The 70,030-nt window shown below is 44.8% G+C and overlaps 6 protein-coding genes across 7 annotated transcripts; 4 read left to right on the forward strand and 2 right to left on the reverse strand.

The window, feature by feature from the left end:
- Positions 1-1,075: 1,075 nt before the first annotated feature.
- Positions 1,076-8,649, forward strand: LOC109760171 (dual specificity protein kinase YAK1 homolog). The gene is made up of 18 exons (XM_020319000.4): positions 1,076-1,981; positions 2,684-2,883; positions 3,284-3,437; positions 3,513-3,622; positions 3,711-3,780; positions 3,855-3,937; positions 4,036-4,117; positions 4,214-4,254; positions 4,449-4,571; positions 4,783-4,927; positions 5,014-5,113; positions 5,823-5,911; positions 6,114-6,188; positions 6,658-6,732; positions 6,837-7,609; positions 7,686-7,844; positions 8,041-8,291; positions 8,372-8,649. The coding sequence occupies exons 1-18, from the start codon at positions 1,808-1,810 to the stop codon at positions 8,449-8,451; spliced, it is 2,784 nt and encodes a 927-aa protein (XP_020174589.1). The 5' UTR covers positions 1,076-1,807; the 3' UTR covers positions 8,452-8,649.
- Positions 8,650-9,608: 959 nt separating this feature from the next.
- Positions 9,609-12,580, forward strand: LOC109760172 (alkylated DNA repair protein ALKBH8 homolog). The gene is made up of 6 exons (XM_020319001.4): positions 9,609-10,152; positions 10,342-10,428; positions 11,110-11,235; positions 11,414-11,698; positions 12,025-12,090; positions 12,181-12,580. The coding sequence occupies exons 1-6, from the start codon at positions 9,730-9,732 to the stop codon at positions 12,238-12,240; spliced, it is 1,047 nt and encodes a 348-aa protein (XP_020174590.1). The 5' UTR covers positions 9,609-9,729; the 3' UTR covers positions 12,241-12,580.
- Positions 12,581-12,993: 413 nt separating this feature from the next.
- Positions 12,994-16,063, reverse strand: LOC109760173 (pentatricopeptide repeat-containing protein At3g22150, chloroplastic). The gene has a single exon (XM_020319002.4). The coding sequence runs from the start codon at positions 15,906-15,908 to the stop codon at positions 13,494-13,496; it is 2,415 nt and encodes an 804-aa protein (XP_020174591.1). The 5' UTR covers positions 15,909-16,063; the 3' UTR covers positions 12,994-13,493.
- Positions 16,064-23,915: 7,852 nt separating this feature from the next.
- On the forward strand, positions 23,916-29,974 carry LOC109760174 (GDSL esterase/lipase At1g09390). Of its 2 annotated transcripts, none has more exons than XM_020319004.3 (5): positions 23,916-24,253; positions 28,489-28,674; positions 28,771-28,934; positions 29,038-29,314; positions 29,409-29,974. In XM_020319004.3, exons 1-5 carry the CDS (start codon positions 23,989-23,991, stop codon positions 29,639-29,641), a joined length of 1,125 nt encoding a protein of 374 aa, XP_020174593.1. In that variant the 5' UTR covers positions 23,916-23,988; the 3' UTR covers positions 29,642-29,974. The 2 variants fall into 2 exon arrangements, with proteins under 2 accessions (XP_020174593.1, XP_073365073.1); XM_073508972.1 differs by having other exon boundaries at positions 28,771-28,931.
- Positions 29,975-46,438: 16,464 nt separating this feature from the next.
- Positions 46,439-49,330, forward strand: LOC109765058 (uncharacterized). Its single transcript, XM_073507360.1, has 12 exons — positions 46,439-46,759; positions 46,862-47,017; positions 47,116-47,319; positions 47,406-47,511; positions 47,564-47,628; positions 47,720-48,005; positions 48,152-48,297; positions 48,413-48,613; positions 48,697-48,825; positions 48,900-49,015; positions 49,094-49,169; positions 49,256-49,330. The coding sequence occupies exons 1-12, from the start codon at positions 46,439-46,441 to the stop codon at positions 49,328-49,330; spliced, it is 1,881 nt and encodes a 626-aa protein (XP_073363461.1).
- Positions 49,331-52,620: 3,290 nt separating this feature from the next.
- Positions 52,621-55,609, reverse strand: LOC109760175 (protein FAR1-RELATED SEQUENCE 5-like). Its single transcript, XM_045233592.2, has 6 exons — positions 55,246-55,609; positions 55,085-55,153; positions 54,862-54,987; positions 54,610-54,782; positions 53,805-54,555; positions 52,621-53,709 (listed from the first exon to the last, which is right to left on the reverse strand). Exons 1-6 carry the CDS (start codon positions 55,387-55,389, stop codon positions 52,621-52,623), a joined length of 2,352 nt encoding a protein of 783 aa, XP_045089527.2. The 5' UTR covers positions 55,390-55,609.
- Between the last annotated feature and the right edge of the window lie 14,421 nt (positions 55,610-70,030).

A 70,030-nucleotide genomic window follows, 5' to 3' on the forward strand; every position in this document is an offset into this window, starting at 1 on the left:
CTTGTGACTGTATATGTATATCTAAGTTTTTCTATGTCAAAATCTTTGGTATTCCATGGAATACCAAGGAATACCCCTCGCTCCGCCAGTGGCGCATCTAGATCGGCAATCTTAGCCAATAATCTCCACCGTTGCAAAAAGATAGATATTTTGTACAAGAAATCATCAAGTTTGTTAAGAAAAACGCGTTCAATAGTGAACTTGTTCCTAGTCGTCCATAACGCCCAACAAAGCGCACCAAAGCCCACCCAAAGGTCAAGCTGAGATTTGAAGATATGGTGTCAGGTGTTTCAGTTCTATTCAGGGGTTCAACAACTACGACTGTGGCTCCAGGGCGTTGGTCCTTAAGGGTACGTGCACGAAGACTTCCCGGCTGCCATCGATAAGGTCAAACCGGCTCCGATATGGGAGTGGCGACATCGGTGTGTCGTTCTTATGGTGGTAGTAGTTGTTTGGTGGTCTTAGAATTTTGATGTAATTTTTATTATGTTTGAGGTGCTTTGTACTTTTGATTAACTTTGGTAGTAGATCCGGATCATTTTCGAAAACAAAAAGGTTTGACTGATTCAACTTTGAACACAGACGAGTGGACGTATGGACACGGCGGCGGCGCTCACCATCTCGCCTGCGCCCTCGTGTAATCAAAGGGGGAGGAAAAGGACAAACGGTGCATGTGCACGCCACCAGCCAGCTGGACCGGGTTCACGGGACAATGCACCATGTCACCTGGACAGTTTTATCGGCAGAATCCACGACGGGACAGGCAGGCAGGCCTACCTCGCACGCCAATGACACGCGGGCTCCACGGGCACACCACGCGGTCCCTACGTCGTGACGCGTGGGGCTAGCAGGCAGGCAGGCAACGCATCCACCCCTTCGTTGTCACCCACGCGCCCGCCGTTGGATACATCGCGCGCGGGCCACTGGCACGTATGGCCCACCTGCAGACACACCCACAATGAGGTTACATGTAAAACAACGGCCAGCGCAGTCAGCTAGGATAGAATAAGCAGCAAGAGAGGAGAGGAGAGGAGATGCCTAGTAGTACTCCTAGTAGGAGAGAGTAACAAAAAACGGGAAGGTTGGTGGTTATCTTCCCATTAACTAGTAGGAGTACTCGTCGATAATCAAACACCTAATCACCATCGCCCGCCCACAATATCCTCTCTCCACACGGGAAACAAAACAAAACAAAACAAAACAGGGGGCAGAGGAAAAGAAAAGAAAAGGAAAAGCCAAGGAAAATAGCCGAGGCGGAGGCGGAGGAACACGAGCGGGGAGGGAAGGAAGAAATTTCGGAAGGGAATCCATCCACCCCCCGTCGAGGAGCCAGCTCGCCACCCCCCTTCCTTCCATCCTCCCTCCGAGCGGAATCCCTAGTTTCCGGGGCGCCGAATCGGGGATCCAAATCCCGAGCCAGTCCACCCTCTTCCTCCCACCCACTGCTCTCTCTCTTCATCCCGCGATTTCTGTTTCGTTTTCATCCGCCGTTGTTGCAGTAATTAACAAACAAACGGGACAAAACCCTACCCCGCCGAGCCCAATCCGCCTTCCCCATCCCAATCCGATCCCAATTCCGCTGCCGGAGCACGGAATTACTGCCCGCCGGGGGATCGGGGGGATGGCCGCCGCCGCGGACGCAGCCTAGGATGGAGCTGGACTCCTCCGGCGGCTGCTCGGCTGCTCCCGCGGGTGCTGTGATCGTCGCCGCTCAGGTCGGGGGCGCGTGGCGGTGGACGTCGGCCGCGAGGGCGAGATCTCCCCGCGCGGCCTCGGAGTAGGCTAGCCGGTCAGCGCGCGCGCGCGTATGGAGGGGAGCGGCAGGCAGGGGAAGGGCGGGGCGCCGGCGTGGGCGCCCAGCGAGGGCACGGTGTTCCGGCCCTTCGTCGCGGCCGCAGGGGCGGCTGAGCCGTCCCCGTCGGGGTCGGGCAGTGGCGTTGCCGCACGCATAAGCAAGCTTCATGGCGTCAAGAGGAAACCGGTACGCCTCATTCTCCTCCTATTTGCTACGTTCCTTCTGAATCATCGAATAGCTGTCACCATGGGCATTAGCTCTTCGATATTGCTGAATTCAGCCTACCATGTTGATGTAGCTTTTGACTGCTCATCGCAGGACTAGCCCATTACCACTGTTGCTGCTTTGCTCCTTGCTAGCATGTTTAGTCAACTGCTGTTAGTTTCGTCTGTATGAACTAGCAAGTTTAGAGTGCTGGAGTTTCATAGAAGATGGTGTCGCTGTTTGCCTGTCAAGTTTGTAGCGTCGTCGATTGTACCCATTAAGTGCAACTGAAGGGGGGTCACAAATGGGGAGAAAAATGTACATACCAAACTATTTTTAGCTAGTAAGAATGTTCTGAGGTACACTACTCATCTGTAGCCACTTCAGCATTCCCCTAAGTCGTAACAGTGCTCACTGTTCAGCTAAGCAATGTTTTTTTAGCGGGGTTCAGCTGAGCAATGTTGTAGGTAAACTTCTCAAAGTTTGACGTGCATTTGAACAAGGCATCATCCATGCACTTTTAAGCAACATTTATGAGCAAACACTCACTAGTTTGTTTGTATGCGCTATAAACGATTCATATTACCATATGAGACATGGAGATGCTGTCTCACTTATTCGTTACAACTCTTGTTCCATATGCTTTTGTCCTTCAGCTGCCAGCTGACACTTCTTATCGTGTAGTGCGTTGCAAGGCTAACGGCGGACATCATTAACACTTTTGAAAGATGCCACCCCGAGTTTAAGTACTCAGAGACACTAAACCCAAAGCGCTTTCTCACCCATCCTTCAACCCCAGCCCACAATGATGGAGTTGATAATGCAAATTGGGACCTCATATTGTATGTCAACCTGGAGTTGGTCAACAAGACATCAAATCGGAGGTAATTTTTCCCCATTAGCTTTGTTTCATCTTCCTGTCCATTTTTTTAGTGCATTGTTACTTTATAAATTTGTAGACTATTATAGCGGATGGTACTACTCTTCCAGAATCAATTATATGAAATAGGCTTTATGTATCCTGATCAGTGACCAATAAACAAGTATGTTCATCTTGAAATTTGCTAGGGCATTTTTGTTGACAAGTAATTGAAGATTATACTTATACATATGCATTTAAGTTAGATGAACCGGCGCTTCCAATTTTGATGTCACGTCCGGAAGTTCTGTTAATAAATCGGCGTTGGCTGTCTCAGCATTTCCTTTTCCGAGAGTCTGGAAAGCTGCGGCTGAGCATGACGAGCATATCGTTGAACTTTACCCCTTTCTCATTTTGGTACTCAGGTTCATTGTCAAGGAAATGCTTGGCCAAGGCACGTTTGGCCAAGTTGTGAAATGCTGGGACACAGAAACCAACAAGTATGTTGCTGTGAAGGTTATAAAAAACCAGCCCGCGTTTTATCAGCAGGCCATCATGGAGGTTTCACTGTTGCGAACGGTATGATGGTCCATTAGGAACTTCTTTCATTAATATATGCGATAGCTCACCATTTTAGTTGTGGCTATCTTGCAGCTAAATCAGAAATTTGATCCTGATGATAAGCACAACATTGTCCGAATGCTAGATTATCTCTCATTCCAAAATCACCTGTGTATTGCCTTTGAAATGCTTGGTCAAAATCTGTAAGTTTACTTCCGTAGAACCTTTTCGGTAGTAGGTTCATTCCTTTTTAGTTTTGTTCAGACTGCACTATGAACTTCGAGATTATAGGTATGAGCTTTTAAAAAGGAATCATTTAAGAGGATTGAAAGTGCAATTTGTACAGGCCTTCTCAAAACAGGTATGGTCTTAGTCTGCATTTCCCATTAACTAGTAACTTAGTACCTGTTGCTTGATCTTGTTTTATGTTTTCAGATATTAGATGCCATGATAGTGATGAGAGATGGTGGCATCATTCACTGCGATCTGAAACCAGAAAATATCCTCTTAGCTCCGACGTGAGTAGCCCCTATCAGTAATGAATTTTGCACTATTATGTTTTGGATGGTATTTTCCCTTGCTAACTATTGCTTGAGGTTGTACAATGAATTTACAGTGCAAAAACAGCTGCAGCAGTGAAAGTTATCGATTTTGGATCAGCATGCCTGGAGGGTAAAACTGTGTACTCATACATCCAGGTTTCTTTAAACTTCTGTAACATAATAATTAAACTTTTTTTGTTCAAGTAATGTTTGTTATTTGAAAGTAAGACTTCGACCCTTCCTTTTTGCTAGAGCCGCTATTACAGGTCTCCAGAAGTTCTCCTTGGCTATCCGTATCCTATATACAGGGCAAGTTGTTGCATATCATTCACCATAAGGATCTTGATCAACATTTTCTGGAATGCTCTTTTATATTTATTAAAAAGAGCAATGATTTCTTCGATGAAGTATTTATTAAAAAGAGCAATGATTTCTTTGATGAAGTTCTTTTTGCCTTTTCAAATTACGTGAGCCTTAACAGTGACAGATATACTACTGCGATTGATATGTGGTCATTTGGTTGCATAGTTGCTGAACTGTTTATAGGACTACCCTTATTTCCTGGGGCATCAGAATATGATGTGCTTAAGCGTATGCTAAAGATTCTCGGGTAGGTCCTGTACCTGTATTTTTCTCTCCTAGTTCTGTATCTACATACTATTAAGTACATGTCAGCATGCTAAAGCAGATGCCTCTGCTGAGTTTAATGTTGTTAATCTCACCCTTTTTAGTTATTTTGGTCAGTTAAGAATTTTACACAGGCGAGCTTTACCATGTTATAATGCTTGTTTTTTTTGTTCCTTCGAATAAAACATTTATAGGGGGCAACCACCAGATGACTTGCTAAGGGAAGCTAAGAATACTGCTAAATTTTTTAAACATGTTGGAAGTGGTTATCTGGGTATTGGGGCACATGATGGCCCTGGCACTGCATACAGAATGTTAAGTGAAGACGAGGTCGAGGGGGTAAGTTTCTTGTGGTTCCACAAAATAACATTGATTTCTGTTGTATTATAGACTATCTTAATGCTCTGCCTTACTATCTATACCAGAGGGAGACCAAAAGGCCGAAATTAGGGAAATGGTACTTCCCACAGCAAAGGTTGGACCAACTAATATATACCTATCCTTGGGACAATACAAAATTGCCAGGTTTGTCTTTTTGTGTCTCCTTAGTTCTGTGAATAAGATTTTGGCTTCTTAGCTGTTGTTTAGAATAGGCTTCAGATCAGTACCATATGTACTCGTTGATACTTCCTCCTGTTCGCAACATGTCACTTTCGACATAGCTGCAGTCAAACTTTTGAGAGTTTACTACTGTTATCTTTATAAATATCTTGATCGGATTTTGGGAAATCACATGTGTAACTTATTTATCAAATGTGCTTTAGTAAATTGTAGTTTTGTCAGGCTTTTTGAATATTATAATAAAACTTGGTAGTCAAAGTTGTGTTTTTAGACTGCTAGTATCTGAAATGGCATGTTTTGGGGAACTAGAGGGAGCCCTTTCAATCTGCTCCCTGTCAGTATAGTTTTTTTAATTTTCCATACATGCTGGTGTCCTCTTGAGTTGTAATTTTGTCTTTGAAAGCAATGCATTTTGCCCCTACAAAGGTTATCTTGTTATAGTTAGGCGTTGCTGTGCTGCTTTCGATCAGTAACACGAACGATAAACTAGATGCAACTTGGCTCAGGGTTAGTGGTCATTAGTATGGACTACGGAGTATAGGCATTGTAGGAGTATTTGCCTCAATTTGGGCTTGGTATTAGAGTACAACTATCTTGAATCTGCAGAATAGAGCTCTTAGAGTACAACTTGCAAGTTTGATATTATGTTCTCAGGTGTTGCATTTTGATTCAGAGACAGAAAAAGCAGATCGCGTGCTGTTAGTTGATTTCTTGAGGGGACTTCTTGAATTTGATCCAAATAAGCGATGGTCGCCATTTCAGGTATTCCCATGCTAGTTGTGCAATTGTATTGCCTTGGCCTTTATGTAAAGGTTGAGACTTCAATATTTTCAATCTCATTAGAGTCTATTATGTCAGGTTATTTTTTACTCATGAAAACACAATTTATTCTTACGTACAAGTTGGTAGTCTTACATAATTCAGATCCATGTGCAAGGACATGATTTGTACAATCCTATTTCAGGCGTCAGGCCATCCATTCATTACAGGCGAACCTTTTATTGGTCCATATGAGCCTGTCTCTGAGACTCCAAGAATTGTGAGTATGGTTTTACTTCGAGTGTCTTAACTTCGTATTTATCAAAGAAGGGAATTGAAATTAAGCTAGATGATGTGCTTGGGGTTTGAAATTATCTATCTTCGGAGGAATAACAAGTATATTTGCATAAAAATAATATTAGGCTGTGACAAATAAACTTATCATCACCTCTTGATTTTTTATTGGCATATTGCCTCGTTGAGGATAATGACCAATGGTCTGCAGATAGTTAACAATTTCCTGTCTCTCTCATACAGACATACACTAATCGACAAACCTATCAATATGTAAAATGCTCCCTGTGTACACTAGTGTTGTTCTACAGGTTGCATCATTGATCTTAGTAGATATAAGATAGCTTTCTACCTTAACTAAAAGCCTAAAACACAGTTTAGTTTTAGCTTGTGAACACATTCATTCAATCTTTCTTTCTTTCTCAAACCTATCCTGTTTTTGATTTGTGTTGTAGCCTGTTGCTCATGCTGCAGCAGTTGATCACAACCCAGGAGGAGGTCACTGGTTAGTTGCAGGTCTTTCCCCTCAGGTGATAATTACTCTCGTATGTTGCTCCTGAGTTAAATTTGCAGAATTATAATCCTATAATATCTTTCTTGTCCATTAAAACTGAAATGTCCTAAATTTTTTTAGGTTGGAAGTGCGAACAGATGTCTACCTCCTAATAACCCCTATCCTCCAAAAATGCCTTTTTCTTATGGGAGTAGTTATGGAAGCCTTGGTAGCCATGGTAGCTATGCTGGCAATGCCGGTCTTGCTAGCAGCTATGGAAGCTATGGTGATGTTAATAATGCCAACATGTATTACTCACCATTAGGTCCTTCTGGATTTTCACATGTTAGCTCTAGTCCAGATATTAGGCTGAGACCTCGTCTCTCTTATGATAGAGGCATTCGATTGAGCCCTGGAAGTATGGGGCCTATGTCTCTTGGTGCCAGTCCATCACAATTTACCCCACCAAACTACCAGATGCATACCCCGGCTAATTCTACTGGGAAGCATGGCTCTGGTTCTCCTGCGAGTGGAGGCATTCATGGCTCCCCATTGGGAAAAGCTGCACCAGTAGGCCAATACAGCAGGAGGAAGAACATGCCGATGCCACCACATGAATATACATCTCAGCATGGACAAGGACGACATGGAGATGGTGTCAGTTTTAGTCATTCGGATGCCTATATTCGCGGACATGCTGGCTACTCTCAGCACTCATTACCTAGTTCTGGTCATTCTAGTTGGAGACCACAAATAACTTCCAGGAGTGGGTTTTCCATGGAGGCTTCTTCTAGTCATGGGCCTTCCCAAGCATATAGTTCACATAATGCTCCACCTTTGCCCTCATTTGACGCATTACCGGATACATCAGCTCCATCAACACTTGATCCTTCTGATTGGGATCCTAATTATAGGTAAGGAATTGTGTGCTCAAATTGCTTGCTGTAAAGTTCGTCTGAATGTAAATGGTTACACTGTTCTATTTTGCAGTGATGAGTCACTATTGCAAGAAGACAATTCATTGTCAGCTGATTTAAGCAGCAACCTTCATCTTAGAGATGCAACTGGTCAGCCAGGCGGATCTGCCAGATCAACCCGTGCCCAAAGCCACAACTTTGCAAGCTCAAACCCTTTACCGACAAGCCAAAGGTATTGTGTTCTAAATTTGTTAATGAGTTTTCGTCAAAACAAGAACCCACCTGACAGAATATCTTGAGATGTCCCTTTTTTTGCTTCACAAGATCGGTCTTTCAGTTCAAGAATCAAGACATAACAATCCACGTCATATATATGATCTGCTCCTTTCCAAGTTATGCCAACTAATTACTTTTGCTGCGCTTCTTAGCTACGGAGCGGGTCAACAACTTCACTCAGGCTCCCATGGGAGGAGCACCCGTCCTACTGTTCCACTCAGTTACGGTGGTTTCAACCCTCCGAATTATCCTCAGCAAAGTCTCCGGGGTCGCCATGGACATCAATTTCTTCAACCGAGATACAACCAGCCAACTAACAGTCATATGCGGCCACCGATGGGGAGTCACCAAAGTGGGCAGCCTGCATGGCCTCCCTACGGCATGGGCGAGGGAGTGCCCTGGGGTAATTTACTTGCTCTTTTAGCAGAGTAGAGAAGCACCTTTCTTTTGGTATTCTTAACCAAGTTGTCCTAATTTGCGCAGGAGGAACAGGCGTGCATCCGTTTACGACGGGCGGGCTACCCTCGTCCCTTCCCAGAAAAGATTATGGGAGCATATTTTAGTGTGGACTCGTAGGAATGCCATTCATTGCCGGGATAAATTATTTGTACTGGCGAAACCGGAGTTGCGATGGTTCTGGCTGTTGGTTTTCTTTTTCTTTCCTGCAATGTTGCTGCATTTGCGTTGCTCCATTGGGTCCCTGATTGTCAAGACAGTCTTGAACTCTATGATATATAATAGAATCGATCGTTACAGCATTATCTGGTTGTGTTCACTTGGTGAAGCTTTCCGAGCCTCAGGAATCCAGACTCAGCGCTGCCTTAAGAGTTACAAGATTATCCCAGAGTTTACATTGTTTTTAACTGTTCTCTGCTGTCACCGTTGCAATGCGTTTCCTTGGTGCTGGCATACACTTCTGTTCGGAAATCTTGTAGTTTTTCCCTTGATACCTGCAGAAACTGAAAAGTTTCCAGTGAAATTCATGGGCTCCAAACAGAGCCGAAATTCCCCTTCTGAGACCTTCAGTCGTAGTTCTGTGGTTGTGTTTGGAATGTGGGAACTATCCCTGTTCTCTACGAGATCGAGCCATTTCTCGTGATACATTTGCGAACTTCTGAGGTTATGTATGAAATTCCAGTTTTTGTAACACCCTGAGCAAAACGGACTGAGATCCAGTGCCTTTATCAAGTGAAGTCACGCTGCAACTTTACCTTACTAATCTCCATCCAATCCACATCCTACGGTTCAGATCACATAAGGGGAAAGGCTCTCAACACTTAGCAGTTTCAGGATAGCAGCAAACATCAATAAGCTGCAAACAACGATGCAGTGGCACTTGAACTCAGTTTTATTTGAACAGATTGAAACCCAAAAAATAAAGAACTGCAGATACTCATGAGCAGACTATAAAACAAAATTTGGTTTGGTTATACAGTAGTGCATTATGCAATCAAAGTGGAATAAATCAATTGCAGTTGACACTAAATCCAGTAGAACTTGATATTAAAAGGCTGCAGCGCATAATGTCCGAATGCTACAGCAATAAGTTTCAATGTTGAGTAATCATCTACACAAAAGCTATGCTGAAAACTGCTAAGTGTTGAGAGCCTTTCCTATGTGTGATCTGGACCGTAGGATGTGGATTGGATGGAGATTAGAAGGGTAAAGTTGCAGCGTGACTTCACTTGATAAAGGCACTGGATCTCAGTCCGAGCAAAACGGCCAAAACTGGGCCGTAGCGCGGGGAAAAAAAAAAGGAAAAGCCGCCACTGCTGCCCGCGTGCTCGCTTCCCCCTCCCTCCACCCCCAACTCGATCTCCGGCCGCGACGCGACACCGCAGATGGCCAAGTCTGGGTACACGCGCCCGCCGCCCGTCGCCGAGGACGCCGCCGCGCTTCCCGCTCCCATCGCCGTCCTGTACGTGGCCAACTGCGGGCCGGCGGTGGGGCTGACCCACGACGACGTCGCCGCGGCCTTCGGCGCCTTCGGGGAGGTGCAGGGGGTCAGCGCCGCCGACGACAGCGGCGCGCGCGTCATCGTCCGGTTCCGCGAGCCCGCCGCCGCGGGGGCCGCGATGGCCGCGCTCCACGGGCGCCCCTGCGGCCGCCTCTCCGGGCGCGTGCTGCACATACGCTACTCGGTGCCCGCCCCGCCCAAGGCCCCCGTCGCCGTCTCCGCTCCCCCGGTGGCCCTCTCGTCCTCGGAGCTCGGCATCCCGGGAATTCACCTGGTCCAGGAGTTCGTCAGTGCCGCCGAGGAACAGGTCCGTGAACTGGAGTCTCGGTCTGGTTGTCCTTCAAAGGCTTCAATTGCCCCCTGGCTCACTTGCTACGTAGTACTCCCTCCGGCCCATAATATAAGAGCATTTTTGACACTAGTGTCAAAGACGCTCTTATATTATGGGACGGAGGGAGTAGTAGATTTGGGTTGAGCAACGTGTCCCCTTTTGCAGGAGCTTCTTGCAGCTGTGGATAGTAGGCCGTGGAAAAGGTTGGCGAAAAGGCGAGTTCAGCACTATGGTTACGAGTTTCTGTATGAAGTAAGTTCGATCTTGTAAGTATATGACCATCCAGAATGTTCTTCCCTCTGTGACTCTGTATCCCTGTTGCAGTTAGTTAGTCAGACTCGTTGCCTTGTTTAGTATACTTCCTCTGTTCATTAATATAAGACGTTTTAGAGACTTGTATGTGGTCAGTCTAAAACGTCCTGTATTGGTGAACAGAGGGAGTATATAATAAGAAGCTCAGACTGTCAGTTGTGCTTTTAGTGCAATATAAGTTCATGTACTATCCAGATCATATGATTCTTTCTCAATACGAAATAAGAAAATAAAATGTGCCTACTAAAAGAATGTGAATTACATTTTGCCTGATTTTGCTACACCTGTAGCATCAATTCTCACCTGCCATGGCCCTTCACACTGTTGGTGCCATTTCGGCAACTCTTTCTTAGTGTAGTGTACACAACAAAGATAAAAAACATGCCTAGCGTAAAGAAAACGAAAATTGGACAAAAGAAGGCTGCTTTAGGAAGTTTCACCGTGAAATACTATGCGGTCAGCTTAACTCCTTTCTGTAGATGGGAATGGTTTACGTACCTTGTACCATGAATAACTTTCCATAGTTCATATCTCCTTTGCCACTCCTTACTTTTAATCATCAAATCTTGGTGTGAAGGCTCCTCAAAGTTACATTGTAACAAGGTTTTGTTGACTTGACAGACTAGGAATGTTGATTCGAAGCAGTTCTTGGGTGAATTGCCATCTTTTGTTTCGAAAATCCTTGAGAAAATTGTGACGTTCCCTGGCGTGAAGAATTGTACTGGCAAACTGGTGGATCAATTGACAGTAAGTTTCCACGTTCCTACCACTGTTTTGGTTTCCATTGAACTTGACAACTGTAGCTTAAATTTCCTGTTTGTTGGTTTGGTACGGCCTAATTACAGATTTCTTTTCTTATTTATCTATTGCTAACAGTAGTAGCTCTTGACAACCAATGGTAGAATTAACCTGGTTGTGTTTACAGGTAAACGAATATCCTTGTGGTGTAGGTTTGTCTCCACACATAGACACACACTCAGCATTCGAAGAAATGATTTTCAGTCTTTCCTTGGCTGGACCTTGCATTATGGAGTTCAGGCAATACCCCAAAGGCAGTTGGCGTGCTCCAAGTGTGGTCAGTGGAACTGATGAAGGTAGTATCCAGGATCCACAATGCATACGGAAAGCTGTATTTCTACCTCCTCGGTCAATGTTACTCATGTCTGGAGAAGGTCGATATGCTTGGCATCACTATATACCACACCATAAGGTATTTAATGTTTATGTCAGTATTTTGTTCCTCCTTTAAACATAGCATTGAACATACAGTAATACGAATACAAAAGTTAGCTAGTAATCTCTGTAAGTGTCAAATAGTTAACTTGTCGTACTCCAGCTCTAAACATGACATTTCACATACAGTAATTCAACCACCAAGGTACATAAATTAACTACTGAACTTCATTTTTATTCACAGGAATCATGTATATGTTGGATAAAATATCAACCTTATAAATAAGTCTTTGCCAATTCTTCTCCTGTATTTAATACCAAATGATGCAACATTGTATAATAGTTGTAATGTGATTCTTGTAGATTGATGATGTGGCTGGTCAAGTCATTAAAAGAAATTCGCGGCGGGTTTCCTTCACTTTACGAAAGGTCTGCTGTCAATTGACATCACTATATATCACACCATAGGTATTTGATGTGGCTGGTTTACTCATCCCCTTTCTGAATTAAAAATTTCAGGTGAGGATGGGTCTTTGCGAATGTGAATATGGCCAATTTTGTGATTCACAGAGCAAGTAAGATATCAACATAGGATTAAGGATAAAATCTTGAACATTACCTGCTACACCATTGGCGAATTCGTTATCACCAACCACAGACTGGTGATCTGGTGGATGATGTTTCATAGGACAACCACTCCAACTAAGGAAAGTCAGCTGAAGCATATTTGAGCAAACCAATAGATAGCACCATTCCACCAAGTTTTGTATCTTGTAGCGAACTAAGTTTGAGACTGAAATTCTCCCGGAGTCCTGATTTATCCGGTTGAAATATTTTTGTTGTATTTGTACAACTACAGTGATCACCATTTATTATCATATTGTTGATATTGTTGTGGAATTCAATGATATCATGTCAACGTTATTCTGGAACTAAATTCTACTCCCTTCGTTCCATAATTCTTGCCTTGGTTTTATTTCAAAATTTGAACTAAAACCATGACAAGAATTATGGAATGGAGGGAATATGATTCTTTCACTGCTGGGTTCTTTTGCTCAATGTTTCATTTGAACTTTAGTGCTTTGGTGTATCTCCAACGTTTCAGTTCTTTTGCTGGTTTTGTTGACGGATTCGAGCTACTGTTCTGCAGCTATATCGTGGGGATGCTTCAGGCAGTACGTTTGAGGCTTGTAGTAATTTGCTACCTTGATCTGAGTGATTCCAAATATGTTAGTACAGAGTGCAGAGTGCAAGCTGGGTAATCATGTGATCTTAAGTAAGATATTACATTCATATCTAGAATGCTGAAGAAACATCATTAAATTGGCTGTATAAGTATAACCTTGTGATACTTTTCTTTAATTGACATTTTACATGAATGTTTACAGCGTCTCAGTAGCAACAAGTATGAACAAAAATTTGATGTACACTTCATTCACAGGGGCGTACTCACATGTCAGGTCTCAGAATTAATGCTGTCTACGCTGCAGCTGGTTCTCCATCCAGTGGTTCATGGTCTTGATCTCAACATCTTGTTTCATCTCTGATGGATGCGTATATTGATATCAACTTGTTTCATTTCCGATGGAAGCATGCGATGTTGTCTCGGCGCACTTGCTCACTTTTCACCATGGCGGCGTCGCCTGCAGGCTGGGGTTTCATGTTTCATCCACTCAAAGACTCCAGAGGAACTGTATTCTGGGAGAAGGCAAATCATGACATAACTGCAGGTAGCAGGAGTTCGATCCATGACAGTATGAGCTAATCACCACCTGCTAATCTCCAGGTATCAACAAATCTTCCATCTATCCGTGCCATAAGTACTTAAACTGTTAAATGATTGCGTCTGTACTGTAAGAAGTATCTGCATCCAGCATCGAGAACATGTGATCATTTTCGGGGCAATTTTGCTTTTGGTTTCTCTCCACAGATCTGTCCTGCAATGCTGCACTCTGGACTTTGATCCAAGTAGAACCAGCCTCTTTCCTCAACCCCCTCAATCTCATCTCCTTTCTCAGACCATCAGCGCTACTCCAGTTACCTTCAGCAGCAAATAGCTGCGACAGCAAAACATTGTAGCCTGCGTGACCATACTGCTTCTCGATGTTGAGCACCTTCTCAGTCGCCCATGCTGCCAACTCCATCTTGCCCTGCGTTTTGCAGGATGCAAGAAGTGATCCCCAGATGGCAATGAAGTTTCCATCCTCACCCAGGCTTTCTACAAAGTCGTATGCCTCGTCCACCCTCCCGGCTTTAGCCAACAAATCCACGATACAGCAATGGTGCTGAGGGGTAGCTGAAAGCCCAAATGTTTCCATTGACCTGTACAAAGAAAGACCTTCGTCGACGAGTCCAGAGTAATTACATGCTGAAATGGCCGCCAGGAAGGTCACGGCGTCAGGCTTTAACCCCTTGTCTCTCATCGAGTAGAAGAGGGATAGTGCTCTCTCGCCGAAACCGTGCTGGCCAAGACCAGAGATCATTGTCGTATAGGTGACAGTGGTCTTCTCAGTCATGCCACCAAAGACATTCTCTGCAGCAGAAATCTCCCCACACTTGGAGTACATGTCGACAAGAGCTGTACCTACAAAGACATTGGTATCCAGAGAATGGCGCAGCGCAAAACTATGTATCTGCTTCCCTGCACATACACCCCCTCCAACGGGGTCACAGGCAGGAAGCACTGAAGCAAGTGTCACTGAAGTAGGTTCCACACCTGCCTCGATCATTGCCCGGAATGCTAAGACTGCCTGTTCAGGCTGGCCACCCTGTGTGTATCCTGCTATCATGGCATTCCAAGTGACTTCATCTCTGTTATTCCCATAGCCATCAAACACTGTCTGAGCCATGTCTATGCGGCCAGACTTGGCGTACATGTCTATCAGATAGCTCTCCAAGCCTTCGCCCTCAATGCCATGCCTGATGAGATACCCATGCGACTGTTTACCAATCTGAAGGTCTCCTGTATTTGATGCTGCAGATAGCACTGCAGTCAATGTCACCGTATCAGGAATGAAACCTGATTTCTGCATCTGATAAACGAGCAACAGGCCCTCCAAGTCAAAATCATTTTGCACAAAAGCAGTGATCATGGTGTTCCAGGAAACAATGTCCTTCTCTGGCAACCGATCAAACAGTTCAAATGCAGTCTGAACATTGCCGCATCTCGAGTACATCACGACAAGCGCATTACCTAGTATCACAGGCAGTGTGCTGTGCATTCCTTTCATCAAGTAGCCATGCAGTTGCTGGCCCAGCCTGACATCTTGTGACTGCGACGCCGCTGTGACGGCTGACAAGAAAGTCACAACATCAGACGGAACCTCTTTTGACCCCACTATCTGGATAAAGAGATCCATGGCTTCAGAAAACTGCCCATTCTGCACGTACCCAGTGATCATCGTGTTCCAAACCTCAATGTTCTTCTTGGCAGCACGGTCAAACACTATCCGAGCCGACCGCATATCCCCAATCTCAGAGAACATGCCGATTGCGGAGCTGACAACGAAGAGATCATTGACATACTCCACCCCATGCTTTATCACCAAACCATAGAGCAAGAATGGCCAGCTGGGATCGCCGCTCCCCGCCGCCGGGAAGACGTTCACGAAGCTGACCGGCGTGGGCCTGACGCCGTCCTCCAGCATGCGCACGAACATCTCCAGGGCTTCATCGGGGCGTCCCGTCTTGACGTACCAGCCAAAGAGGGTGTTCCACGAAACGACGTTCTTCTTAGGCATTGCGTCGAACAGCCTGCGGACGACATCGACGCGGCCGTGCCGGTACCTCGCGCAGGAGGCGTAGAGGTTGAGCAGCGAGTTGCGGAGGACGGCGGTGTCCGGGAGCGAGCGGGCGCGGCGGAGGAGGTGCGCGTGGACGGACCTCCCGAGGCGCAGGCGGCGGGAGCGGGCGCAGGCGGTGAGCGCGCACGAGTAGGTGTAGTGGTCGGAGCGGGGCGCGGGGCGGGCGGCGTGGTTGAGGAGCGCGTAGAGGCGGAGCGCGTGGTCCGGGAGCGCGGCGGCGACGTAGGCGATGAGGAGCACGTTGCAGAGCAGCGTCGGCGGCGGGCGCGGCAGCGCGTCCAGCAGCAGCCGCCGCGCCTGCTCGAGCCGCCCCTGCTTGCAGAGCTTCTTCACCTGCGCCACCGCCAGCTGCGTCCTGCCCTTGCCTCCGCCTCCGGCGGCGGCGGCATTGGCGGCATTGGTGGGGGCGGGTGGCGGTGAGACGGCGCACTGAGTAGGAGCCATGCGGTGGTGTCGCTCCTCCTAGCAGCTCTCGCTCTCGCTCATCTCCTCATCCCCTGTGACTGTGAGCCGTGCCTCGTGCCGGGTCGAGCGGCGAGGAGGGTGAGCCACAGACGCATCGACGGCAGAAGCGTATTCGCAAAACCCGCTTTCTTTTTTTGCATCTATATTCTTTCCTTCTTTTTTTAATTTCACTGGCAGCTTTAGTTGTGAGGGGATGACAAATTCTTCAGAACAACATGATAGTTTCATCATAAAAATACATTTTTTTGTTTAAAACTGTCACTGTTTGATCTTACAAAACAACTAAAACTAGTATTAGGAAAAAAGCGTTCGCTTGCCACCCCCAGCTGACGACGTTCGTCAGATAACATTATCGAAAGTTTTATTCTTTTGACACTGAAAAAACTTGCTTCTTCTGTTTAAAAAATAAATGTCTCAACTTTAATACAAACTAAAGTTAGCATAAAGTTGAGACACCTATTTTGAACGGAGGGAGTATCTTCTTGCTAATATAAATGATATTGATTTTTGAGGTGAAAGTTCAGATTCCATTGATTTCATGTCTGTGTTGCTTCGATTTCTTCACTCCTCCCAAGGGAAAAGACAACTAAGGTTCCAGTCGCCTGTCAACGTATCGCCGATCTGCCTCATCTCCCGTGGCTTTAGGGCCATGGGAGCGTGATGGACCCCAATCATTTTCGGCCGGAGGGCTCCATTTTTATGTGTTAGTTTTTTGAGTTTTGTTAGGGTTTGTGTCCTGCTAAAAAAGCGAGAAGATGGCAGCTCACTAAAGATGGAATAAGGTTCTCCTGTTGGAAATATGCCATAGAGACAATAATATTGTGTTATTATATTTCTATTTTCATAATTAAGAGTTTATATTTCATACTATAACTGTTGTGATACTGGAATATGTGATTCAGTGAAAACTCATATGCACGTGTAAAATGATAAACGATATAATATAGGTTTCCGGTCTTGCCTCTAAGACCGATTCAAGTGTTGTTGGTGATCATGTTTTTCGGATTTTAGGATATCGTTAAGTGTAAAGATAGTCCTAAAACAATATTAAGAATATGACGTTAGAAGACCGATCATATTGAATCGATCCAATCATGTTTGTTATACTTTGAGATAATATTGTCCGAAATCAATTGTTATAGGGGTGTTAGCATGTGTTTTAGTTCCCCAGACCACGCGAGAATCGTAGTCACTTCCGAACGCGATGGACTTTGGGGATGCTCAAATGTCATCTGTAACACGGTGATCATAACGATAACTTACGGTTCATCGGAAAGTTTGGCAAAGGACTAGATAGCTCGAGAGTGGGATTTGCTCCTCGACGATGGAGATATATTCTTAGGGCCCTCTTGATGTGACAACATCCATCATTGTCTGTCCAGACACAGGTGACTACGTCAAGCGGATGCCGAAATACTTCAACGAGAAAGAAGAACAAAACCGACAATAAGGAATAAGGAGTGGCAAGAGCCTAAGCTTGGGGATGCCCAAGGCACCCCAAGGTGACATTCAAGGACAACCAAGAGCCTAAGCTTGGGGATGCCCCGGATGGCATCCCCTCTTTCGTCTTCGTTCATCGGTAACTTTACTTGGAGCTATATTTTTATTCATCACATGATATGTGTTTTGCTTGGAGCGTCATTTTATTTTCTTTTGTTTTACTTGCTGTTTGAATAAAATACCAAGATCTGAAATTCTTAAATATTAGAGAGTCTTCACATAATTACATAATTATTCGACTACTCATTGATCTTCACTTATATCTTTCGGAGTAGTTTGTCATTTGCTCTAGTGCTTCACTTATATCCTTTTAGAGCACGGCGGTGGTTTTATTTTGAAGAAATTGTTGATCTCTCATGCTTCACTTATATTATTTTGAGAGTCTTAAACAGCATGGTAATTTGCTTGGGTTATAAATTTAGTCCAAATATGATGGGCATCCAAGAGGGATATAATAAAAACTTTCGTATAAAGTGCATTGAATACTATGAGAAGTTCGATTCCTTATGATTGTTTTGAGATATGAGGATGGTAATATTAGAGTCATGCTAGTGAGTAGTTGTGAATTTGAGAGATACTTGTGTTAAAGTTTGCGACTCCCGTAGCATGCACATATGGTGAACCGTTATGTGATGAAGTCGGAGCATGATTTATTTATTGATTGTCTTCCTTATGAGTGGCGGTCGGGGACGAGCGATGGTCTTTTCCTACCAATCTATCCCCTAGGAGCATGCGCGTAGTACTTTGTTTCGATAACTAATAGATTTTTGCAATAAGCATGTGACTTTATTATGACTAATATCGAGTCTATGGATTATACACACTCTCACCCTTCCACCATTGCTAGCCTCTCTAGTACCGCGCAATTTTCGCCGGTACCATAACATCCACCTTTACCTTCCTCAAAACAGCCACCATACCTACCTATTATGGCATTTCCATAGCCATTCCGAGATATATTGCCATGCAACTTTCCACCGTTCCGTTTATTATGACACGCTCCATCATTGTCATATTGCTTTGCATGATCATGAAGTTGACATCGTATTTGTGGCAAAGCCACCTTTATAATTCTTTCATACATGTCACTCTTGATTCATTGCATATCCCGGTACACCGCCGGAGGCATTCATATAGAGTCATATTTTGTTCTAAGTATCGAGTTGTAATTCTTGAGTTGTAAGTAAATAAAAGTGTGATGATCATCATTATTAGAGCATTGTCCCAGTGAGGAAAGGATGATGGAGACTATGATTCCCCCACAAGTCGGGATGAGACTCCGGACGAAAAATAAAAAGGAAAAAGAAAAAGAAAAAAGAGGCCATAAAAAAGGAAGGCCCAAAAAAATGAGAGAAAAAGAGAGAAGGGACAATGCTACTATCCTTTTACCACACTTGTGCTTCAAAATAGCACCATGATCTTCATGATAGAGAGTCTCCTATGTTGTCACTTTCATATACTAGTGGGAATCTTTCATTATAGAACTTGGCTTGTATATTCCAATGATGGGCTTCCTCAAAATGCCCTAGGTCTTCGTGAGCAAGCGAGTTGGATGCACACCCACTTAGTTTCTTTTTGAGCTTTCATACACTTATAGCTCTAGTGCATCCGTTGCATGGTAATCCCTACTCACTCACATTGATATCTATTGATGGGCAACTTCATAGTCTGTTGATACACCTAGTTGATGTGAGACTATCTTCTTCCTTTTTGTCTTCTCCACAACCACCATTCTATTCCACCTATAGTGCTATGTCCATGGCTCACGCTCATGTATTGCGTGAAGATTGAAAAAGTTTGAGAACATCAAAAGTATGAAACAATTGCTTGGCTTGTCATCGGGGTTGTGCATGATTTAAATATTTTGTGTGATGAAGATAGAGCATAGCCAGACTATATGATTTTGTAGGGATAACTTTCTTTGGCCATGTTATTTTGAGAAGACATGATGGCTTTGTTAGTATGCTTGAAGTATTATTGTTTTCATGTCAATATTAAACTTTTGTTTTGAATCTTATGGATCTGAATATTCTTGCCACAATAAAGAAGATTACATTGATAAATATGTTAGGTAGCATTTCACATCAAAAATTCTTTTTTTATCATTTACCTACTAAAGGACGAGCAGGAATTAAGCTTGGGGATGCTGATACGTCTCCAACGTATCTATAAATTTTGATTGTGCCATGCTATTATATTATCCATCTAGGATGTTTTATATGCATTTATATGCTATTTTATATGATTTTTGGGACTAACCTATGAACCTAGAGCCTAGTGCCAGTTTCTGTTTTTTCCTTGTTTTTGAGTATCGCAGAAAAGGAAAACCATACGGAGTCCAATTGACCTGAAATTCAATGGAGATTGTTTTTGGACCAGAAGAAGCCCACGGAGCATCGGAGATGGGCCCGAAGAGTCCCGAGGCCACCACGAGGGTGGGGGGGGGGGCGCCCTACCCCTTGGGCGTGCCCCCTACCTCGTGGCCGCCTCGGAGACCCCCTTGACTTGTTCCCGACGCCAAAACCTCTTATATATACAGAAACCCCCAGAACATAACCTAGATCGAGAGTTCCGCCGCCGCAAGCCTGTGTAGCCACCAAAAACCAATCGGGACCCTGTTCCGGCACCCTGCCGGAGGGGGGAACCCTCACCGGTGGCCATCTTCATCATCCCGGTGCTCTCCATGACGAGGAGGGAGTAGTTCACCCTCGGGGCTGAGGGTATGTACCAGTAGCAATGTGTTTGATCTCTCTCTCTCTCTCTCTCTCTCGTGTTCTTGATTTGGCACGATCTTGATGTACCGCGAGCTTTGCTATTATAGTTGGATCTTATGATGTTTCTCCCCCTCTACTCTCTTGTAATGGATTGAGTTTTCCCTCTGAAGTTATCTTATCGGATTGAGTCTTTAAGGATTTGAGAACACTTGATGTATGTCTTGCATGTGCTTATCTGTGGTGACAATGGGATATTCACGTGATCTACTTGATGTATGTTTTGGTGATCAACTTGCGAGTTCCGTGACCTCGTGAACTTATGCATAGGGGTTGGCACACGTTTTCGTCTTGACTCTCCGGTAGAAACTTTGGGGCACTCTTTGAAGTTCTTTGTGTTGGTTGAATAGATGAATCTGAGATTGTGTGATGCATATCATATAATCATACCCGCGGATACTTGAGGTGACATGGGAGTATCTAGGTGACATTAGGGTTTTGGTTGATTTGTATCTTAAGGTGTTATTCTAGTACGAACTCTATGATAGATCTAACGGAAAGAATAGCTTCGTGTTATTTTACTACGGACTCTTGAATAGATCGATCAGAAAGGATAACTTTGAGGTGGTTTCGTACCCTACAATAATCTCTTCGTTTGTTCCCCGCTATTAGTGACTTTGGAGTGACTCTTTGTTGCATGTTGAGGGATAGTTATATGATCCAATTATGTTATTATTGTTGAGAGAACTTGCACTAGTGAAACTATGAACCCTAGGCCTTATTTCCTAGCATTGCAATACCGTTTGTGCTCACTTTTATCATTAGTTACCTTGCTGTTTTTATATTTTCAGATTACAAAAACCTATATCTAATGTCCATATTGCACTTGTATCACCATCTCTTCGCCGAACTATTGCACCTATACCATTTACCATTGTATTGGGTGTGTTGGGGACACAAGAGACTCTTTGTTATTTGGTTGCAGGGTTGTTTGAGAGAGACCATCTTCATCCTACGCCTCCCACGGATTGATAAACCTTAGGTCATCCACTTGAGGGAAATTTGCTACTGTCCTACAAACCTCTGCACTTGAAGTCCCAACAACGTCTACAAGAAGAAGGTTCCGTAGTAGACATCAATATCATTCGTATAATCATAGGGATCGATATGGACGTCGACGGTTTCGCTATCGGTAATTGAACGAAGGGGTTTCGTTCATCTCTATGATTTGCTGAACCTACGGGGTCACAAGCTTAAGGTAATCACGATCCGTTGAGTGTTAGTAGGACGAGAGTATCGAGGATTTATTTGTGAAATTGTTTATTAGTATTCAAAATAATTTCGAGAGGAAAGGAAGCGTTCCGGGGTCACCGGAAGGGTTTCGGTGTTTATCAGGGCAATACTGGATATTCCCGGTAAATAATATATAGGTGGAAAAAGTTCACATGATATTAAATTATATAAAAAGGACATGTTAATTGTTAGAAGGCTTTTATAATTAATTAAATATCAACGGGTCTTAAAAGGCCAAGAAGTGGAAGGCAACTTGGCCACATGGGCCCAAGTGGAGGTGCCCCCCCTTCCTTGTCGGAGGGTGGGGGGTGAATTGGACTAGGGGTGGAGTCCAACTCCTTCCCCTTGGCCGGCGCCCCAAGGAGGGACTTTACCTCCTTGGTAGCAGCCCTCCTCTCCCCCTCTAGCCTATATATACTTGAGGTATTGGCCCTATTGTCTACATAAGTTTTGGAGTTTTCTCTAGTTCATCTAGTTCTAGTTCCTCTAATCCTCATAATTAGAAGTTCAATGTGGTACTAATCTCCTCGCTCTATTTTTCGGCGATGATTAACTCTGCACGGCAAAGCGCTGCCGGATCATGAAGACCATACGCTTGCAACCAAGTAGAGAGGCCGTGCTTCCGGTCTTCTGTTCAGGGGATCGTTCGAGGGCGGTTCACAGTATCGTCATCAACGGTACAAGGGGCTCCAAGTACGATCTACACCGACTCGTCTACTTCTGCTGCACTCCGGAGTCGGTAACGATCATTGATCCAAACCCTATATGCATCTTCATGTTGTTTCTAGGTGATCGTAGGACGTCTTTTTGTTTTATACTATGTTTCCCAACATCTCCCCGCCTAGGCCTCGTCCTGGTGGTGTGTCTAGCATCATCAGAGGGCGTGTGCAGGTGTGTCTCTGGCGGATCTCGCATGATCCATTTTGTGGTTGTCTTTGGTGGATCTGCTCGGATTCGGTTTTCGTTCGTCTATGTTCGTGTGTTTTCTGGTTGGATCATTCCTATCTACGATTTTCTTCATCGACGGCGGCTATTGTTTTGGTGTGCTGGTTTTATAGGGCCTTAGAACGATGACTGTGGTGTGCCTTTGATTCGCTAGTGCTTGTAGTCTTCGCTAGATGGTCTACGAATCTGGATGTAATTATTATTATTTTTCATGTTTGTTTTACTGCCATGATTGAAGATGAATAGCTTTAAAGTTTCCCAATTAAAAGTAAAAGATTTCTCCTGTCGCAGAAACCAACCAGTGGTTGGATGGTCAGCAGAGAGGTGCATCTGAGACACCATTGATAAAATCTCAAATTTGATGTTTTGGCGTCTTATTCATCCAAAATATTCTTTTAGTGAGAGGTGATGTTCCCGCCAATAAAGAGGCATCCAAGGTGTAAACATTGTGTGAGTGTGTGTGTGGTGCTGAGAGTTGTAACCGGTGTTAGAAATAAGAAGATTTCATGTATTGCGGGAGCTTGTAGGTTTGGCTTGGCTTCTTTGATAGCTGCCTCCCGATTTCTTGGGTCATGGATGGTTGATTTTGTTACGACATGTCAAAAAGGCAGAAAACCAATGAAAAACCAATGCCCTTGAAATCTAGTTAGACTAGATGTTCGGCTATATCAACCGATGGTCCAGTTGTGTTGATCAAGTCAACGTTGCACCACTGAGTGGGGTGCAATGTGTCTATCATCCAAGAGCTATACACGCAACACAACAAGAAGCGTGGCAACAAGCCATTTGTGTTGCACCATTGCTATGGCTTGGTCCACGATATAATACATGCTATGTGGTGTTTTTTTTTGGGATAAACTTGGTCGATTTGGTGGCTTCTGGATGAAGTATATGCATGTTTTAATTTGAATTGTTCCATTAGATGAACCATATGTGTGTCTGTAGTTGAATTTTTGCATATAATGCATTTAGATCATTAGAATAATTGATTAAATACCATGCAATTGTTGGAAATATACAGATCAAAGAATTGCTAAAAGAATATTAAAAAGTCAAATATAGGGGTTCGATTAGGTCCGATCACTCTATAATTTCTAATTTTGAGGAGTTAAGGTCTGGAGAAGCATTTGAGAAGTTATAGGGCATGTCCTTACAGGGCGATGGTATCGTGCTCTACCCCATAGGTATGTTTTAAGTTGCAGGTGAGGAGTATTTTTTGTCAGAAAAAAGAGAGAGTTGCAGTTGGAGTCTGGGCCATGCTTGATCCTATAAAAAAACAATCAAGACTACTCTTGGGGGCGTATTTTTATAGAAAAAAATCTCTAAACATCGGCGGAACAGTCGCTTGATCCTATCCACAGCTGCTCAGTTGATGCGCCCACAAGCGCACTCCATTGTGCACGCATGCATGTAGTGCAAAGAGTTGCACCGCGTGCCCGGCTCTGTGCAATTTGCAATCTTCTGGCTTTGGGTCGTAGTGCCGCACCCACACGTACCACGGCTATAAATAGGTGTGCGTCTCAGGATCGTTCTCGTGGCCACGCTTTCGTATATAGTAGGCTAGACAATCGACCCATTACTTGTCGCAGGCTGGTGACGTCTCCGGAGGCATGGCAGCAGCGAGCGCTAGAGCCCTTGCTGCCGCGGTTTCAGCTCTCCTCGCGGCCGCTGTATTACTCGCCTCGCCGTCGCCGGTCGCCGCGGAGGAGGGGTGCACGCGGCGGCCGGTTGTGTTCGCGTTCGGCGACTCGAACACGGACACGGGCGGCACCGCGGCGGCGCTTGGGAGCTACCTCCCGCTCCCGGAGGGCCGCACCCATTTCCGCCGCTCCACCGGACGGCTCTGCGACGGCCGCCTCGTCATCGACTACCTCTGTAAGTCGCACCCGCAAACCCATTGCCGCCCCCTCCACGTTGGTTGTACGCTGCTCAAGTATCGGAGTTGAACAATAGTAACTGCTCCACTTGTCGCAAAAAGTAATAATAAAAAAAACAACAACAGCTCCATGGTAAGAGTGCAGTAATCCTAAATCCTAACCACGTGACACATGTTGCGCAAAAAAAAAAACACATGACACACATGTAAGCGATCTAAACTATTAAAAAAAAGAGTGCAGTAATCCTAAACCTAAATCTTACTGTGTATACTTTCGTGAGGCTTTGTCAGTGCTCAGATGGGCGGCAGTAAGAGCATCTCCAGCCGCGCCCCCAACAGGCCCCCAGGCCACTTTTTTGGCGCCGGTGCCCAAAAAACGCCCCAGTCGCGCCCCAGGACGACGAAAAGCGCCGGTTCGGCCCTTTTTTCCGCCCGGCGGTCTCAGGCCGAACCAGGCGCACTAGGGGGCGATCGGGGGCTCCGGCGCAAGGGAAAAGCGCGGCTGGCCCACACCGTCAGGTCAAAAGTCAAGATTTTCTTTCCCGACTCGCCTCCCACCCCCCGCGCCCTCAGCCGCCACTAGCTATATCCCGGCACCGCCCGCCACCCTTCACCGCTAGATAGCCATTCCCCGCTGGAAAAATAGCAGAGGTTCGCCGCGACAGCCCCTCCAACAGCAGGTGGGCGTTTCTGGCCGTCGTTTCCGGCCGCGGAGGGGCAGTTTAGCGGCGGGTACACGCCCACCGGGCGCAAGGTGTTCGGCGATTTGCCTGCCTCGGCGATGGACTCGGATGACGAGGAAGCGCTCGCCAAGCTGCTGGAGGAGGAAGCCGAGGCCGACGTCCAGGAAGAAGAGCATCTCATGGTGCTCGCCGCCCTCGCCCAGCTGCTGGCGAGCAATGAAAAGCCGCGGCGAGGTGGCTCGGCGCCGGGGTGGGTGAAAGCAAAGAACCGGCATCGTCTCGAAGGGTACTGCATGCTCTACTCCGACTACTTCGCCGATGCTCCACTTCACGGCGACAAAATATTTCGGCGCCGTAATCGGATGAGCCGAAAGCTCTTCCTTAGGTTTGTGAATTCCATCTGGGAGTTCGACAACTACTTCAAGTGCAAGATGGATTGCACCGGCAAACTTGGATTCACCTCGATCCAGAAGTGCACGACAGTGATGAGGATGCTTGCATACGGAGCTCCCGGTGATTCACTCGACGACTACTGGGCGCATGGCCGAGTCCACCAGCATAGAGTGTTTCTACAAGTTCTGTCGGGCAGTGGTGGCAGTGTTTGGACCGCAATACTTGAGAACACCCAATGCGGAAGACACTGCTCGGATCCTAACACATAATGCAGTAAGAGGATTTTCTGGGATGCTTGGAAGCATCGACTGCATGCATTGGAAATGGAAGAATTGCCCATTTGCTTGGCAGGGAATGCACAAAGGCGCCAAAGGCGGTTGCAGTGTGGTACTTGAGGCGGTGGCCACACATGATCTCTGGATTTGGCACTCCTTCTTTGGTATGCCAGGAACTCACAATGACATCAACGTGCTGCAGTGCTCTTCTGTCTTTGCCAAGCTTGTTGAAGGCCATTCTCCTCCGGTGAACTTCGAGATCAATGGGCGGCACTACAACAAGGGGTACTACCTAGCTGATGGCATCTATCCGAGATGGTCTACATTTGTGAAGACTATCTCAAACGCTGTGCCAGGAGGCAAGAAGTCCCACTTTGCCAAGGTGCAGGAGGCTTTCCGGAAGGATGTCGAGCGAGCATTTGGTGTGCTCCAATCTCGATTTGCTGTTGTCCGGTACCCTGCTCAGACCTGGTCGAAAGATCAAATGTGGGAGATCATAACTTGCTGTGTCATCTTGCACAACATGATCATCGAGAGCGAGCAAGAAGACCCAGTGTTTGACACTGAACCATACTACAGGCAGGGTCCTCTAGCCGAAGTTGATCACCAGCTACCGGTAACCTGGAATGCCTACCTCAGTATGCGTCAGGAGATCCGAAACCCACAGGTGCATCATCATCTGCAGCATGATCTGGTGGAGCACCTATGGAGGCTCAAGGACGACGCCGGGCGCGACGTGTGATGAAATATGAGTTTTTATTTGTTGAACTATATAATTTGTATTGAACTATTTGTTGTTGTACTATTTTGTTGAAGTATTTAATTTTTCTGTGATGAAATATGTGATAAAAATATATTTATATTGACAATTGAACGCCGAGCCACGGCGAACCACGCCGAATATGGGCCTATTTTCGCTCATATGAGCCCTTTATTCGCCGGAAGGGGGCTGAAAAGTGGATCAATATCGGCGCCTGGGTGCGATGACTGGGCGCAAAACCGCCCCCAGCGCCGATTGTATCGCCGGCCCGCCCAGGGGCGATTTTCATGCGTGTGCTCTAAGATGCCGTCCTTTTCGCGGTTTCCTCTTTTCCACAATATGCAGCCGTAGTGCTGTCATGCTCAGTCTTCCGTGTTCGTGCCAGTCGATTTGTTTCGGGATAAACTGGTGGCGTGGAAGTATGATTAGTGCGCAGTAGCAACTACTAGAAGCGGCTGGAAGTTTGACTCCCGGATAGGACAAGCGCGCATGCATGCACGGTCCATCTCAAGGAGGTGACAAGTGCGCGCCGACGGGTTCCCACCGAAATCAGTCCTGGCTCATATCATATGGCTTGGTGGTGGTGTGAGTGCCTTGAGCTTTCAAAGAAGCACTCTGCACGAGTCCGAACGCGTTGTCTCAAAGAGCACCAGCTCATGACTGCACTTACACCCCATACTTCGTCACCACAGGCTTTGTTATATGGCTAGTCGTCGGACTTGTGCTCAGGCTTTTGACAGTTGTCACACAGAAAAATGCCCGCAACGGTAACGGTGATATTTATCTTGCTGATCTATCACTTAATACACTAGTAGAAAAAGGACCTAATGTGAGACACATTAGTCCCGGTTTGATTTTGGTCCGGTACTAATGGTATCATTAGTGCCGGTTCGAACGGCTATGCATTAATGCCGGTTCGTGTTGAACCTTTAGTACCGGTTTGTGCCATGAACCGGTACTAAAGGGGTCTGACCTATAGTCCTGGTTGGACACACAAACCGGGACTATAGGGCAATTTTCAAACTCTACCCCCCTCCCCGGTGTATCGCCATTTCAGTTTTGAAAAAATCAAAAGAAAATGATAAAAACTTTAAAAAATAAAATCCTTCTAGAGGTAGTTATATTACTACATCTACTAGTTAGGAAAATTTGAAAACTTCAATTTGGACATGTTTTGCAAAAAGTGTAGGAAAATGTAAAACGGCTATAACTTTTGCATACGATGTCAGAAAAAAAACGTATAATATATCAAAAAATTCAGCACGAAAATCCGCATCCGATTTTGACAGCCTACGACCTGTTTGCAATTTTTTAGAATCCTCAAATTCCAAAAGAAAAAAAGATATGCTCAAATTTTAGTTTTTTGGTTAAATCTGGTCAAACTATGGTCAAACTACTTATTCAAGAAGTATTAATGTTCTACATAATTATTCAAGAATATTAGTGTTACTAAATAATTATTTCAATTTTTTGAATTTTGGTCAAATCTGGTCAAACTGTGGTCAAACTTATTTAAGAAATATTATTGTTACTAAATAATTACTGTTTTTTAATAATAGTTTCAAACTCAAACGGTGAAACGTGTGACCTAATGCTCAAGCTAAACTGCCGAGAGTTAATAGGATTGACAACTTACATTTATCAGGAAAACAACAAGTGCAGACTTGAAAAGTAGAGGGAATAGAACTCCGAAGTTAAGCGTGCTCAGGCTGGGGAGTGAGAGGATGGGTGACCGGCTGGGAAGTTAGATGACTTGGAATGAGTGATCCGCACTTGAGTAGTTAAGAGGAGTGATTAGAGACTAAATCATCAAATAATTCAGAAAATTAAAAATCAAAAAAAAAATTCAATTTTTTTTTCAAAATTTTCAAAAAAAATTCAAAAAAAAACCTTTAGTACCGGTTGGTAACACCAACCGGTACTAAAGGTCCCCCATACCACGGCGCGAGCTCACGCCACGTGGTGGACCTTTACTGGCGGTTCGTGCCGAACCGAAGGGGGGGACCCTTTAGTCTCCACTCTTTAGTGCCGGTGCCGGTTGCAGAACCGGCACTAAAGGCCCTTACGAACCGGTGATAAAGCTCCGTTTTCTACTAGTGATAGTACGTCCCTCGTGCGTGCAGGTGAGAGCCTGAACATGAGCTACCTGAGCCCGTACATGGAGGCGCTGGGCTCCGACTTCGGCAACGGCGCCAACTTCGCCATCGCCGGCTCGGGCACCATGCCGCGTGACAGGCCCTTTGCTCTCCACGTCCAGGTGCAGCAGTTCGTCCACTTCAAGCAGCGCTCCCTCCAGCTCATCTCCCATGGTTCTTCAGTCTCTTCTTGACTCATACAACTTCAGTACTAGTCAACACAAAAGGGATGATCATCTACTGACCGATCTACTGCTAGTTGGTCTGCAGGCGAGAAGGCTCCGGTGGACGCGGAGGGTTTCCGGAACGCGCTCTACCTCATCGACATAGGGCAGAACGACCTCTCCGCCGCCTTCTCCAGCGGGCTGACCTACGATCACGTGGTCCATCATAGGATCCCGGCCATGCTATCTGAGATACAGGATGCTATTGTGGTACTGCAAATCCATTAACCGCCAAATCGTAATGCTCAATTCCTTCTTTAATTTGCTTGGTGTAAAACCCTAAAACCACTTGCTGTCTGTTCATGGCGTGCAGACTCTGTTCTACGATGGAGCCAAGAACTTTTGGGTCCATGGCACCGGTCCGCTGGGCTGCCTGCCCCAGAAGCTCGCCGAGCTCAGGAACGACGACGACGGCGGTGATCTCGACGACAGCGGCTGCCTCAGAACGCTCAACAACGCTTCCCACGAGTTCAACGACCAGCTCAGCTCCGTCTGCCACAAGCTTACGTCGCAGCTCAAGGGCTCCACCATCGTGTACACCGACGTCCTGTCCATCAAGTACGACCTCGTCGCCAACCACAGCGGCTACGGTGAGTCGGTCGTTGAGCAATCCATCCATGCATCAACCTGGAGACACTGCATGCATACTCTGTTTTTTTGTTTACGGGGCCGCTGATGTTTCAGGGTTTGAGGAGCCGCTCATGGCGTGCTGCGGCTACGGCGGGCCGCCTTACAACTACAACGCCAACGTGAGCTGCCTCGATCCCGGCTACCGGGTGTGCGAGGACGGCGGCAAGTTCGTCAGCTGGGACGGAGTGCACTACACCGACGCCGCAAACGCTGTCGTCGCGGCCAAGATTCTCGCGGCGGAGTTCTCCACTCCCAATGTGCCCTTCGGCTACTTCTGCAAGACATGATGGATGCTACGTACCAGTAGACCGAACCAGACACACGCAGACCGCCGATTTGGTGATCTGAGTTGAGAGGACTCTATGTGTTGCATGTTGTGGTTGAGATCATGCATAGCCTAGGGCAACTAATAGGCGATGAATCGACTTGCCAGTAAGAACGCATCCTTTAGATAAATTTGAAAAGTTCAGCCACTAGAAAGAGTATGGTGAGTATTGTGCTTCCAACGAATTTTACTTTCACTGTTTCACTACTCGTAACAAGATGATAGTTTATGGTTGATAGATGACATTTTCAAGTGAAAAAATTGATGTCATTTTAGGACCTAGCATGGTCTCTAACTTGCCCGTGATCGTTTCGGGGTTTTGTTTCTTTTTCCTCCTTCTAGTCATGAATTCATTCTTTATGAATTTGCTTTTTGTCGCCGTGATCCTTCGTGTGTGTACGTTGATGTTGTCTATTTGCATCCTAATCACGCAGAGGTTGAAAGTGCATTCATTGTGCTTGTATCCCATGATGTTACACTATGAGTGAATAAAAAATATCATTTATAAACAAATCTCTAACGTACTAGTAATGAAAAAAATATAACTAATATTATAAACATATTTTTGTGCCAAATCTCTTTACTCCTATAAAAAGGTGAGTCCATGAAAATGAAAATCTTTTTTACCTCTTCTTTAAAAAAAAGGTGAAACACCCATGCATGTGCCTTGGTTGATGGACACAACTATATTTATTGCAAGGTTTTGAATAATTACAAAAGCTAAAGATAAATCTGATGCCAAACAGGTGCAGTTAGTAAGCAAAGGGAAAACATGTTAGAACTCATATTGTAGTGACAGTACATATTTAAACCCGGAAACGTTCCAAATAAAAGTTACCGAGGAGAGCATTTGTTGAGCATTTTTGTTAAGATCTAGCATGCAATTTTTTTTTCCGAAACTGAGGCAAAAGAGTTACCTCATATATTAATTAAGGAGTGAAAAGAGTTTTACAGATATCGCACACAAGCCACATGAAATTACTCTTGCGATACAATTTTCTCTAGGTTCTTTGCCCCCGCGGTGGGCGACAACCTGGCCTACCTCAAGATGATGCCGAGCAAAATTGGCGGCGGAGCGCTCTTGTGGCAGAAAACGCGCGAGTTTGTCTCGTTCTAGATGGTCCAAGAGACGAGTGGGGTAAGGGAGGCCAAGGCCTTTCCACCGGGATTGGTCTTGTCGGTTCTCCTAGACCACCAATCTTTGACGGATTCCTCGAGATGCAAAGTGGAAGTATCCAGGTGTGTCAGTCCAAACTTGTCGGTCACAAGTCTTTTTATGTTTCACCTCCCCTTTTCTGAAAGAAAAGAATTTCTAGATCAGGTGTCACCATATTTTTGGATAGACTTTAAATGACTACTAAGTAGAAGAAATTAACTACGTGATGAAATACAATATTTTTATTGTGCATAAGTAATGCAGAAAAGTAAACTATAATAAATAAAAGCAACTAAGCAAACTAAATAACGAGGAACATAAATAGTAGTAATGCAGACTGAGACTTAATGTTAGTTACCTCCCTGACAAAGACACCACAAAATTTGCTTGTTGCTCCAAGTGCAATTGCTCTTGACAACGATTGTTGGCTCCCGAGTGCATGAGTTTGAAACAAGTGGCAAATCTTCTCCTCGGTTCAAAAACCAAGGATCAACCCATAGATGCAACACTCTGAACTCCAGTCAACAACACTGCAACCAGAAACTAGGAACTTCACTTGTGTCCCCAACAACTTCGAGGTTGTCAATCTCCCTAGCTGTGCTAGTTGCAACAAGTCATGGGTGTATTTTATGGTTTGAAGTATTTTTGTATTTTCAAAATAAATAAATATATAAAAACTTGCATGCAAAGTAAAGTTGTGGTAATTTTTATGAGGAAAATTGGAACGGGTTCGCAGGTTCACTAGTTGCTTCTTTCCAGGTAGTGACATGAAAACATAAGCATGTGTATGTGTAATAAACAATGAAAGCATTGATGAGAAATAATAGCATACATTGTGATGACTTTATATCGGTAGTATGTTCATGTATCAATGGACCGATATGCATTTGCACCTATAGTTAATACTCCATGTGGAGACCTCGCAATTGGAGCAGCAACCCCCCCAGAGTGTCACAACATGGTCGTATAGAGATCGTCTTGAAACACGAAGTGACGATAGTGGTGGAAAAAGTATGATAATTATGAGGAAGTTTTCATAGTATTTATGAGACAGGGGTACGAGAATCGAGGGAAACAATGCATCAGGGCCCCACACGCCCTGGCAGCGCGCCCCAATTGTAGGGTGAGTGTAGGGGGTTGTGGGCCCTATGGGCTCCCCCGGGCCCTAGGTGCCGGCACTGGTCCTCTTATGACTAAAAGTGTCCCTCAAATTATCTCAAATTTTGTGTACTTTCATAAATGCCCTAGTTTCTGTAACAAAAGATACAAAAAACAACAACTGGCACTCTTTTACTTTCTTAATATGTTAGTCCAAATAAATGGTCGACAATACATATTCAATGAGATTATGGAATGAAAATTTAAAAAAATTATAGATACATTTAGGACGTGTCGGTGATACCTACAATTCCTGCCACACTTTACACTAGGCCTCGTAACAACGCCTCATGAAATGTTCAAAAATAATGCTTGGTAAAACCAAACATTACTTGGTGGAACCAAGAGTTTCCCCAAACGCGTTGAGTAATACTTGGTCGCACCGATGGTTCCCCCAACACTTCACAATGGTGTTTGGAATAATGCCTCATGAAGTGCTTGGAAGGAATCCATGGTAAATCAAACATGCTTCGCATTGATCATCTCTTTGCGTTCTTGGCCGGCATTGAGTAAAGCCTGGTGGCACTGAGAGTTTCCAGAAATAATTCACAATGGCATTTTGAAATAATGCATCGTGAAGTGCTTGCAAGGAACTCATGGTAATACCAAACATGGTTCACCACTCGTACAACTCTTGTCGTTTATGACCAGTATCTAGTAAACACTTGGTTACACCGAGAGTTCCCCCAAACACTTCACAGAAGCCCTAGGAAAGGTGCTTCACAAAGTGCTTGCAAAGAACTCCTGGTAATACCAAACATGATTCACCATCAATACTTGTCTTGTGGTTTATGACATGTGATACCGGCTAAATGCTTGGTTTAACCGAGAATCCCCCCCCCCCCCCCCCCCCGCCCCAAAGACTTCACATAATACCTCAAAAGGGAGCTTCATGAAGTGTTTGAAGGGACTCCTAGTAATACCAAATGTGGTTTGCTATTAGTGCATCTCTCTTATCGTATGCGGCTAGCATTGTAAATGCTTGATGAAACTGAGAGTTCCCCCAAACACTTCACATATGCCCTTAGAAAGATGCTTCGTGAAGTGCTTGAAAGGAACTCCGGGTAATACCAAACATGGCTTGTTATCAACACATCTCTCGCGATATAACCTGCAGTATCCGCTAAATGCTTGGCCACAACAAGAGTTCCCCCAAACACTCCACATAATACCTTGGAGAGGTGCTCCGTAAAGTGCTTGAAGAGAACTCCCGCTAATACCAAACTTGGTTTGCCATTAGTACATCTCTCTTATGGTATGTGGCCCATATGTTTACTAAATGCTTGGCGACAACAAGAGTTCCCCCAAACACTTCAGAAATGCCTTGAAAGAGATGCTTCCTGAAGTGCTTGAAGGGAACTCCCGACGAGGCCAAACTCGATTAATTCTCACGTACCCATCATCATGTTAATGTATATGGATCTCATACATGGACCTACCACTATAATTAAAACACAAGCACTCTCAAACCTGTATTGAAATTGCTAGTTGCCACCCAGAGTTCCCCCAAACACTTCACTATGCACAGCTGTCAAGCACCCTGCGCACACTTGCAAAAGTGTCAATGCACTGAGACATAGTTAAGCTAGCTACTGAAGTGATTTGAGGAGAACTCCAGTGGACAACCAACCAAACTACTTAGCCAGGACTCTGTTCATCTCCCGTGGACCACACCTCACTTGTCTAATCTACCCTGCTGAGGAGCACATAGCCGGCTGCTATTTATAAGTCTAGGCGAAAGAGTAAAGATCTAGTAGCAAGCTTGTTTGCCCCATGTGGACTGTGGTGTGCAAATGCATGCAAGGTCTTGGAGCCGGGTAGATGAACCTGGCATTGCACCTAGCCGTGATGCAGCCTAGGTTAGAAGCTATACAGTGATGGGAATCTCGGGTGATGTGGCCTTTTTGGGCGGCACTACTCAGCAAGATTTGCAGCTCCGAATCCTAGAAAAGCTCATGGTGCAAAAGGTGCGTGCCCAGCCTGCAAATTCCTTATCTCCAGCAGCAGTTATAGCTATAGACCATTGTCGTCGTCGCTCGGTTTCTGTCCACGAACATTTCTATCAGTGCAAGCGACGGGAGTACTGCAGGGATCACGCTATAACCATCATCATTATCCCATGCAACTGGTGCAAAGCTCACGCCAGTTGCAGCACATGACACTACGAGCTGGGCTCCATAGTTCAGTAGATGTACTACGTAGATCTCATGGGTGGACGTATTTGTTGGTTGCTGTGCTTGTAGTGCTGTGGGTGCAGTATCGTGATAAAAGTGAGCAGCAACTTAGCTAGAAGAACCATAAAGCGATCAGTGATACTGCACCAGTTGAACTTAGGTAGACGGAGAGAAAATGCTTTCTGCGTCTGTGATACATGCATGTTGAACATTTCACACTGTTTATGGCTTGCATTGCATCGATCGGTGCATGCACGTTCATCATCAGTGTTTATTAATTTTAAAGGTCAGCTATCACATTCACATAGACAAATAATAATGTAGGAGTCTAGGGCACATTTGTAATCCTAAGGGCGGAGCACACATACCTAATCTGGTATTTTCCATCACAAAATCGGTCTAATCCAATGGACAATGGGCTAGCGAGCTTTTTTTTTTCCGAAAGTACGCCAATATCGTACCATAATTTTATAGAAAGCAGCAAAGTTATGTACAAGAAACGTGGACGAACATCAACACACGTTGAGAGCCACACTACTCCTACTCCAAGACCTACACTCCTACTCTCTTACAAAGAGACTTAAACCTCCTACTCCTACTCCCGCCCGTTTCCACTCAGCTAGCTCGTTGATGATCGTGTTCTTCAGCTCCTGCGCCGTTTTGACTTGGTGTGCCCTGTTGAAGACCCTCGCGTTCTGTTGCTTCCACAATGTCCAAGCCACCGCAACCGTGAAAGTATCAATGCCGCATTTGTCCGCTCTATGGAAGTTCACTCTTTCACGTAGCCACCACTCGAGGAAGGTATCCTCCTGGGTTGGTCTTGTAGTCGCCAGGTTGAGATGATCAAGGCAACCCTCCCACACTTCACGAGCATACCCACATTGGATGAGAATGTGCTCGACGTTGTCCTCGTCCCGACTGCAAGTGTAGCAGACCGAAGGATGATCTTGCAATCCGTGCCTCGCTCTCCGGTCCGAGGTCCACAACCTATGCTACACCGCTAGCCAAGCGAAGAGCTTACATTTGAGTGGTGCCCAGCTCCTCCAAATGCACGCATTGTACAGTGCCCGTTCCATACCCGTGCACAGCCTCCAATAAGTCGATCTGGTGGTATATATGCCAGAGGGGTCACACGGCCATGTGAAAGCATCCGGCAGGTTCTCGTCATGATGGACGGAATGTATGGCATGGTTAAGCTGCATGAGCTGCATATGTGCCGTGAAAGATAGCTCTCTGCCCACGTCTTGTACCCAGCTCCCCTCGTGCATGGCCTGCTTGACCGTCCTTCTGTTTCTCGTGCGTTTGACCACGAGTCCGTATATCATCGGCGCAATGTCCTTGATGGCGAATCCATGAATCCATCTGTCTCTCCAGAACAGCACTTTGTCGCCGTCTCCCACCTGGATCTCCACTAGACTGTCAAACACCTGACGTGCTTCCTTGTCTTCAACCGTTTCTGCTCCGGTGCTCCCCCCCGGGCTGAACGCGAGGTGGAGAAACACATCGACGGCCAAGATGAACCAAAAACGGTTCATAACGAGGGGCACGATCGTCTTTGTTGCCCCCGCGTACAGCCGTCGAGGAGCCCTGGGAGGCCCGTACGGGCCCGGTTAGATCGTATGCCCGGCCGTATACATATTTGTATATGGCGGCGTTTCGTGCGCGCGTGGAACCGCCCGCGCGTGGGGCAGCACGTGTCACGGGTAGATTCCAAAACCGTCCCATCATATAAATGTGGACGGCAACCACCTCCGGCCGCATCGCCCACCATTTCCCCCCGCCGCATCGTCTCCCTCTCCCCACTCCTCACTCCCCATTCCCTCTCCTCTCCAACCTCCTCGTCGCCCTCACCGCATCCTCTCCATCGCCATGGCGGACGCAGGAGGCGAGCTCCCAGATTGGGGCGCAGATCTGGTGGAGCAGGCGCGGCAGGTCGCTGCGGGAACCTTTGTGAGGGGACGTGCCGGCGTCCAGCGCGGTGCCCCCCCCACTGCAGATCTGGAGAAGGCGGGGGCGGGTTGCAGCGGCGCAGTCCAGCCAGATGCGCCCGCTCTGGCGATCTCCGGCGAGGCGCAGAAGGTGGAGGCGGGCTGTGGCGAGGCGCAGAAGGTGGAGGCGGGCTCTGGCGAGGCGCACGAGGTGGAGAAGGTGGAGGCCGGCTCTGGCGAGGAGCAGGCGGAGCAGAAGGTATCTGCTTATCACTTTAATGTGGTAGTTTTTAGATTGTAGGGTTTGTGGCCAGAAGGTTTTTTGGTTAGATTTGTTAGATGTAGGGTTTTCTCTGCATTAGGGTTTTTGAGTATTTGATTCGTGCAAGAATGGTGGACCTCATATGATTATTAGATTAGGTTAGAAGTAGCCGGATTGAGGGATGGGGTTTTTTCAGATGCTTATTAGATTAGTAGTGGAATTTTTGCAGTTCTTAGATGCTTATTAGATTAGTAGTGGAATTTTTGCAGTTCTAGGGATTATGACTGTCATAGTTGCAATTCTTAGATGCTTGATTGATGCATGTTGTCATAGTTGCAGTTCTTTGATGCTTGATTGATGCCTGTCAGGCAGAGGCTATGAGATGGGTTGTGCATGTCCTTGTGTTTTTGGAAAATGTCTACCTGAGGTGATTAGATGGTGCATTAGCTTGGTTGTAAATATAGTGAAGGATGTGCTCATGTAATGGGTGTTGTCATGTTAATCAAAAAGAGCTTCTCAAGGGCTGGATTTGTTTGTGTTGGATTGGGGCTTCTGAAGGAGAGGGGAAGGGGCAGTCTAAGCTTATTTAGTTTGGGTTAGTAGTGGAATTTTGCCGTTGCTTCAGAGATATTTACAGCATTGAACATCCTCTCCAATGCCGTTGCTTCAGAGATAAAAGCACCTTGGGATTTTTTCAGTGGTTAGTAGTGGAATTTTTGCTTGTTAGATTTTAATTAGTATGAGGTTTAATACCTTATTTAAGGGGGAATTTAAGGTCAGATAGACGTCATATGATTATTAGATCTGTAGTTCAATGCTGCAGACATATATGATTATTTGATTTGATCTGTGGTTCAATGATACTGGATGGAAACATATTTGATTTGGAATGCATTAATTTTGATGTGCCAATGAATTGATTTAGATGATACAAGATTCATCTATAGTATAATTTGTTGTTGTTTAGGTAAGTAATGAAATTTTAGATGTTTGTTGGAGATGTATGCATTTATAGTTGAAGTTGTACCTAATTAACTACTGCATTATGTTAATATGTGTAGGAGCTTTGCTGCATTATCCCAAAAACAGTAATTTGTGCATATTAAAAATTGTAGTTGGCTTGTGTAATTAGTAGCAATGGATGTAATTTTATATTTAGGGGGCTAAGAGATAACTCACTTTACAATTGCAGAAGGGTGGCCTCAAAAACAGTAAGATGGCCTTGAAATATTGTCCTTGCCCAAAATATTATAAATCAAATGTTGTAGGCAGGCCTATTGTCGAGCCTCATAAAATTAACCTGGCCAGAGATTTTCCTCTTTTGCAAATACTTATGATGAATTACAAAAATATGCAGCTAGGATGTCAGCATTGTATAACTATGAAGTAAACATTCCAAGGCAGGATCCTAGCAACAAAATATACTATATGTTTCCATTAAGTAGTGTGTGTGTGTGGGGGGGGGGATTCCTTCAAAAGAAAAGTGTTGGGTTAATCCAGGGAATGTCAAGAATCCAGCTTGGATTTTCATTAGCATTTATGAAGGAAAGCATTTGTCTGTTGATTGATTGCTTAGATTCTGTATTTATAAGGAAAACATTTGGTCACTTGCAACATACCAATGTGGTTCACATTCACAATTTTGTGTGTAATGACATTCTTTGAACTGCAATTCAATTCATTGTAATTGATGTGCTTGTTTGACAATATAGCAGCAGGAGGAGGATCTTGTGGTTGTGGGCAACAAGAGGAAGTGGGACAAGACTGGGTTCTACCCATATGACTCTGATGAAGATGAGCCGTATGAGGTAAGGCCTAGTTGAAATGTTATTTGTGCATTGAGTTAGTGTGTTTATAGTATTTGAATGCATCAGTCATTAATGTGTGCAGTATGAATCTGGAGATGATGTGGTCGAGGGGAACGTTGAGTCGTTTGAAGAGAAGGTGGTGTTGAAGATCAGGACCCAAGGACCTGGTATGTACCACAACTGGAGGACGGAAAAGTACCGCTGCCCCTTTTGCAGCAAGCCCAAGCCCAAGTCTGGGTTATTGGAGCATCTGATGGAACATTGGCGGGCTACATCGATCTCCAGTGGTGAGTACAAGATCAGGGCTAAGCATTCTGCCCTCCTGAAGGTCCTGAGAAACCCTAACCTCTAGTCCTACATCATGCTGATCATCAGAAGCTGGAAGCCGTACTCATCATCAGTATATTTGATGATGTTTTACTTTTGGAAAGCTGCATCTGGGTCTGAACTGGTTAAAAACTACCTCTATTAATGTAATGTAATGTATTGTGTGTCTTAACTGGATCTGTTGTGAACTGCCTGGTACCTAATGCTATCTATATATGTCTGGCCTTAACTTTATTGGTGGTGAATGCTTCCTTCATGTTTACTTGTTTTTTCGATGGTGCAATGATCACAAATGGCGCTTCAGTGTTGCTTCAGACATGCTGCAACACTTGTCTATGCTGTGCGCAAGTGCAACATGCTGTGCGCATGTGCCAATTATACCAAATATTGAATCTGGCAATGTTCCAAATTGGCTGTCATGAATTATATTACAAGGGGTTTCGTAAAGTTACTGATAATTGTTCATCCTCACACATTCCATCAATGCGTAATTTGAATAAGCAAAAAGATCAAATGTTCCATCATTTGAACCAATGTTGCAATAACAGAGCAAATATTCCATTATCAAAGTGTGAAGCAATTAAATGTAAATTTACAAGAGTAATGTAAAACTAGTTAAAAATAATGTGTGCAAAAAAAGGAATTTGAAATAAGATCTACTTTATTTTTAATAAAGTTATATAAGAGGGCATTAAAAAAATAAACTGAAGGCATTGAACAAAAGGAAAAGCATGTGCCAGCCTAGCCATCTTGGAAACCTTACTTTATAAATAAAAAAATACAGAAAAATAAGAGGGCATTAAAAAATAAACAAATATAAGAGGGCATTATAAATTAAAAAAATTGAAAAAAATAGAAAGAAAATATAAGAGGGCATTATAAATTTCAAAGAAAATATAAGAGGGCATTATAAACAAATATAAGAGGGCATTAGAAATTTCAAAGAAATTTTGGAAAAAGAATATTTTACAATGCCCCCCCAGAGTTATAGACTGATGTTTTGACCAGCCAGTCTAGAGGGCATTATAAATTAATAAAAAATTCAAAAAAATATAAAACCTTGGAAACCTAGCTTTGTTTGTGCAAGATATCATGTGTGCCAAAATTGAGGTGATTTGGAATTGGTTGAGAAAATGACCGCATTCCGGAGGGGCCATTTGGTCTTAACTTAAGCCAGTTTTTGAACATACGTGATTTTTTCCACCACCTCCAAATCACCCAAATCTTCTTGTACATGGTGACCCACATGTGCCAAACATGGTTATGAAAGAAAATTTGGAAAAATAATAGTTTACAATGCCCCCTTGAGGTATAGACCGATGTTTTGACCAGTCAGTCTAGAGGGCATTATAAATTAATAAAAAATTATAAAAAAATTAAAACCTTGGAAAACTAGCTTTGTTTTTGCAAGAGATCATGTGTGCCAAAATTGAGGTGATTTGGAGGTGGCCGAAAAAATCATCGCATTCCGGAGGGGCCATTTGGTCTACTTAAGCCAGTTTTTGAACATACGTGATTTTTTCCACCACCTCCAAATCACCCAAATTTTCTTGTACATGGTGACCCACATGTGCCAAACATGGCTATTGTTGAGGATATAAACCTTAGAGTCACCCGTCAGGAGGGGCCGGGTTACATATAAGGATCATCACCTGAAGCCCGGCGCCAAGCTTGAAGACGGTGGGCCAAAGATGGGCTTAAGACCCGGAGATGGCTTAAGGCCCGTAGTTACAACCGCCATTATGGTAGAACTTGTAGCGTAAGGCAAGAGTAGTTGAGAGTCCGAGCCGGACACTCTTATGAGCCGGCCGGGACTCTGAGAGCTGTTGGGCGTCAACCTCCCTATATAAAGGGACGACCCGGCAGCGGTTTAGGGACAAGAAAGATCTCATCGAGAGCCAGGCATAGCAGTTAAGCTCCCTGGTCGTCGAAACCCTAATCAATACCACCTCAACTGGACGTAGGCTTTTACCTTCACCGTAAGGGGCCGAACCAGTATAAACCCTCGTGTTCCTTGTCCCGTTTAACCCCTTCAAGCTTCCTAGCGGTGATGGCTCCACGACTAAGTCCTAGCTTGAGGACATCTGCCGTGACAATTCCACGACAGCTATGAAAGAAAATTTGGAAAAATAATAGTTTACAATGCCCCCTTGAGGTATAAACCGATGGTTTGACCAGTCAGTCTAGAGGGCATTATAAATTAATAAAAAATTCAAAAAAATGTAAAACCTTGGAAAACTAGCTTTGTTTGTGCAAGAGATCATGTGTGCCAAAACTGAGGTGATTTGGAGGTGGTCGAAAAAATGATCGCATTCCGGAGGGGCCATTTGGTCACTTAAGCCAGTTTTTGAACATACGTGATTTTTTCCACCACCTCCAAATCACCCAAATTTTCTTGTACATGGTGACCCACATGTGCCAAACATGGCTATGAAAGAAAATTTGGAAAAATAATAGTTTACAATGCCCCCTTGAGGTATAGACCGATGGTTTGACCATCAGTCTAGAGGGCATTATAAATTAATAAAAAATTCAAAAAAATATAAAACCTTGGAAAAGTAGCTTTGTTTGTGCAAGAGATCATGTGTGCCAAAACTAAGGTGATTTGGAGGTGGTCGAAAAAATCATCGCATTCCGGAGGGGCCATTTGGTCTAACTTAAGCTAGTTTTTGAACATACGTGATTTTTTCCACCACCTCCAAATCACCCAAATTTTCTTGTACATGGTGACCCACATGTGCCAAACATGGCTATGAAAGAAAATTTGGAAAAATAATACTTTACAATGCCCCCTTGAGGTATAGACCGATGTTTTGACCAGTCAGTCTAGAGGGCATTATAAATTAATAAAAAATTCAAAAAATGTAAAACCTTGGAAAACTAGCTTTGTTTGTGCAAGAGATCATGTGTGCTAAAACTGAGGTGATTTGGAGGTGGTCGAAAAAATCATCGCATTCCGGAGGGGCCATTTGGTCACTTAAGCCAGTTTTTGAACATACGTGATTTTTTCCACCACCTCCAAATCACCCCAATTTTCTTGTACATGGTGACCCACATGTGCCAAACATGGCTATGAAAGAAAATTTGGAAAAATAATACTTTACAATGCCCCCTTGAGGTATAGACCGATGTATTGGGAAAACTATAGTTATTTCTCTGCATGAAAAATGTAGCCCCTAATAGGATTGTTGATTGATCTATTTTGCAGACAAAGGAGCCACAAAAAAGGTGCTGGAGGTGGGAGCAAGACTGCTAGAGCGAGTAGCAAGTGAAGTGTACACAGCGAAGCAGGGGTGGAGAATCAACGTGGCAAGACTGGAAGGATAAAAAAGAAGACTCTACTTCCTGCTGAAGATGTGGCCTTTACTTTGTTGCGATGTTTTAGTAGTTGTTGCTGTTATTTTGCGGTGCTCATGAACTTTGTAAGCCTAGGATGATGGGTTAGGCAGACTGCAGGCCATGCTGGCTTTTGGTTATATAGGTTTATGCTGGCTTGAAGTGGAAATAGAGCATTATTAATGATATATGGATCAGCCAGTTCTTCAACTCTAAGGTTTTGTTAATTTGGTTCTAAATTCAAATACATAGCTTAACCCTGCAAGGTTAGCGATAAAACCCTAGAACAGTGCCCCGACATGACGCAACGTGTGTATTGTGTCCGAATTCGTGCACACCTTGCCTGGGGACCACATTGGCCATGCCCACATGCTCCGAAAAAGTTGGGGTCATCTCATGCATGCCTCCACATGAACCATGTACAAGCCGGACCATTCGGGTTTGCCGGAGGGCAAGTTTGAAAGAGGTTTCCTTGCCGGTCCAACCAAATGATCCCAAACTTTATGCACACCCTACCATGACCATGGCATGCATGTGGTTGCAGAATTCATACACCACGACCTCATTTTTGTTGAAATCCCATTAATAGCCATGTGTATTACATGTAAGTGAGCATGTGTAAAATTGATTAGGTGATTTGAAGGTCAAAACATTAACTTGTCATATATGCAAAAAAAATGTGTATTGAATGCAAGTGAGCATGTGTATAATTCAGTGTGTGATTTGAAGATCAAAACACATGGCAATATGCCAAAAAAAAGTGCCCACCTACCAGAGCAGGAGAATTCATACACCACGGCCTGCATACGACTAGGAACCCAGCCGTTCATGGGCCAGGATGCAGGCCCGTGGTGCAGAATATCTCTGCTGCTAGTAGGCCCCACGGGGCAGAGGGGCCGAGAGTTAGGCAATGTACTGCCTGCATATGATAGGAGCTTGGGAGGGGAGTCGCAGCCGGGTATATAAACCGGTGCGGCGCTCTCTCGCTTGGCGAGGTGGGACTAAACTCCCACCACCCCACGGCTGTGCGCTGCGCTGTGCCTTGCGCGGCTCTGCCTTGGGCCCAATTCGGGCGGGCTGGCCCAGGGCAGCCTTACCCGCGCACTGATCTGTTATATATTCTCTTTGTTTTTCACTTCTTAACTCCAAAATTTATTTTCTTGTTTATATTTCTAATATTTAAAATCAAATCTCTTTTTTCTATATTATTTCTAACAGTGTTTTCTAAAATTAAAAAAATATGCCAAATTTTGTTGTGCTTTATTTCATTTGTTCGTTCTCGTTTTTATATTGATAATATTTATGAAATATAAACTAAAATGGTGTGTTTTATTTCAATTCTTCATTCTAATATTTCTTATCTTTATTATAATTGAAATGTTTTTAGTTTGTAAAATAAAATGTTCTGTTTTATTTCACTTCTTCATTCTAATATTTTCTCTCTTCTTTATATTTGAAATATTTTCAAAATGTAAGATAATATGTTATCTTTTATTTCACTTCTTCATTCTAATAGATCTTATCTTTTTTACATTTGAATTGTTTTTTAAAATCCTAGTAAATGCATCGAGTGTCGGAAATCGATGAGAATTGGCATGCATGATGTCCACGGTCATCCCGTTGTGTGAAAAAAATTTGGGGCCATTTGGTTGAGTCCAGAAAAACAACGTCCTTCGGGCTCCCCCTACGGCAGACCCGAATGATGGTGATTGCACATGTGCTATGTGCTGGCCTGCATGAAATGACACCAAACTTTGGCACCATGTGAGGAAGCCCAATGTAGGCCCCCATGCAACATCTGAGCCATTCCTGACACCAAACGAACATTGCGTCACGTCCGGGCAGCGTTTCGGGTTCTTTTCGCCGGCAAAATCCTAGTAAATGCATCGAGTGTCGGAAATCGATGAGAATTGGCATGCATGATGCCCATGGTCATCCCATTGTGTGAAAAAATTTGGGGCCATTTGGTTGAGTCCAGAAAAACAACGTCCTTCGGGCTCCCCCTATGGCAGACCCGAATGATGGTGATTGCACATGTGCTATGTGCTGGCCTGCATGAAATGACACCAACCTTTGGCACCATGTGAGGATGCCCAATGTAGGCCCCCATGCAACATCTGAGCCATTCCTGACACCGAACGAACATTGCATCACGTCCGGGCAGCGTTTCGGGTTCTTTTCGCCGGCAAAATCCTAGTAAATGCATCGAGTGTCGGAAATCGATGAGAATTGGCATGCATGATGTCCATGGTCATCCCATTGCGTGAAAAAAAATTGGGGCCATTTGGTTGAGTCCAGAAAAACAACGTCCTTCGGGCTCCCCCTACGGCAGACCCGAATGATGGTGATTGCACATGTGCTATGTGCTGGCCTGCATGAAATGACACCAAACTTTGGCACCATGTGAGGAAGCCCAATGTAGGCCCCCATGCAACATCTGAGCCATTCCTGACACCGAACGAACATTGCGTCACGTCGGGGCAGCGTTTCGGGTTCTTTTCGCCGGCAAAATCCTAGTAAATGCATCGAGTGTCAGAAATCGATGAGAATTGGCATGCATGATGTCCATGGTCATCCCATTGCGTGAAAAAAATTTGGGGCCATTTGGTTGAGTCCAGAAAAACAACATCCTTCGGGCTCCCCCTACGGCAGACCCGAATGATGGTGATTGCACATGTGCTATGTGCTGGCCTGCATGAAATGACACCAAACTTTGGCACCATGTGAGGATGCCCAATGTAGGCCCCCATGCAACATCTGAGCCATTCCTGACACCGAACGAACATTGCGTCACGTCCGGGCAGCGTTTCGGGTTCTTTTCGTCGGCAAAATCCTAGTAAATGCATCGAGTGTCGGAAATCGATGAGAATTGGCATGCATGATGTCCGTGGTCATCCCATTGCGTGAAAAAAATTTGGGGCCATTTGGCTGAGTCCAGAAAAACAACGTCCTTCGGGCTCCCCCTACGGCAGACCCGAATGATGGTGATTGCACATGTGCTATGTGCTGGCCTGCATGAAATGACACCAAACTTTGGCACCATGTGAGGATGCCCAATGTAGGCCCCCATGCAACATGTGAGCCATTCCTGACACCGAACGAACGTTGCGTCACGTCCGGGCAGCGTTTCGGGTTCTTTTCGCCGGCAAAATCCTAGTAAATGCATCGAGTGTCGGAAATCGATGAGAATTGGCATGCATGATGTCCATGGTCATCCCATTGTGTGAAATTTTTTTGGGGCCATTTGGTTGAGTTGAAATAATTATTTGATATCAAAATTTTCTAATATGAAAAAGAAAAGAAAAAAGTACATGAAACGAGCCCCTCGTCGCTCAAAGAGAGGAGCAGCTGCGATTTGTTACACAATTCCCGGATCGGAATCTACAAAAAAAAACTCGAGCGTGGGAAGCCTATCCCTTTAATTTAGGAGCACGTACTGCCTCTCCTCAACCAAGGAAGGCAAAGATCACGGGCGTTCTATCCCTGGTGGTTACGACGACCTAGGAGATCTTCCTCCTCCTATTTAGTCTCGGCATCGTCTTTCATGTCGTCTACGACGGATCCTACCGCCGAGTCGACGACAGCTGCGTCCCTAGCATCGGCCCAACCCCAGCAAGATCGTCGAGAACATCCAGGTCGTCAACGCGTGCTGGCCGTCGTGGACGAACTGCGTCCACGTTACAATGCCGACAACTTCCATCTTCATCGAGCGATCCAGTATGTTCGCAACCATACCGCATCCATGATGCTTTTCTTTGTGCGTGTGTTAGATTCGATAGGACTAAGATTAATTAGCGCATAATCTTCGCATTACATCTGTTGGAGTAGATGTTTTTTGTTTGTTCGTGTATTAGATTAGATAGGCCTATGACACTAGATTTGTTTGTGCGTGTATTAGATTAGATAGCCCCACGATTGCAAATTAGTTTCTGCATGTTGTTTGTTGTCTTTCACTTGTAGGTTGGATTGATGAATAAACAACAACTCTTAATCAGTGTTATTTATAGCATAGTCACTTTAAGTTATAGCAATGCCCTAAGACATGCATGTTGCAACTATGAGACGCCGACTAATATTGTATGTGTTGCACGTTTGTTTGATGCATGTTCCAGTATGCATAATTTCGTTTTTTCTTTTCAATTTACTGTTAATTAGGCTCTGTCACCGATTCTTATATCTATTTGTACAGTACCATATGAAAATAAATGATTAGATAAATTATGTTGCTTTTTATTATGAAACTAATTGGTTAAATAAGTACTTGTTAAACTGTCATTTTATGTGCTGCACGTGTCTCTGCTGAATGTTTCAGTATGAATAAATTATGTTGTATAGTTTTCTATCGACTGTGGGATAGTGTATTCCATTATTATGTTTTATGCAACAATATGTTAGGAAAAAAGTTGATTACATAATTTATGGTACTATAACCAAGTATATTTTTTAACAGGATGGATGAACTCAACGGAGAAATTGTTTGCGCCGTAGAAAAATGGTGCAAACTTATTGCCGGTCTACCTTCCGGTCAACGGGCCGCACTTGCCGAAACACCACTCCGTAGCATGCTTCAGATACCTTCGCTGAAGATGCGTACACTGTTGATCCGGTACATGGTTGAGATATTTGATCCTAGCAAGGGCAGATTCATTGTACAAGACTTGGTTGGCGAAGTGTCTCTCGGTGCCGTGGATGTTGAGTGCATCTTGGCCTTGGAGAACCACGGACTGTCGGTAGAAGGTATTCTCGGTGAGGAAGGTGAGGATGTTAAAGATCGAGTGCCGCCTCAATTCCTGAGCAAGACCACAGGTAACATAGTCATCGATGATCTGATTGTGGACATCACAAAAAATAAATCTGCCGACGACGATTTCCTTCGGAGAGTTGTCCTCGTGTTGCTTGGAACAGTTCTTGCTCCCATGTCGAGCAAGACTGTACCAAAGCAATATTACACATTGGTGGACGATGTGAAGCGTATATCCAATTGTAATTTACCTGCTGTATAGTACTAATTGTAATTTTTCATATTCATGCAGTACCTGTACTGGGAGAAGGTTCAGCCTCTGGAAGGTGAATGCGCATTCAATCCTAACTTGTCCATGGAACCTCTAATGAGGAATTGGACTGAAGCTGCAGCCTCAAGGAGAGACAAGTTTGATTATGACCAAGGCCGTGGCCGTGGTAACATCAAGGTAATTCATTACGTTGGGTACTTCTTAAATCTTTTATATAACATAATTAGTTGTATTAATATTTTTATTGATCACATATACTTGTATTTCACATGCAGATTGAAGACAACATAACCAAGGACTATAGGGCGCAGGAGCGCAAAGTACCCGAACCAGAAAAGCCAAAAATGAAGCCCGCTGTTGGTGCGGCAAAGAAGTCCAAGTTAGCCTCAAACGCGGACGAGATGATGAACCTCATCATGAAGCGGTGTATGGATTACATACGCAGCCAAATGAAGGAAATACCAGAACAAGTAGCCGAGGTGACACACCCTTAATTCTATGTTTACAACATTTTTGAAGTTGCAAAACCGTGCCGACATTAATTAATATTTTTTATGTAATGCAGAGATTGTTAGAGAAGTTGAACCAAAATGGTGTGATGTACAAGCCAGCGGCTGCTGCGGCTTCCGGCAACAACGATGCCGACCTAGAAGTGGATTCCTTTGAGAATGGTCCGCCAGAAAAAAAAAGAATTCGTGTACAAGGATGACTCTGACGGTCTAGAGCCGGTGATTGATTTGACACAGCCTGACGAGCCTGTTGTAAACCAGAACAACGATGATGAGGAAGTATGTTTTCATTTATTTGTCTTCATTTATCTCAATTATGCATCTTCATTTTCGTTAACTGAACCTATCACATTATTTTTTTGTTAACTAGAAAACACCTGCCAAGTTAAATGTTGACAAGACAACGAAGCCTACTGATGAGTGCGGCGCAACACCGGAGAACCCTTGGATTGTAGGTAATTCTCCTCGAGCAGAATCGTCCGACATTGACATTTCTGCAAGTTCTATCGACAGGATGGTGGGTAAGAGCAAGGGGAAAAAGTCTGCAGCAACCGCAAAAGAAGACGATGTTATATCCGGGAAGCGCCGACGGACTGTTCCCAAAAATTTTGAATCCCCCTTTAAACTTGACAAGCCCGGCAAGCGAAGCGCTCGCGGTACTAAGCCATCCAGCAACACTACCGCAACTAGAGGTACCGTTAGTAGCTATCTTAGTGCTTAATTTACTACCATTTCATGTACTCACCGTTCGTGACGTTCGTAATTTATCATGCAACTCTGTTTAGTGACAATGACATGGAAGGCTCTGGTAAGGACGATTTGACACCGGAACTCATCGATGCTGCTGTTGCGTTTGTGGAGGCAGCTGCTCGGTCTGAGAAGAATATGACAAAAAGAGTTTACTACAATGAACGTGGCACCTCTGTGACTGTGGAGAGTATACGACCGGTACTTGAGCATACATGGCTGGCGGATGACGTAAGATCTATTACCATGTCCTGCTATTTAAGTGCATAATCTAGGTGTCACCTATGAAAATAAAATGTTCTATTATTTTACGCAGATTATCGATGCTTATCAGACACATTTGGCTCTGCGCGTTGGTCATGATCGGCACCTCTGTCCAGCCTGGAGGTCCAAATACCTTGTTGATCGTGCTAAGGCACGAGACAACCCTAAACCGTCGAAATACAACATGGATAGTGCGCTGAGCAGAGCTGGAGCAGTACCTAGGGTTCTGGACGAGTATACCGTCCGTGATAAGGTACGATATGTTCTTACTAGTTCATTAATACTCATTTCAACAAGCATAATTGCATCTGATTACAAATGTGTTCCACATTTTAGTCGTTTATCCCGTTGAACGTCGGCAATACACACTGGATCACCGTGGTGATGCACAACCTCAAGAAAGAATTCCGAGTTTTTGATTCGCTCTATCCGCTCGAGTTCTCTCTCGACACTGTGAAAGCACTGGTACTCTCCCCAACATTGAGCATTCTTCATATGAAATGTCATATGGTTTCTCACTACTACTTTCTTTCAAATAGCGACTAGCAATAGCAATTGATATGGAAGAGGCAAACCGTATTACACCTGGCAAATATCCAGACGTCACTAAGTGGCCTATCATACCTCAGATCGACATGCCACTACAAGAGGACGGGTGAGTTATGGTTCATCATTTTCTACTTACGAAAGACATGTTCGTGTGCACGGTGACTAATGTTTGCATATATATTAGGAACTCTTGTGGCCTTTTTGTGATTGAAGTTATGGAGCGTTGGGACGGGGATCGATGGACCGCCGATTTTACCCAGGTAATTTGTCCTCTCTGTTCGTACACTTGTACAATTGTCGTATAATACCAACTTCTATTCATTAAACCTTGTTCTAAAAATTGCAGGGCACCATTAATGCAAGGAGAAGGCGTCTGTCGCCGAGTTGGTTCTCTCGCCTACCAACACGCTTGAATGTGTGAAGAACAAAATCCGCGACATCGCAAAGAAAAACAAGGCGTGAAGACATCATACATGATTCAAGATTCTAGTTTTAGTCGTTTGTTTTAAGTCCGGAAGCACGTTTCTCGGCATGGACAACTTTGATTTTCTATCATTCATGTAATAAGCACGATACCATGGATTTTGTGTGGATTTTTGGTCGCTCACGCATACTTGTGTATGTGTAATGCAGTCAGACTATACGTTTCGTACCAATAAATTTTTGTTTCCCTTCATTTGTTCTACCTTAATGTTTTTTGCTGCTGTGTTCATTCTTTTCTGTCATGGAAGAGTAATTCATTTCTTTTTTACTTTTGCATATTTTTTTGATTTGATTTGGCATTATTCAACAATAAGAATTTTTTTTGATAAATTCCTTTTTGTTTGGCTGAGAATCAACCTCGGCTGTCGTGCCATCCGGTGTGGGATCCCGCGCCCGAGACAACGACAGATTCGGTCCCAGCGCGGGCGACCCAGTCGACGAGCGCCAGTTCGCGCGGGGGGACGCGCCAGGTCCGGTCCCGCCCGACCGCTCGGTGGAGACAGCCCGTGTGTCGGACGCAGACGGGCCACCCGTGGATCCTGCGATTGGTGGGTAGGCAGATCCGCCTGGGATCCCGTGCGCATGATTGCCGCTGGATCTCTCGGGATCGGCGTCCGCATGTGGATCTTCCTCGTGTCTTGCGCCAGACTCCCTTGGCGTTATGTGTTGCTTCAAATCTCGTTGCACAGTTTTTTTGCTGCATTTTTGTTAGCCTTTTCCTTTTCTGCATCATGAAGATCAGGATCAGTAGCACCATCAATCACATGATCAACTACTATTTTGCCCCCTTGATCAGTACGATTTAGAGCTCCGGTGGAAGCAAAATAATTTCAGTGCTTAGCCAAGAACCCGCATTAGGATGCAGGTCAAACAAGGGCAAACTATTTCGAAAGTGATATAATTTATTGGTTAATATAATATACTTAGACCTTACACAAATGAACTGGCCACAATGCAGATAGGACTTGATCATTCTGTTCAACAATAAACCACAAAACATACTTAAAATTCATCACAAATCTCCTTCAGCTTCTTGATCTTATCAACATACCCATGTTTCTGTTTGAGAAAATCTGCAATAATATACTCAAGTTTTTTCTTCTCTTGCTTCAGCTGGTCCCTCTCTCTCATCACTTGGTCTCTCTCTAGCACCACCCGGTCCCGGTCTTTCTCAGCCTTTGCCCTCAGGACCTGATGTAGATTGGCACAACCATGGTCTGCCATCTTATTCTTCTCCAGCTCCTCTTTGAGATCGCTAAGTGACAATCTTGCATTGCCCAACTGCGTGAGAGCATCCTCCTTATCAGCCACCAGTTTAGCAAAGTCCATTTTGAAAAATCTCAGCTCTTCCTCCATCCTCCTCTTTTCTCCAATTAACATGCATTTTTCTTCGGCATTCTTAATATTCTGTCTCAGCTTCTCGTCATACATGCTCCATAGTTCTCTCAGGCAGAACTTCGTAGCCACTGACCACTCCGGGTCTACCCATCCACATAGTTACATTTCACTTCTTCCTACAGTTTGAAAAAATATGGTCTCAATCATATATGCACAAATGCAATACAATTACATGCAATGCACTAAAAATATGGTCTCAATCATATAAACACAAAATGTAGCATGCAATGATATACATATATATATATATATATATATGGATCAATTAACTACAAGTATATGCTATTATGTGCTAAAACAAATATTAGACCGTAAAAAAACAACATAAATACGGACTTTGTAAATGCACAAATTAATTGAAATTGTATGCAATTTTGGGCAGAACAATGGATTACCGCGAAGTAAATCGAGCACGAGGTAATTTAAACATATATTTACAGTACGGAACAACATACCTTCTGACCACAGGCAAGAAAACGTCTGCCAGTGTCCAAGGAATCAAAAGCAACTAGCCTGACGCAAGGTTCTCGATGCAGACAACGAGAAGACAGATCGTGAGCAATGCCACTCCATTCATAGCAAGGGATAGTCGTAGGAAGCTAAACGAAATAACAGAGATAATGCACAAATCAACGCCCTGCGTTAAATACCGGAAATGAAGAACCCTAAACCTAAGCCTAGCACTATTTGGAGATTATATAGTAGGAGCGTACCTGCAGGCTAGTCACGGATTCGCCATCCGAAGAAGAGCTCGACTCGTCGCTCCATGAAACCATGGCATAACGTGACCGGCGGCAAGACGTGGATCGGTGGCGGCAGCGGCAGCGGCGGTTGCAGTGGATAGATAGAACGCGCGTGGAGATCACGAGGGAAGAACCGCCCCGACCAGGTGGCCAGCGTGGCCCATTTAAACGGGCTGTAATCAAAATAAAAATGGTTAAATGGGCTCGGCAACGGGAGCGGCCGTGTGTCGCGCCGTCTTACGGCATCCGTCACCCCCCCTCCACGTCATCGCGACAAGCGGCCCGAGTTACACTACAAGCCATAAAATGGTGGGTTTTTCTTTTCTTTATAAGGGGAAAATGGTGGGTTTTTGGTACGAAGTCTATACTATAGACCAAAGTGAGCTGGTATCTTCTATATCTAAATGGTGGTGAACCAAAGGAGTGAATTTTTTTTAATTATTACCACACATAATTACATCTTCTATATCTAAACAACTAGCCACCACTAACCTATTTCTCTTAACATGCAAGTTTGCCACCTCGTCATTCAACATGTATGAAGAAAGGTCCACCACAACATGCAAACAAAATATTCCCGCAACAACATATACATGTTACACATAACCATTTCTCTATGAATATATTGCAAAACATTCCCGCAACAACATGCCAGGTATCGTCTAGTTTTCTAATATAATATAACTACAGTGGACAACACAAAAGATGCCATCATTACAATGGCTAAAATGCTATCCATTTTCCATGATTAAAGTCCCTAGTGACCGCCTCCTATTTAGTCCATATATGCTACAAGCACTATCTCAAGGTACTGGCCTCTTGCAATAGTATATATCATGTATCATGTATGCAGTAACACATTGTAAACACCTCACTATTAGATCACTGGATTCATCCTAACATAACTTTAGCAACTGTTCTACTCTTCTTCGCCCACCACGCTTCTGCACACGATAACAGGAAAAGTTAATGAATGACAAGTTAAAAACAATTATAACCTACAATGCATACAAAAACTTACTTCTTATTTAGTTTGCATTTCTTGCTGCGTTATTTAGTTTGCATTTCTTGCTGCGTTTAGTGTGCCCTAGCAGTTTGCATGCGCGATTCTGATCTCGTCGTACGAAAGTGGCCTACCATTTTTCGACATAGGGCGGTTCTCATCTACCTTAGTTGCACCTTTCGTTGATACTTTAATAGGATCATGAACTTCAACTATGTTGCCTTCACCATCATCTACATATTCAATTGCACAAGTACTAAGATCAGCCGTTTTCTTACTCAAATTTTCCTTTAGCTGATCATACTCATGGCTCTTAGCTATCACGGTCTTCAAACTCTCCTGTAACTGATCCCACAAAGTTGGGTGTTTGCATGCTGCATGCATAGCTTCTGAAGCCAACACACTGACCTGGCTATATTTCATTCTTTCAGCTGCTCCAGTCCATCCAAATCCCAACAGATCGCTTGTGCACCTGGCGGGCAGTCCCAACCTTGCGTCTTTCGTGAACCGCACAAGAACTAAACACTTTGGTATTTCAGATATATTCAAGTACTTCAGTACATGGAATATGTGCTTGCAAGGTAGACCCTTTCGAATCATTCTTCTGCAGCTGCACCTTATAGTTTCTGCGGAATTTACTGGAGTGTACTCCACCCAAAAACGGCTCTGCCGGTTATTCTTCCAGGCCACGATGTACTGCTGTGATCCGTCTCCGAGCTTTATTTCTACAATCTCCATGCCACCAATTTTCCTAAGATCAGCTTGCAACATATAGAAGTTTGCTGGAGTGAATACGTGAGAAGCAGCTATCTCAAGTTCCCTCGAGCTAGTAACTGGCACCGGTAAACTCTGTGAGGCCGTGCAATCATCTCGTGCCTCATTCTCACGGATACGTACAACGGCGTTCTCATAGTGCAAAATCATATCCACCAGGGTCATTTCACCGTCTAGGTGGAGGTGAAGGCATGAGTTTAGACTTTCACTCCTCTGGTTGCTTTTCATGCCAAGCCAAAAACCCTCTGTCAGATAAGCCGCGGCCCACAGTCTCCTCTTCTTATACATCCGTCTCAACCATCTTACTGTTTTTTCCGACTGCCATCTTTTGGAAAACGCGTGCCATCTCTCCTCAAACGTGGCCGTGGACGTGCTGTAGTACAGAAGAGTTCGGAACTCCTTCAAGGACTTGTGACTGAGGTGAATCTTCATATTTTTTCTATATGCCACGTACATATACGGTGCCACACGTCTGGCAAGACTTGGCGAATTGCCTTGATCATCGCAGCGTCGGCATCCGTGATAACACTCATAGGCATCTTTTGACACATGGACCTCAAAAAAGTCTCCAGCAGCCACACATATGTCTCTTCGGTCTCGTCCGAAACTATGGCACAAGCAAAAACAGTGGTCTTCCGGTGATTGTTAAGACCAACAAAGGGTATGAATGGCATACCATACCGGTTCATCTTGTACGTGCTGTCAAATACAAGCACGTCGCCGAAGTCCTCATAGTCATGACGAGACTGCGAGTCACACCAGAACATCCTATTCATATGTCCTTCCTTGTCTAGCTTGTACTCGAAAAAGAAGCTAGGATCCCTCTGTTTCCTACTGACCATGATGCCTATGACTGTGGCAGCATCACCTTTTGAAAGCAGCTTCCTCTTCTCCCTGGCGCAAAGGTTGTATATTTCACGCCTGGTAAAACCAACACCGCCATACCATACATGTTTGCTGATGAAGGTATCCATCATGTCGTGAATTCTAATCCCTGCAGCTCCCATGGACAGTATCTCAGCTCTCTGGTACTCTTTGATTTTTCTGTGGGACCAAAGAAAAGGTACCTTGTCCGGTCCTGCCAAGATATGGCTATGCTTGTCCTCAAAACTATCAACATACCAAACCCCATGCTTTTGGTCAAGCTTCACGGTCAGGTGCGCTTCGCAGTGGCAGCGTGTCTCGGGTCTGAGCCTACGGTTGTGTCCTTCCTCGGTTAGCAACCTGCTGTCACGTTTTCCTTGTCTGGAACAAACAAACCGCCTATAACGCATATGACGTGACTCGGTTTTGCTATACCTGACCCTATTCTTTCTAATGCTGAAACCATTATCTCTAGCATAGCTGTTGTAGAAATCATACGCAGCCTCGCGAGACGTAAAAGTCATTTGTATTATCTGCATGAACATATCCCTCTTATCATCTGCACTAGCAGTATCTTGGACATTCTTTTTCCCCTCAACTTCTGTCACCTATACAATCATAACATAGCCATGAAAACAGTTTTTTATGGTATACATTACTTCCTTACAACATTGATTACATACATACCTCACTCATGATGACCGACGATTGCGACTCCCCAGAATCAGATGCAGCTACTGATTCGACAACAAGGCCTGTCTCCGCGTCGGATTCACCGTAATAGTCGTACGCATTATGACATTCGGAAATGAGCTAAAAAATATAACACAAATACATAAGTACTTATCATATAATATTCCAGGATTAATTCAATTTGCATGCATGCCAACAAAAAATTCCACTTCCATACCTGACTAATGTAATCTTCATTCGAGATCTCCGAGTTGTTTTCCTCACCATCATCATGCTCATTGTTTTCCTGACCATCATCATGTTCATCCATCTATAAATTTTCAAAATATAATATTGTCGGATGCCACCAAAAAATTACAACATGATAATGACACTCACATTAAGATCTTCCAATACGTTCCCATTCTCTGACCTATCTCCACGATCTGAATTTTCATCATCTGACCAATCTTCTATCCAGTCTTTCATCAGTTCTCCAAACTCCATGTCATACATCATATCAGTTAACTCATCGTCCGCCATTTCCTACAACAATTAATATGTATCATCACATGTGCAAACATTATCAATGCTGACATATACAACACCTAGCGCACGATCACGGATGTTAAATAAACTACACCAACCGGAGAGCGCCCCAACCGAGGGCGTTCAGATCGTGCACACAACCGACGCCAACGACCTCTGATCGGCCATGGATCCTCCCCCCTCTCCACACCAAGCGGCGTTAAGGTACGTCCCACGAATCCAGTACGTGATCACTTTGGATCACGGGAAGCAGCGCTACACGTGATAACATGCGCCGCCGGATTCCTAGCCCACGGCACCAGTCGTGATTATTTTGGATCGCTGGATACCTAGGTAAGCCGCCGCATCAAATAACGGAGCCGTCGTGCACACAACCGACGGCAACCGATGCTAGGTTAACCCTAGAAAGAAGAAACCCACTTTAGCCCGCGTGATCACTGTGTATATCACGACGAGCAGCACTACCAGAACAAGATCTGCGATGGCCTGGATCGCCAGAAAGCTAGGTTGCCCGCCCCGCTAGGTTAACCACTACGACGAAAACAGCGGCAGTTCGTTTGATGCTGCCGCGAGCGAGACAAACGTGGGGAAACGGGATGCGGTACCTGCGAGCGCTGGAGGTTGACGACGGTGCCGCGCGCGCTCTCGGACGAGATCGCCGGCGATAAGATCGCTGCCGCCGATATTCCTACAGAAACTCACCAGAATGATGGAGGATCTGCGTGATTGATTGAGCTGCGTGATTGATGGATCGGCCGTCGGCAGGTCCTACCTGGTCGTGGGGTCGTGTCATCCTTTTTTTCGGGATGTCACCGTATACATACGTATGGGTCATACGGGTTATACGGGGCTTGGATATGGGCTACGGGGCTTGGATATGGGCAGCGGCGGGCCGGAGAAAAAATAAATGGCGGGGGTCAAGAATACCCCTAGGAAATTGAGTTAGGGGGTGCACCGGAGCAAGCCTCTGTCTTCAACCATCTTGATTCCCTGCCATGGCCTTGCCGGGTCCATCCTACGGAGCCACTCCCACCTCACCCTGAGAGATAGTGCATGTAGCTGCAGATTCGGTATGCCCAGACCACCAAAACATGTCGGCCTGCAGATGGTGTTCCACGCCACAAAGCATTGACCTCCGTTCACTTTGTCTTTCCCTGCCCAGAAAAAAGCTAGCATCCGTTGGTCGAGTTGCTCAAACACCCAGTTCGGAGCATCCATGACCATGAAGTGGTGAATGGGTTTTGCCGCAATCACAGATTTGACCAAAATGAGTCGTCCAGGTTTCTAAATAAGACCCTTCTGCCACGCTGGGATGAAGTGCTTAGCAGCGTCCAGCATAGGTTGCCATTGAGCTCTTGTTAGCTGTTTGATGGCGAGTTGCAAACCCAGGAATGGGCTAGCGAGCTACTTGTCCCATTACGCGTGAGTGTACCTACGTGCAGGCGGCATAAAGGTACTTTTTGGGCATCAATTTTTGTTTACCTACATCTCCATGAATGTACTTCCATCGTGAAAATTTGCACGCGCGTAAGAAAAACATCAATGTTTCTTACCCAAAAAAATCAGAATATTTCCAATTTTACTTAATTTTTTTCAAAGCTTACTGTTCACTCGAGTCTCATTTCAAGCAGTGCTCATATGTTGCCTGGATAACATCTGTTGTCATGGCCAATACCGGAGTTCGCCACGTCCGAACTTTAGCACATTCTGGTGACGCCGCGTTCTATCCACTCGTTTAGCTCTCTTTCCATCATTCTGATCCTTCTAGTGGCTTCAAACCTGAAAAAATATGCATGATAAAAATCTATAGTTGACTGGCAGATTAATACTCAAAAGAAATTGTGAGCAGCCATTTAAAGAGTTACCCATCCATTTCTGGCATTTGTATATCCATGAAACAACCCAAAACTGTAAGGTGGTTTTAGCAACGCTATTGCTTTCTTTCCACTGTCTGCGCCATACTTCACGAGACAGGTCTATAGAGCCTATTATATTGTTATTTTAAAATACAACAATACGTAGAGGAGGGGACGGGTGAGTGCGGGGCGGGGGCAAGGGCCCCGTCCCGCTTTCCATGCATAAATCATAGTAAATCGAGCTCGGTTAATAACCACACTCGGTCAGTACCTTGAGAGTGAGCAGCATCAATAGAAACATGGTGAGGCATCTCTGCTCCCCGGACTGATTGACAAACGTGCGCGCTTGACAGTAAGGCCGCGTTCGGTGACCACGGATTGCAAGGATCAAATTCTCTACGAGTAAAATTCCCCCTAAATCCCCTTCAGTCCCCTTGGGACAGTGTGTAACCGAACAAAGCCTAAAGGAAATACACCCTTGTAGTCAACAAGTGTTCTTTTGTCAACTAAAACTTTTTTATGCAGAAAGGTCCCTCAGATCTATTAGCTGGTTCAGAAGTACAACACACCCCAAAAAACAACGAAAATACATTCAGATCCATGAGGAACCAAACTACTGCATCCAACAACGTGAGCTGAGAACGCGCCTCCGCTTCGGCGTCACCGAACTCACCCAGAGCCGGCATGATGTTGTAGACCGTGGAGGGAAGTCTTCAGCTTCGGCTATATGGCAGGCCCGCACGATGAAGGAGCAGCAGATCGGAGCAACCACACCATCACCTCCCCTGCCGCCACGGAAGGGGAAGAAGCACCGCGACACCCTACTCCACTCCGGCAGCACCGCCACCTCCACAGCGCTGCCGGCCAGAACCATACTCCACGCCCTATATACACGTCAAAGCAGAGGATCGGGGTTTCCCCCACCTCCCGCCGCGGAAGCGGCCGAGGGGAAGGTAACCCGCGGCCTCGCCGGTGGACACGGGGTGAAGACGGTGTCATCCTCTTTTCCGCCTCTCCTGGGACTTTAGCAAGGGGAGGGGAAAAGAAACCCTTCCTTGCTTCAGCTAAAACTTGTTATATCAATTCTTTGTCTGTATTGATGCTACAGAAGAATTTTAGAAGTTGTCAACTGTTACTCCGCTGAACAATGTTGCGATATTACAATATTACCAACTTGTATATTGACAAAAAGTTTATGATACCCAGTATTTTTTGGGCGACGTTTAGGAGAAGGTTTATAGAGCCTACTATCTCTACTCTTATAAAAAACGAGTTGGTGTGACTGCCATCTTGCAATGTAGACCACCCGATCTATATCTGATGGATAGAAAGCAAACTATGGCAATTTTGCAAAAAAGATACACACACCTCTCTCCATATTTGCAGATAAGGCCTTCCCTCGTTCATCCTTATCTCCCATAACTTCATTGTTGGGCAATTAAAAAAGTAAGTCTCTGAAACAATCTGGCATGGTGGCCGCTGCCGGCGTCGTCCATCCCCATGCCTCCGCTCAGTCCAACCACAAATCACAACCACACCCCACTCCTCCTTGTTAAAGATATATTATGGCGGCTGTTATGGATATCTTATGGCGGATGTTATGGATGTCTAGTTAAAGATCAAGATTAAACGTACATGGTTTATTAGAAGTTGATGCCTATAACTCTCTTCTTTAACTCTCTTGTAAACCTCCGTGTATCTCTCTTACTCTCAACGTGCTATGCACAATTGTAACAATCAAGTGTATGCATTTATGGGATAAGCCCCATCATATGAATACATAATATGCGGGCTCTCCACCAGAAGAGTTGAGACGATTTACCCATCTTGACATGGTATACAGAGCCTCCTTCTTCCATCGCATCTAGCAAACCCCTCACCACCGCAGCCTGCATCTTCCACCTTGAGCCGCCATGTCCTCCTCCACCCAAGTTTCTCCCCTTGGCCTCAATTACACCACATCCGAGCCTCTCAACCGAACCAACTATGTCCTCTGGAAAGCCCAAGCTCATTCCCGAATCATGGGGGCTGGGCTATATGAGTACATCGATCAATCCACAGTCGAACCCACAAAGACCATCATGACCAAGAACTCCGATGGGAAAGAAGAGATCGTTTCCAACCCCGCCTACGACCCCTGGCTCATCCAGGACCAACAGATCGTGGCCTATCTCTTCCGGAACCTCTCTAAGGAAGTTCTTGTTCAGGTTGCATCCCTAGAAAAATCCCACGCGGTCTATTCAGCACTCGCTAACATGTTCGCCGCCCAATCCCTCTCCCGCGCCAGCAATTGCCGCATTGCCCTCTCAGACGCCCAAAAAGGCTCACAGAGTGCATCTACTTACTTCGGTCAGATGCGAGCCCTCTCTGATGAGCTCGCTGCAGCTGGCAAACCCATCAAGGACGAGGAGCTTCTCTCCTTCATCATCGGGGGGCTGGATATGGATTATCAGCCCCTCATCTCGGTGTTGGATGTCCGCGTGGAGCCCCTAACCGTGGATGATCTCTTCGGCATGGTCTCAAATTTCGACCAATGAGTCGAGATGTTCCAAGGAACGGGGGCAGGTGCCTTCAAATCCTCTGCCAATCTCGCTGCCAGAGGCCGTGGCGGGTCTCCCAAGGGCTACCGCAAGGGTGGTGGTCGTGGCGGTGGCTATGGTGGTAACAACAGTGGCAACAACTACAACACCGGCGGCAACCGCAATTACAACACTGGTGGCGGCGGCGGCGGTGGTGGCGGCGGCCACTACCACAACAGCAACAACTACTACTCCGGTAATAACCGGCGCCCCTCCTATAACAACAATAGGGGTCGTCCGTTTCAAGGTTATGATGAGTATGAAAATAAATGTCGAATTTGCAAAAAAAATAACCACATTGCAAAGGATTGTGATTGGCGCTATGCCTAGAACAATTCCCAACGCAAGAAAGTTGCAGCAGCTGCAGATACATCTTATGGAGTTGATACCAATTGGTACGTTAGCTCTGGAGCCACAAATCACATCACCAATGAGCTTGAAAAGGTGACCATGAGTGAGAAGTACCGTGGCCATGATCAAGTCGACAACGCAGACGGTGAAGGTATGAGGATAGATCATGTTAGTCATGCAATTGTCAATACCCCTCATCGGAATATTCATCTTAGAAATATCTTAAATGTCCCACAAACTGAGAAAAATCTTCTTTCTGTTCATCGTATTGCCATAGATAACAAAGTTTTTCTTGAGTTTCACCTCTACTTCTTTTTGATTCGTGATCAGGCCACGAGGAAAATTCTCTACCATGGTAGATGTGTGCATGGGCTCTACCCTTTGATTCCTCAGTTTAGAAGCTTCAATAAACAAGTGTGTGGTGTCATCAAAATTTCATCGGAAAGGTGGCATTCGCGGCTAGGACATCCTTCTTTTGTTATTGTTCAACAAGTGCTTCGAAATAATCAGCTCCCATGTGTTGGTGAGCGTAGTCTTGAAACTATTTGTGATTCTTGTCAAAAAGCGAAAGCTCATCAATTACCATATCATGTTTCCACTAATATTTCTACCAAGCCATTGCAACTTGTTTTTTCTGATGTATGGGGTCCAGCTCCTTCTTCCGTTGGTTGACATACTTACTATGTTAGTTTCATAGATGTCTACAGTAAATTCACTTGGATCTACCTTCTTAAAAAATGTTCTGACGTTTTTCAAGTTGTTCATAATTTTCAAGCACTTGTTGAACACCAATTTGACACTAAAATCCTTGTTGTCCAATCTGATTAGGGTGGTGAATACGAGAAGTTAAACTCGTTTTTCCAAAAGTTGGGTGTTTTGCATCATGTTTCATGCCCTCATGCTCACCAACAAAACGGATCTGCCGAGCGCAAACATAGGCATATAGTTGAGGTAGGACTTGCTCTCCTAGCCAGTGCCTCCATGCCTCTCAAACTTTGGGATGAGGCATTTCTTACTGCAGTTCATCTCATCAATATGCTACCCAGTCGTGTCATCAACAATGGAATACCCATGCAACGACTCCTTCATACTCGACCAAACTATAACTCTCTTCGTGTCTTTGGATGCGCTTGTTGGCCAAACCTTCGTCACAATACTCGCAAACTCATGTTTCACTCAAACAATGTGTTTTCTTGGGTTATAGTGCGCAACACAAAAGTGTCAAGTGCCTTGGTGTTCCTACAGGTCGAGTATATATTTCTCGTGATGTGGTCTTTGATGAAACTGTCTTCCCTTTTGCTCATCTACGTCCTAATGCCGGTGCCCTACTTCGCCAAGAAATCCTTCTACTACCACCTCATTTGTCTGTTTTCATCAAGGGAATGGCAATTGTACTGACCACTTGACTAACTCTTCTAACCGTGCAAATGAGATTTGTGATGACGCAGGCTCAAGTGGTGAAGCAATAGAAAACAATTTGGCGTCAAATGGTGAAGAAAATGGCCAAAATGGCCCATATTTCATGTGTCCCCTGCTACGTGACAGGGTTGCTCCCGAATCTGCCTCGGGAACGGCGGTGTCAGCGCAGGCGCGATCCGCTCCGGGATCAGAGCGCTACAGCACAGAATCCACACCAGGCTTAATAAGGAGTTGCTGATTCGGTTTGTTCATTCAAAGGATCAAGTTGCAGATGGTTTTACAAAAGCATTGGCCACACGACCTTTTGAGGAATTCAAGCGTAATCTTAACTTGGGAAGTTCAGATTAAGGGACGGTGTTAAAGATATATTATGGCAGCCGTTATGGATATCTTATGGCGGATGTTATGGATGTCTAGTTAAAGATCAAGACTAAACGTACATGGTTTATTAGAAGTTGATGCCTGTAACTCTCTTCTTTAACTCTCTTATAAACCTCCGTGTATCTTTCTTACTCTCAACATGCTATGCACAATTGTAACAATCAAGTGTATGCATTTATGGGATATGCCCCATCCTATGAATATATAATATGCGGGCTCTCCACCAGGAGAGTTGAGACGCTTTACCCATCTTGACACTGCTCACCTTATCTCTCCTCTTTCTCGAGATATCAATAGTTCACTGGTAGAAGAAAGCCCTTTAGTCCCGGTTCGCAACAGCCTTTAGTCCCGGCTGTGCAACCGGGACTAAATATGCGCGACTAAAGACCCCCCACCTTTAGTCGCGCCTCTTACGGACCGCGACTAAAGGCTTTAGTCCCGGTTCTTGTGGCTGACCGGGACTAAAGGCCCGTCCACGTGGGCGCCCGTGGTCTGTCGGGGCGGAGGACCTTTAGTCCCGGTTCTCGTGGCCAACCGGGACTAAAGGGCTCCTCCGCAGGTTTAGGGTTTTAGCCCCCCTAAACCTGGTTTCTTTTTAGTTTGGAGTGTTTTATTTCTTTTATATTATATTTTGTGTTTTATTTTAATTTTGATAAAGTTTCAGTACACATATTCTACGCTACTATATACATGCATATGAAATTTCAAACAAGAAGAATTCAAGAGGAATATATAATATATATTCAATCTCGGGTGACCATATACAACTTCGAACAAGTTTCCATACACAATTAGGATGGATGACCATATACAACTTCGTACAAGTTTCAATCTCGGGTATGCATATAAATTTCTTCGTCCTCGGTATAGTGTTCTCCTTTAGGATTGATGACTTCCCTCATGAAAAATCCTGCTAATTCTTCTTGAATTGGTCGGAAGCGAGCTTCTGGACTAAGCCTCCTCCGCAAGTTATCCGTCGCGTTCCGCACGCTATCCGATGCCTTCCGCTCAGAGGTGTGTCTCCGGATGTTCTCACAAACATAGTATCCACATAGATTGGTCCCCGGTGGCTGCTTATCCACATTAACTAACCTTCTGAAATCTAGCTCATGTTTGAATTCACCGACAATTTCTTCTGAGAACCGTCTCCAAACCCTACAGGGCAAAGAAAATTAAATGAACAAGGGAGTTATTAGTTACTTGATATTAGGAAATGAACGAAAGAGACCGATCGATATAGAGCTCAAATGATTGAAAATAATTACTTTTGCAGCATTTTTCTCATGTCGGCCCAACGCTTTGGATCCGAATCCATAGAGTCCATGATTAGAACTCTGGAGGTGTGAAGTTCAATATTTAGCAGAATCCAGTGGAACCTGCGGACACGTTACATGCACAGTCATGCATAACTCATCGATTAGACATACCATGCATGGAGTAAACAAAAGAGAATGGGCACAAGAGAGAAACACTCACCCAAAATGGTAAGGAAATAGAATATGACTTTTGAGTTGATGCTTTCTAAGAAACTTGTACAAGTCTTTCTCCATGTCTTCGGGGTGATGTTGTAACACATGTCCATTAACGATATGTGGGTCAATGAACCCAACATCATGGATGTTTCTTATTTTGCATTCCCAAATCTTCAATCTGCATAATAGCGTACGCAACAATATAGTTAGGACAATATATATATATATATATATATATATATATATATATATATATATATAGTGCAGGCAATGAAGAACGAGATGAGGTAGAAATAAATCACTTACAGAACGTAGCAACTCAGCATAGATTTGTCGAGGTCACGCAGATCGAACAGCTGGAACAATTCACTCATATGAACTTCTACAGAGTACCGTTTGGTGTGATGCTCATCTGTAACATCCGCATAAATATATTCTTTGTCGGCCCATGTTATGAATTGCTTGTACCAACGTAGCAGATTTCGCATTTGTGGTGGTAGACTCTTTTCCCGCGCAGGGTCGACGAGAGGCCCATTCCGCACATATTGTAATGCTATCTCACATACTGGCGCATCCTCAAGGCCTAAGAAGGCACGAAGAGTCAAACCCATCTCGGACGCTTGTTTCATGGCACTCGCTACAGTCAATCCAAGTGCTGCCGCAGCTGCTATGATCTCGGGGTCCTCTTCCGGACCGGCTTTCACTATGAGCGGGGGGATCGATTGTTTCTTCTGCATCCCGAGCTGGTCAACTTGTTTCCCGCTTTTTTTACTTTCTTCTTTCTCCTCCTCCAATATTTTTGCTTGCCTACGAAGTTCATGTCCATAGTCGTCAGGCATATTCAGCTTGGCTTGGGACGGTGTCGTCAAAAAATCCTTAGCCCACTTCTTTTGCTTCTCAGTGAATACTTGCTTGGGCTCAGGCTCTTTTTTCGCCTTCATATCCGCCTTCCATTTCTCATAATCAGCAGACGCGGCCAATTTGGTTTCAGCTTCACTAAGTTCCCCAGGCCTTGGGAGGAGAGGCTTCAGTGATGGCTCCGGTACCCTTGTGGTCTTAGGTACATAAGGGTCCGGGTTAATAGTCCAGGAGCGGGTTTCCTTGCTGTCCGCCTGCTTCCGCTTCTTCGCCGGAGGTGGATTGGGGGGCGTCGTACCCGCCGGAGGAGGATTGGGGGGCGTCGTACCCGCCGGAGGTTGTGGATCGGGGGACGGCGTCGAATGGCGTGAAGGAGGTGTAGGTGAACCACCACGACCACCACCACCGCCACCACCGCCACCACCACCACCACCACCATCGGAGGGGGGTGGACTTGCTAGCCTTGGCGCCTCGCCTGGAAACACTATGTACTTCTTTTTCCATAGAATGAACTGGCGCTTGACATCTCCAAGTCTTCTCTCCCCTTCGGGTGTAGGTTTGTCAATCTCCAGGTCCTCAAACCCTTGGACTATGTCTTCCACCATGACACGAGCATAGCCATATGCAATGGGGTTGTTGTGGTGGAGTGCTCCAGGTGTACAGGGTAAAGCACTGCCGCTAGCTACCTTCGTGGAAACGTTCCCCACGGGATAATGCAGATCACATTCTTTCATCTCCTTTACATCATCCACGGGGTAGTGAGGCTCCGGTGCACGAATCTCGATCATCGGTGCACTAGCACCAGGCGGGGCATCCGTGGAAGCCACGCTGCTTCTCCGCTACTGGCTTCCGCGATCCGCTTCATGATCTTCATGCGGCCCTGCAGCCGATTTTTCTTTCACTAGTTCATGCACGGTCTGCTTCAACTCATGGAGTTCCGATGCAAACTTCGTCATAAGATCTGCATCCCGGTCCGTCTTTCTCTTACGGCTTCTGTAACAGTACGGGTCATTGTCCTGGGAAAACCCTACTTTCCACGGAACTTTGCCTTTGCCTCGTACACGTCCTCCGTGTTCATCATTCCCGAGGGCTGTTGTCAGTGCGTCTTGCTCTCTGTTGAACTTGATCAAGCCCTCTTGAGCTTGGGTCATTGCGTCAATAAGGGCTTGGGTGGGAGCAAACTGTCTCTGCCGGTGAACACACACCCCTGTCTCCGGGTCTAGCGATCCCCCATGCCCGTACCACCAGCTTTTGGCCCTTGGGTCCCATCCCTCTGTACCTAGAGGGACTCCTCGCACCCTCAGGTCCTCCTCCATCTTCTGCCACCTAGGCTCCGAAAGGCGGTATCCTCCTGGCCCCATAATATGATGGAACTTTTTCTTACTCGCATTATCCTTATTTTTTTTCGATATTTCCTTGAAATGCTCCGATTGCTTTTGCCTCACAAATTCTGGCCAATCATCTTTCAGTTTCTCATGTTGTCCATTGAAATCCGGAGTCTTGCCCTTGTTGACATAGTCACGGGTTAAATTTTTCTTGAAGTTCCGGAATGCTTCGCCCATCTTCTGAAGAGCGAACTCTTTAACTAGCCTCCTCCTCTGACGTCCACCCGGAACCTCGTTACCGAATTCATCGACTTTGTTGTATTCCGGAGGTAGAATGAAATGTTCCATAAGCTTTCTCCAGCAATCCTTTTTCGTTCTCTTGTCGACAAAACTGAAACCAAGACGTGCCTTCTTTGGCTCCTTCCATTCCTGGACGGTGATCGGGACGTTGTCTCTAACAACAACTCCGCATTGGTTGATAAACTTTGAGGTGTGCTGTAGGGGCTTGCCGGTTTCACTGACAAACTCAATGGCATATGTTTCTCCTGTTTTCATCGCCTTGGATTTGCCACGCTTTGTCGTACTCGATCCGGAGGGCTAAAAAAAGAAAGAGAGTCGCGCGCGTTAATACATATGTATTCACATTTCAGTAAGTTTGTATCACGAGAGGCTCAATGTTTATATATACCTCGCCGGAGGTGGTTGCTACTTGCAATTCGAGATCGTCGGTTGTTGACGGTTGACCTCCGTCGACAATGTCCGTTCCTTCACCTTCTTGATCATCGACAATCTCTGTTCCACCGTCAAGGTTCAGAAAAGAAGAGACTACATCCTCTTGTTGCTCATATTCTGAGCCCGGCACATAAGGAATCTCGTTGTTGATGATGCCCATTAAATAACGTTCAGCCTCCGGATCCCTAAGCGGCTCGGTTCTATCGTCCGCCATATGTCACTCCTGCATGTAGTAAAAATTCTTTAAGTATAAAGGAATTAAAAAATAAGATTAAGGGGACATAGAGGAGGAGGAATTAAAAAATAAGATTCTTTAAGTAAAAATTCTTTTTTTCTTCTTCTTCCTTTCTTCTTCCTCTTTCTTCTTTCTTTCTTCTTCTTCCTTTCTTCTTCCTCTTTCTTCTTCTTCCTTTCTTCTTCTTCCTTTTTCCTTTCTTCTTCTTTCTTTCTTCTTCTTCCTTTCTTCTTCTCTCTTTCTTCTTCTTCCTTTCTTCTTCTTCCTTTCTTCTTTCTTTCTTCTTCTTCCTTTTTCTTTTTTCTTTCTTTCTTCTTCTTCCTTTCTTCTTCCTTTCTTCTTCTTTTTTTCTTCTTCCTTTTTCTTTCTTCTTTCTTTTGGTTTTCATTTGGTTTTCATTTGGTTTTCATTTTTTTCTTCTTCCTTTTTCTTTCTTGTTTTTCTTCTTCCTTTTTCTTTCTTCTTTCTTTCTTCTTTCTTTTTTCTTCTTCCTTTTTCTTCTTTCTTTTTTTCTTCTTCCTTTGTTTTTCTTCTTCCTTTGTTTTTCTTCTTCCTTTTTCTTTCTTGTTTTTTCTTCTTCCTTTTTCTTTCTTCTTTCTTTCTTCTTTCTTTTTTTCTTCTTCCTTTTTCTTCTTTCTTTTTTTCTTCTTCCTTTTTTTTTCTTCTTTCTTTTTTTCTTCTTCCTTTGTTTTTCTTCTTCCTTTGTTTTTCTTCTTCCTTTTTTTCTTCCTCCTTTGTTTTTCTTCTTTCTTTTTTTCTTCTTCCTTTTTCTTCTTTCTTTCTTCTTTCTTTTTTTCTTCTTCCTTTTTTTTCTTCTTTCTTTTTTTCTTCTTCCTTTGTTTTTTTCTTCTGTTTGTTTTTCTTGTGTTTTCTTTTTTCTTTCTTTTTCCTTTTTCCTTTTTCTTGTGTTTTCCTTTTTTTGTTTTTTTCTTCTGTTTGTTTTTTTCTTCTGTTTGTTTTTTTTGTTTTTTTCTTCTTCCTTTGTTTTTCTTCTGTTGTTTTCTTCCTTTTTGTTTTGTTTTATTTTTTTCTTCCTTTTTCCTTTTTCCTTTTTTCTTCCTTTTTCTTGTTTTTCTTCTGTTTTTCTTTTGTTTTCTTCTTCCTTCTTTCTTCTTCTTCCTTTTTCCTTTTTCTTTCTTCTTCTTCTTCCTTTTTCTTCTTCCTTCTTCTTCTTCTGCCGGCGCGCGGAGGACGGCAGGCAGGGCCAGCGGGCGGCGGGCGGCGGGCGGCAGGGCGTCGGGCGTCGGGCGGCGGGCAAGGGCAGGGCACGGGCGGCGGGCAAGGGCAGGGCACGGGCGGAGGCGGCGCTCACTGGGGACGGGGGCGGCGGCGCGCAGGGCTTCGGCGTCGGCGTCGGCGTCGGGGCAGGGCTTCGGCGTCGGGGCAGCGCTTCGGCGTCGAGAGAGAGGAGAATGGGAAGTGGCGAAACTGCTAAGTGCAGTATTTATAGACGCACCTTTAGTCGCGGTTGGGGAGGCGGACCGCGACTAAAGGTACCCTTTAGTCGCGGCTGGCCACACCAACCGCGACTAAAGTGTACCCTTTAGTCGCGGTTGGGGACAACAACCGCGACGAAAGGGTACCCTTTAGTCGCGTTCCGCCTCCCCAACCGGGACTAAAGGGTCTGTGCTGGAACTGGCGCGGTGCGATGGGATGTTTAGTCCCACCTCGCTAGCCGAGAGGCTTCGACAGTGGTTTATAAGCGCGGCTGCGCTCACCACTTCGAGCTCCTCTCAAATGCAGGCTTACGGGCCTATTCTGTCACTATGTGCCTGTGGGCCTACTGGGCCTTCTGCGGACCTGAATCCTGGCCCATTAATGGGTTTCTAGTCGTATTCAGGCCGTGGTGGCCCAGTAGGTGGCATATTTTTTATTTTTTGCCTGTTTTTTGTTTTCTTTTTTGCTTTATTTATTTTGTTTTGTTTCTACTTACAACAAAAAACTTATTTATTTTATTTTATTTTGTTTCTAATTACTTATTTATTTTACTTTATGAGAGGTGGTGGCTTTGGAAGATCAGCTCAGGGAGAAAAATGCAGAGCTAGATGCACTGAAGGCCAAATATCATAATGTTGTCTTTCTTTTTCTTGTCTTTGTGGTAGGTTTAGTGACAGCCAAGATGCTGCTGCAGAGCTAGATGCTGGTGCAGTAAGATGCTGCTGCAGTTAGTGTCAGTGGTTTAGACTCAAACTTGTTTTGGCACTGAAGATGCTAGTAGTGGTCAGGTTGATCCTTGTAAGTTAGTGTCAGGTTGATCCTTGTTAAGGAGAGATGCAAGTTAGTGTCAGTTGTGGTCAGGTTGATCTTTGCAAGTTAGTGTCAGGTGTTGCAAGTTAGTGTCAGGTGTTACTAGTTAGTGTCTTTGTAAACAATATTTGGTATGTTCATCTTAGTAATGAAGTATGTGGCCATTGTGGCAGTATCATCCAGTACATGAATGGTTTCTTGACACATGTGCATTGAGTTGTTCACAAAAGCCAAATGAGCATTGAGTTGTTTCAAAAATGCCAAATGAACAACACAAAAAGCATTGAGTTGTTCACAAGTGCCAAATGACCAAATATTGCAGTTCACATAAGACTCAACTTAGTTCACATCAGACTCAACTTAGCAATCCATTAGAACATACATCAGTTTTGTAGCACCACTCAGACTAAAGTAGCAACATTCTATCACTTGTAAGTTACCACTGGCAGTAAAGTACGACATCAAACGAGTATAATTCCCTGTGGCACTTGAAGGAGCACCAGAAGTAGAAGGACCGAAAGATGAAGCTCCTTCAGCAAATCTTGGGGCAGTGAAAGGCTTGCAAATCTTGCACTTGCACTAGCTGACCCTCTAGCAGTTGTTGAAGCAGATCTAGCAGTAGCAGATCTAGCACTAGCAGATCTAGTAGTAGCAGATCTTGCACTAGCAGATCTTGCAGAAATAGTTCTTGCAGAAGCAGACCTTGCTGGTGGCTGCTGTGATCCTGATGGAGTATCTTCATTCCTTGATCTTGCAGGTGCCTTGCAAACATACAAGGAAACATGATAGTTTAGGGTTTAGGTTTAGCACAAAAAACATAGAAGGAAAGAAGACCAAATAGCAAGTACAATTCACAGGAGTTTACCACATGCTTGTTTTTCCTCAAAGCCAACTCTGGTCTCAACTGTTGCTTGCAGTTGGTGTACCTATGGCCTTGGAGCCCACAGTTGCTGCATGTTATAGTGGCCATTCTTGAACTGTCCTTGGGTTTTGGAACCTCAAATTTGCCCTTTATTCTCTTCTCTTTCCTTCTTCCCTTCTTCACATGAAATTTGGGTGGCTCTATGTCTGGTCCACTTGTCCTTGTCCAATCATGTTCACCAGGAACTGGATATATCATTGGTTCATATGCAGCAAGGTAAAAAGGTTTTTTGAAGAATTTGCAGACATAGTTCTCTGG

This window comes from Aegilops tauschii, chromosome 2 (genome assembly GCF_002575655.3).
Source record: "Aegilops tauschii subsp. strangulata cultivar AL8/78 chromosome 2, Aet v6.0, whole genome shotgun sequence".
Lineage (NCBI taxonomy): Eukaryota > Viridiplantae > Streptophyta > Magnoliopsida > Poales > Poaceae > Aegilops > Aegilops tauschii.

Coding starts and splice junctions, on each gene's coding strand:
- LOC109760172 (XM_020319001.4), top strand. CDS start 9,730: ATGGCCAAGTCTGGGTACACGCGCCCGCCGCCCGTCGCCGAGGACGCC. Junction 11,699..12,024: donor ACTATATACCACACCATAAG/GTATTTAATGTT, acceptor TGATTCTTGTAG/ATTGATGATGTGGCTGGTCA. Junction 12,091..12,180: donor TTTCCTTCACTTTACGAAAG/GTCTGCTGTCAA, acceptor TAAAAATTTCAG/GTGAGGATGGGTCTTTGCGA.
- LOC109760173 (XM_020319002.4), bottom strand. CDS start 15,908: ATGGCTCCTACTCAGTGCGCCGTCTCACCGCCACCCGCCCCCACCAAT.
- LOC109760175 (XM_045233592.2), bottom strand. CDS start 55,389: ATGGCGGACGATGAGTTAACTGATATGATGTATGACATGGAGTTTGGA. Junction 54,783..54,861: donor CGTCGGTCATCATGAGTGAG/GTATGTATGTAA, acceptor ATGATTGTATAG/GTGACAGAAGTTGAGGGGAA. Junction 54,556..54,609: donor ATTAGAAAGAATAGGGTCAG/GTATAGCAAAAC, acceptor TGTTTGTTCCAG/ACAAGGAAAACGTGACAGCA.
- LOC109760174 (XM_020319004.3), top strand. CDS start 23,989: ATGGCAGCAGCGAGCGCTAGAGCCCTTGCTGCCGCGGTTTCAGCTCTC. Junction 24,254..28,488: donor CCTCGTCATCGACTACCTCT/GTAAGTCGCACC, acceptor TCGTGCGTGCAG/GTGAGAGCCTGAACATGAGC. Junction 28,935..29,037: donor AGATACAGGATGCTATTGTG/GTACTGCAAATC, acceptor CATGGCGTGCAG/ACTCTGTTCTACGATGGAGC.
- LOC109760171 (XM_020319000.4), top strand. CDS start 1,808: ATGGAGGGGAGCGGCAGGCAGGGGAAGGGCGGGGCGCCGGCGTGGGCG. Junction 4,572..4,782: donor CGTATGCTAAAGATTCTCGG/GTAGGTCCTGTA, acceptor AAACATTTATAG/GGGGCAACCACCAGATGACT. Junction 5,114..5,822: donor GGACAATACAAAATTGCCAG/GTTTGTCTTTTT, acceptor ATTTTGATTCAG/AGACAGAAAAAGCAGATCGC.
- LOC109765058 (XM_073507360.1), top strand. CDS start 46,439: ATGGTTGAGATATTTGATCCTAGCAAGGGCAGATTCATTGTACAAGAC. Junction 47,018..47,115: donor GTGGCCGTGGTAACATCAAG/GTAATTCATTAC, acceptor TTTCACATGCAG/ATTGAAGACAACATAACCAA. Junction 48,826..48,899: donor TCGACACTGTGAAAGCACTG/GTACTCTCCCCA, acceptor TCTTTCAAATAG/CGACTAGCAATAGCAATTGA.